This window comes from Syngnathus leptorhynchus, chromosome 15 (assembly GCF_054491065.1).
Source record: "Syngnathus leptorhynchus isolate UIUO chromosome 15, UIUO_Slep, whole genome shotgun sequence".
Lineage (NCBI taxonomy): Eukaryota > Metazoa > Chordata > Actinopteri > Syngnathiformes > Syngnathidae > Syngnathus > Syngnathus leptorhynchus.
The window spans coordinates 3,286,454-3,357,177 of NC_141209.1; the positions used below are offsets into that span (position 1 = coordinate 3,286,454).

Below are 70,724 nucleotides of genomic sequence, written 5' to 3' on the forward strand. Positions count from 1 at the left end.
TCATTCAGAACGTCTGTGCAAATGTTAATAATAATGATAATAAGAATCCTAGCTCACACGGAAGATCCCACAAATTTCCTTTTTTTTTCGATGAATACATAAAAGTTAGAGGCACCTCAATTTCACAATTTCTCAATCAAACCTTTTTCAAAACATTTGAGGATTCAAAATTTTCATCAACAGGAGAATTACCATTTAAATGTGACAAATACTCAAAGTAGGGTGATTTGTTAATTTATTAACACTATTAAAGTGTGATTCTGGAGCTATCTCTTGGTCCAACGTTTTAAGTCGTTTCTGATAGTTGATCTGTTCGTAAAAAAACAACAACAACAACATGGTTTTACAACATTCTCGTGGTTTTTATCAAAAGCTGATGAGCATCATTACAAACGGTCTTTGTCGACATCTAGCGGACAAGCGTGTACTGGCGTTCTAAAACACGGCTTTGCCACGATTTGTTGGGTTTTGTCGCCATCTCGTGGACAGAACATGATATCGTACGTTCGCGTGATTTCGACGTGCGCGCTCTCGCGTCAATGCGTCAGCTGTCAAGGTTAGAACGCGCACCACTGGGCTGGCTCCACTGACAATGGACTACAACGTCCACCTCTACTGCGTTTGAATTTTGCGGAAGAAACTCCACGAGGACGTTTGAAAGTAACAAACTGCTCGCCAGGCTGGATTAAAGCGTCTCACGGATACCGGTTAAAATAAAAGGTTTGAAGAGAGAGAGAGAACCGTAGACTCGCTACTAAGATAGCCTCGGGCTTCTACCGGCTTCGTTAGCCGCGGCTAGCCCGTTAGCTACCTAGCTCGAGTGATGCTAAGTGAACTCAAATAGTTATGAACAATAATGACTTAACGTCTTTGAAAGAGAAACTATGTCATCTGGAGGGAGTGGCGGCGGTTAATAACAACCATCAAACGTGGCACTCGGTTGGTAGTAATGCGTGCGAATGCTGTCAAGACATGAGCCCCATGAACGAAACCGAGATGTCATCCGTCCAGCCCGGACTAGGGACGCCGGACGACCGGGACGGGCTCCGAGAAGATCTCGACTGCACGCCTGCCACCTCATTCTACGTAGGCGACGTTAACGGCGAGGGCCCGCTATTTGAGAGACGGAAGCGGTCCCGATCCAACATTTCCAGGCACCACTTCAACGAAGTGGTGGCTGAGTTAGGTCCCGAGGAGGTGCGCTGGTTCTACAAGGAAGACAAGAAGACGTGGAAGCCATTCGTGGGACACGATTCGCTTAACATCGAGCTCATGTATCGGAAATACATCGAACTCCATCCCGCTGCTGAAAGTCTCCCAGTGGACGTCCAGGGAGTGGACGTAGAAATATCGTCGGAAACGCGGACCATGGACGTCCTCGGAGACCGGGGGTCCTTGGACACATCTACGCTGTCCATGAGCACAGATGAGAGGGACAATGATGTCCACGTGCAACCCGTCTGTGTGCGGGGCGGACTTTATGAAGTGGACGTCAAAGAGAGAGGATGCTATCCTGTTTACTGGAAGCGTAAGTATCCCTGAGACAGACTTTTTTTTTTTTTTAGAAGGGATTAATATCAGAGTAATGCTCTATGTTCCATAGATGGACTGATGAAGTCCTACACAAACACACAACGTTGCGTAATCTCACCTGTGCATTTTATCAAACAAACAAGCCCGCCCTGCACATATTTGTCATTGTTATGATATTTGTGCCTCTACATCCGTTTCATTCGTCGCCTCATAGAGACGCCGACAGCTCGTTTAAATATTATTTGAGCCACATTATTCTTGTCATTAATTGCAGCAGCAGACTGATTAATGTGCGAGACTCTGTAATCACATCTGACCCAACCCCATAAGCCACTGAGACTCGGCCCTGCTGGATTTGTCTGGGTTGAATTATAATCAACCCTTTTCCAGAAAAGTAGCGACGTAACCTAGTTTAACATTAGGAGAATGGCACGGTTGTCGATGCAAGTTGTCCAGGATCTGATCATTTCAGGTTTTTTGGGGGTTTTTTTGCAGAGCAAGACCACATTCCTGTATTGCGAGGCCAGTGGTTCATCGATGGCACGTGGCTGCCCCTAGAGGAAGACGAGGGCGATCTTATCGAATGCGAGCACCTCAGTCACTTTCGCGGGCAGCAGACGCAGGACACCTTCGACGCCAGTGACGCGGTCGTCAGGACCGTCGACAGTAAAGACGGTGAGTCGTGACCGGACACGTCTTTAGCTTATCCGTGATGGCAAATAGGAAAATTGCGGCATAGTGGTGATTCGGTCAAATAAATTTTGCCTCCATTTTGCGTACCTTCTAATACGCCACGGAGCATTTATTGGCTTTCAAAGCCAAATGGACCCCCCCACGCACACACCCCCACCCTCCGATGGCTCATTTCCTGTGCACTCAGCAGGTCTCTCGTTCTGTCTCCTCGACAGCCGAGGCCGAGGAAAACGCCGCTGACGTTTACACAAATGTGCTCGAAAACCTGCACTGGAATCAATGATGTAGTCGCGTCTAATATTCCAAAATTGCTGAATTGACTTAACAAAAATGCCTTAATTAGGCCTTTCAAAAATGTCCAACGCTAATATCTTGGCGATGTCAATGGCCGGCACGGCACTCACTTTCTCTTGGTTGTTAGTCCTCTCCCACCTGCCCCCTTTCTACCTGCCCTTTCTGTTCAAATGGAGCGGCTATCAGACGAGCCCTAGAACAACATGTCACAAGCGCAAACGCTGCCAAGGTACTGTAACATTTAAAAAAAATAAAAGACCAGTAGTTCTTTTAAGTCTCTTTACCCTAACCCACTAGGTTCTATCCTTTCTACTGACTAGACTCACCTTTATTTTCAATATTCTCATAGTTTAGTTGAAACCGGGACTAGTTGCTAGAACTTCCCCCCCCTCGTGTGCCGTGACCTCGAGTGACCTGTGGACCAGACACTTGGCTATAGTGGAAATTTGAATGTATGAAGCAATGACATGTTTGTTAAGCCACGAACATGTGAACCCTCTTCCGCATGCTCAGACAAGACAGCCTAGCTTCCGGCTCACGGTTTTGTTTCCAATCCCGTGGCCGCTTTTCCTTCCAGCCTTCCTTTTCACGATGCAAAAATCTCGCACTGTAAAACAGGAAGCGCACAAGCCTCCAGTAAACAATCTCTTGGGCGATTATGTCATCATTAGCATGTCAAATCAGCATCCGACTGAGGAAGCTGAATATAATCTCAATTCAAGGCCTTGTGAGTTCCTTTTGCAGTGATGCGGGGCTGCATTCATTACCCCTCAAGTCTTGCATCTCGTATCGCAGAAAGCCTCATTTTCTGTTTTCAGTCAAAGATTTGTCATCAAACAGACAAAGTTTGAGAAATAATCCAAACCAGGTGGCGCTCTTTGAATGTTCTGAACTGCTGATGGTGGTGCTCTGTATTGTAGTATTAATCGCGTCAGAAATAATTCATCGTCCAAATTGTCCATCATTATGCCCATCATTTGTTACGCAACAGATCCAAAGCATCTGGATTCCGGTTCTGTTTTGCTTTGTGTGAAATTGCCAGTGCCGCCAAAGTCCCTCAGCTCGTTCTTCAGGCTTTCATTCTCCAAATGGTTTTAACGCTGTACAAGGGAAGAAGCTCTGGACCGCCGCCAAAGTCTCCCATCAATCTCATCTCGATGATCCTTCCGCTGCAGTTCAGAACATCCAAAGGGACAGTGGGGCAGTTTTTTTTTCCTCTCCCTTTTGTGTGGTTCTCACTTCCTCTTGTGCAAGCACATAAATACTCGACTCGACTCCTTGTGCAAGCACGACAAAAAAAAAAGCACCAATGACTGACTTGCTTCTGATTTACTTCCAAGTGCAAAGCAAGATTTTGTAACATGCCTTCACGCAGCCATCCACAGCTTGAAGCTGAGTCGGACCCACGTGGACTGGCACAGCGTGGACGAGGTCTACCTCTACAGTGACGCCACCACGTCGAAAATCGCTCGCACTGTCACGCAGAAACTGGGCTTCTCAAAAGGTTCGAGACGGTGACGCAATCTATGTCGTGAAACGGCACGCCTAACCCGACCGTGTTCTCTCTCAGCCTCCAGCAGCGGAACCCGGCTACACCGCGGTTTCGTGGAGGAGGCCTCTCCGGAGGACAGACCCCCGCGGACCACGCACATTGTCTTTGTGGTCCACGGCATCGGGCAGAAGATGGACCAGGGACGCATCATCAAAAACACAGGAATGTGAGTTTCAGCCCGCTTTTGCATTTCCCGTAAAGCTGCCGTGACCTCCTGACCTATAGAAAACCCGGCTCTAGCCAAACCGAGCATGTGTACTTCTCTCCGCCCGTCTCTCGAGGCTTAGGCCGGCTCAGCGGGTAAAGTCGAGCCGCGCCGCACCTTAAGCCGTACTCCCGGCTACATTGGGATTACCGTCTACAAACGGCTTCGTCAGCAAAGAGGAAACGTCAAGAAGTGAAACTCTTTTCTATGACACCTTACATCCCGTCTGCTTGCTGTTCAGGTTGCGTGAAGGTGTGAGGAAGATGGAGGAGAAGCACTTTTCAGAGCACAATGATGAGCATGTGGAATTCCTTCCCGTGGAGTGGCGCTCCAAACTGGCCTTAGACGGAGGTTTGTCTTTCCGGCGTGCGATACCAAACGAGCGATACACGACCTTGCTTATGAATTGTGCGTCGTCTTTGGATAGATACGGTGGACTCCATTACGCCGGATAAGTTGAGAGGCCTGCGAGACCTTCTCAACAGCAGCGCCATGGACATCATGTACTACAACAGTCCTCTCTACCGTGACGAGGTGAGTCACGATGACCAATTCCAGAAAAGTGTAACGCCTTTCCACGTGACGATTGTTTGATTCTTTTCCGATCAGATCACCAAAGGACTGACTCAGGAGTTGAATCGACTCTACAGCCTGTTTTGCTCGCGCAACCCCGATTTTGAGGAGATGGGGGGCAAAGTGTCCATCGTGTCGCACTCGCTGGGTTGCGTGATCACGTACGACATCATGACGGGCTGGGACCCCGTGCGCTTCTGCATTCAGGAGCACCACGCCGTGGAGGAGGAGCTGCACAAGCACTGGACTTCGTACGAGGAGAGGCATCTGCTGGAGCAGCTACGCTATACCAGGAACAGGTTTGCTTTGCACAAATACAAAATAAATATTAAAAAATTCTGAACTGTTGGAACATAAGTGACCATATGAAAAAATATGCTCAAAAAGATTGAGATTTTCTATCCGATTACAGATTACGAGAGCTGGAGAATCAACTTTTAACACTGGAAGCCTCCAAACCGTCAGCACCTCCTGCGCTCAAATTTAAGGTTTGTACACGTCCATTCTGACGTAGCCAAAATGGAAACGGTTGATGAAGTTACATTTCTTTTTTTTTTTTTATTTCTTTTTTTTATGCATAATAGGTGGAAAACTTCTTCTGCATGGGTTCTCCTTTGGCCGTCTTTCTGGCACTGCGAGGCACTCGGCCTGCCACCAGTTGCCACCAGGACCACATCCTTCCGACGTCCATCTGCAGCCGCCTCTTCAACGTCTTCCACCCGACGGACCCTGTGGTCAGTCGCCCCAAATACTTCACCTTGAATAGTATCAAAAAAATACACTAAATGGTCTTCAGAACTTTTTTTTCTGGTGTGTTATTATCTCCAATGTTCTGCTCTTTTTATCAGGCCTACAGACTGGAACCGCTCATCCTTAAGCACTACAACAATATTGCACCAGTGCAAATACACTGGTAAGACGTCTGTGGCAAAAACGTGACAGAAACGCATGTCGGGTGGACATCAAAAGTCGACGCACCCCTTTTCCAATTTAGAAAAAAAATGAGACCAAGATGTATATTTTTCTGAATTCTTTTACAGGTGTAGCGCCACCAACACGGCACCTTACGACGAGTTGCGGCCCACTTTCCTCAACTTGACAAAGGAGCCCACCTCCGACACGGAGAGCATCCCCAGTCCCTGTACTTCTCCCGTCCTACCCCGGAGACACTACGGAGAGTCCATCACCAACTTAGGCAAGGCCAGCATCATGGGTAAGATGTTCTCTCCGCCTTAGCACCCACTGCTATACTGCATGTCAAGCACCATGGCTGACCTTTCCCGTCTTTCTCTCCTGTAGGAGCGGCGAGTATCGGGAAGGGCATCGGCGGCATCCTCTTTTCCCGCTTCTCTCGCTCCAACAGCCAACCCTCGGTCTCGGCAGCACTGGAGGGCGGCTCCAACCCTGAAGACGAGCAGCAGCATAAGCGCACAGAGAGTCAGTCGGCGTACGGGCTCTCCACCATGGCCCCGCTCACCTCGCCCACCGCAGACGTGTCATGTGAGTTTTTAATCTATTGGCAACACGCTCCGAAACGAAAGCTCAAAAAGACATTGCGCCCACTGTGTGTGTTTCTGCGCGTCCTCAGTGGAGCTTGAGCGCCGCATCGACTTTGAACTACGCGAGGGCCTGGTGGAAAGTCGCTACTGGTCAGCCGTCACGTCGCACACGGGCTACTGGTGCTCGCACGACATCGCCCTCTTCCTGCTCACTTTCATATACCAGCAGAGGAAGACACCCGCCGACCCGGGAGGAGACACCCCCGAACCTGACTGAATATCAATTCTGACTTTTATGCACACGGATATTTTTCTTATGAGCTAGTTCTGTGACCCAATAAGCTGACTTCAATTAGTTTCATTCCAGTACAGTCAAACCTCCAAAGTGGAGCAAAACTTTAGAAAACTTTAGAGGGGCCACCGTTAGTACATTTAGTGTAGACCTGGGAGCTACTGTAGCTAATTTGCATAGCATCACTGCTTCTGTACATGCAGCCGGTCTGAAGCCTTCGTGACACACCTGCCTGTTGGAATACATTGGTTGGCTTTTTGAAACCATGCAGCATTTCAAAAGATGAAATGCAAAATTGGGGCATTATATTATTTTTAATCACCGTTTGCAAGTGGATTACTGCCAGTAACGGCCGACTGGGTCATCGACGAGACATTCGAGTCAAAGTTATGACCATTTTGTGTTCTTGGGCAAGACGTCAAACCGTGCCAGCATGTTCCATGCACATATTTGTCCTTGAAAGTGAATTTTGAGAATTGAGCATGAAATGTTTGCTTCGGCCCAAAAATAATCGACTTCCTGTCTTTTCGGGCATATGGCTTCTTGTGACCTTTTTGAGTCTAACTCATAATACAAAATTTCATATCGCCAAAGTGACACTGGCTTCAGGACAGAATTTCCCAAAATCTCTTAGTCCATCTTAAAAGGAGCGAATCGGTTCTGTACTGCTTCTTCACAAACAAGGGCTGACGCACTGTTGTTTATTAGTGTCCTAGATCAATCACGTGTTTTCTGTTGACTGAAAGCCACGCTGCCTTCCTGGACGTTAAATCAAAGCACACCACTGGATTTTAACAATGATAGTATATTTTTTATGAACAAAGACACGTAAAAGAAATTACTCCCTATTATGTTTATTATTAAGCAATAGATGTCATTCGATGAGCTGGAAAGGCGGATGTGTGATTTGTAACCCCACCCTGTGCAATAACAGCAACAAATGCCTGGAAATGGAATCTAACCTCCATCCAAAGCACTGTTAACTATTTATTCTGTCATTAAAGGGCATTCCTTTATTTTTGGAATACAATTTATTTTGGTCCCGTCAATGATTCAAATCAAAGTTTATTCAGTTTGTCACCAGATTCATACTCATTATTAGCAAAGGAAATTGAACTTGGCTGTAGAAGTTAAACTTCAGCAAGTTACAAAATACTTGCCATTGTCTTTGGACTCCATGCAGATGCGTAGGAAGTCTGACTATTTGAGAACAAAGGATGCGTTTGTGGGCCACTGGGAAGTATGAGATTCTTTCCAAGCCCCAAACACTTTTATGAACAACAAAGCGCTGTTCTGGAAGGCCAATGGGTCTCCTTGTGACTTTGGACGCAGTCTGTGAAACATCTGCAACTACTCCGCGGGGAGCTCATAAAACATAAATGCGCACTAGGACTTGCTGTTCCACGCTGGGCCACGAGAGGTCAGTCAAGTATAGTTAACACGGAGGAACAATGGTTCCTATTGAGCCATCTGCTCACAGGCTGCTTTCCCTTCTGTTTCCATTTATGGCTCCCTTGTTCACGGTGGACCAAAAACAGTTAACGCATCAAAAGTGAGACAATTCGTTTCTCAAACTTCTTTCTTCCAAAGAATCCATATTTACCTTTTCCTGTTCCCCATCAATACTGCCTTCTACCTTTCCTCCCCCTTTCCTTCCACGTGTCCTTATTTTATTTCTTGCCTTCTTTCCGACCCTCCATCCTCAATTCAACTTTCCCTGCACTTCTTCCTTTGTCTCTTTTCTATCGACCTTCTTTCCTCCCATCCTTCATTCTTCCATTCTTCATTCTATTATGTGTTCTCAGTTTATTACTTCCATCCATCATTTTGTTTTCTTTCCATCCTCTCCGACCTTCTATCATTCCATATTTCATACCCCCCCAGCCTTCTTACTTTGTCCTTGCTTCCATCCATCCTTTCAATTCTTCCTTTTATTGTTCCCTCCATGTCATTCTTTCCTTCCATCCTTCTTGTTTCTACCTTCCTTATTTCTCTTTCCCTTGATCAACTTTGTCTTTGTTTCATTTCTCCCTCTCAGGCGCCTTCCTTTCTTAACCTTGACTACTTTTCTTCTGTCTTTCCTCCCTTCCTTTAATTTCCTTCCCTGACTCCCATCTTCTTTCCTTGTTCCTTCCTATTTACCTTCCTTCCTCTAACTATGTTGGTTTCCTTCCTTATTCCACGTTTCCTCTTTCCTACGTTTATTTCTACTTTCTTTTAGTGCATGATTCATTGCAAAAAGTGTCCCCCCCCCCCCCCTTTTTTTACACGAATATTAAAAGCATGGTGGCAGTGAAGGGAGAGGAAAAGTGGGATTGGAGCAGTGACGTGATCTTGTGCTGGAAAAAGGAGGAGGGGGAAGAGGAGGAGGAAAAAACGGACGGCTGGACTCCATTAAGAAGAAGCCTGCTGGAAAAGTGCTTGGGAATACGCCACTACTTCTTCTAGGGTGATTCGTCGGGATTTTTTTTCTTTAATTTTTGGACAGTCTTTCCCTCCCCAGAACTCACCCTGTATGTTATAAAGAAGGACAAAGCACTTTTGTATCGTGTCGTCGAGCGTTTGAGTGTCTTTTTTTGTGAAGGTGAGTGTTTTATGCATTTGACTTTAGTCGTGTAATGCCGCTTTTCTAAACCTTAGCTTTTAGCCGTTAGCATCCAACTTTCCGACAAGCTCATTTCAGCCATTTCGCTGCTGTTTTAAATCGTTATTATACACTTGTGAGGTCGTACCAGGCTTACACAATGAAGCAATAGGCTCCGTCCGTGGACATGTGCGGTGTGCAATGTGAGACCGTTACTTTCCAACAGGTGAATCCCTTCCGCAGGTAAGAGTTCGGGGTCCCATACCGGGACCCACCCCCTAAAACCCGGGCGAGAGGCTCCTTTTTCGGCCACGTTTAGCCCGGCGTAGCCCGGCCCACCCCCCTCTCCTGGGCTAGACCGGTTCGCTTCGAAAAGTGACAGATTGCCTCATATTTTTTCCCCCCCAACAATAGGGCGCGTCTGAGTCCACGATAAATTCAGAAAGTCGTGCTTTTAAAACTATAGTCGTTCATTTATTGTTGATGTTAAAGCGTTTTTCCCTTGTTTAGTTCCTCCTAGCATAAAGGCAAATGCAAATAAAAAAAACAAAATTACGAGTTTAAAATGATGTTCTGTTTGATTATTGTTTTACTATTTCCTATGGATTTCACCAAATGTTGGGTTATGTCGAAATGAAACTCCTCAACTCATTTCAATATACATTCTTGGGACCAATATGCCACAAGTAATGGGAGTTCCAAAAATCCATGGATTCCAACATGTGTGTTTTGGGGGGGACTATTTGCTTTTTCGCGTGCAGGTCTCATGCCTCTGTCAAGACACACTTTGACCTCTGAGTGACTTCTGTGTCTTGTGTTTGGTCATTCTTGTACTATTGCACATTTTCGCTATCAACCCATGGCCCTCCATTGAACACCTTAGTTGATATTTGCTTGTTGGAGTCACTTCACCTTTAATCCAAATGGGTTTTTTAATCATGTGTAGTCTCTTACTGTAGTCTCTTTTTTTGGGGGGGAGACAGGAATGGCGCTGGATGGGATCCGGATGCCTGATGGCTGCTACGCCGACGGAACGTGGGAGCTGAAGATGCACGTCACTGACCTCCATCGGGATGTGTCGCTGAGGGTCACCGGCGAGATCCACATTGGCGGTGTCATGCTCAAACTGGTGGAGAAATTAGGTGAGCTCCAGTTAAGAGTCCTAAAAACGCTCAAGCGCTGTAATGCAGATTAATTTGTGACATGTTTGTAAAAATAAGCTGTAAAGAAAGGATGCAGTTGTGCAAGAGTGATTCTGTTGCTGCATCTTGAACAGTGGCATGTTTCACAAGGGCCACAGAGAAAAAAAGCTGTGATATTTTTTTTGGGGGGGGGTGTCAGTGTGTCGTGTGTGGAAGGCTGCCTGTCTGTCGAATGCCCGACATTCCTGCAAGGCTGCAGAAGACTTGTAGTCCCAGCCCACACTCCCGCTTTTAGCTCTCCTGTCCCGGGCCGCCTCATGATTGAGGCCTTTGTTCACTGTGCTCGTCTTTAGCTGGTCCTTGTGGAGCTTGTTTTGGAGCCAGTGATTTTTCCCCCCCCCCCCCTCTTCCATTGTTGCTGTATTAGTATGCTTCACATTGCTGCATCATTCTTTTTCCTGTTTATAATTTCCTTCTGGATGAAAATAAGTTAGTCCATATTGAGAAGTAAATAGAGATGACCCACGATTTCATCCATTGTTGTAGCTTTATACCCCTCAATCTCTGTTTTCCTCCATCACTCCCTTTTATCAGTGCCCTTAATCTCCTTTTGGATAAAACAAGTCTCCTTATCCTGAGAACAACAGAAACCATTCTCATCCAATTATACTCTATAGTATGCGGCTCACCATTTTCTCACCGTTCAATCTTCTCTCGGATGAAAGTCGGCTCCCTCCCTCTGTGGAGAAGGCAAATGTCGTTCATCGCGTCCGTTTATTTTTAAACCTAAGCGCCTGTTGTTAACATTCACATCCACATGTCATACATGTTGGGCGCATCCAGGCGGCAATGCGTCGACAATCGCAGCTGTCCTTATAAAATGCGTTTCTCAATCGTGCACGTGCTAGCGCACGTGAGCGCGGCCCGCAACATCACCGGCTAGGATGGCCTTCGATAATGGATTAAATAGACAAATGCCAGAAAGGCACTCAGCTATTGATCACAACTCTCCTCCCCCCCTTATTTAAAGCCATCTTCTCGTAATGCTCGTCTTCTACAGCCTTCCATTTTTTTTGTAAACTTCTGCTACCGAAAGCGGCCTGCTTGTATCAGCTGTGTACAGTAGATTCACAGTCTTGCAGCTGACTGGAGAGTGCGTGACGAAGAGGTGGAAGGAGGGGGGGGGGGGGGGTGACGCATGAAGTAACAATGGGGAGGGGTCGAAGCGAGGACCTCGTCCGCCACGCTACTACTAGAATTCCATAAAAGTCTTGGATGCAGCAGGAAATGACTTCCAGGGTCTGGCATGTTGTTTCCTCTGTCGCTGCCGTCACTGCTGCATACTCAGCTCCCTCCCTCGAAATACCCCCCCGCCCCCCTTTACTACTTTTTCCAACCCTGACTACATATCGTCTTGTGTGGATGGACGATTAGTTGAGTTCCTTGAGTTTAGATTCCCAGCTTGCGTTTACGTTCTCGTGAAGGAGAGCCTCCAAAATCAAACCTAAAGCGATGTCATCAGTCTTGGCATCTGTTTCTTTTCAAACACAACTATGACAAGAATCCCACGTGCGCTCCAAAGTGTCAGCAAGCTAAAAAAAGCAAGCGGCTCCTGAATCAGAATCCCGACTGCCCAAAAAGGCAACGAGCGGCGTTCACCCCGCTTGGGTTCTTGTTTATTTTGCTCCTCCACACATCTCTTAATCTTCCCGTGGACCTGCTCGGACGGAGGGAGACGACTTCTTCTAAATTCGGTGTCCTGCTAGGAACGGTGTCAATTTTTCATATTCGGTTTCCAACAATCGGAGTGCAAGTTTTGCCAGGAAACAGATGCGATATACCACAGGATGTCAAACTTCCTCTGGGCTTTTTATACGCACCTTCATTTTGCCCTTTGCAGCTTGCCCAATTCCTGCTCTTCTGTCACTTTTTTTGATTTATTTCATTTTAGTGCTAGTCCTTCAGCTTTGATACACCTCTTGGCAAAATTAAACCTCGACGACTTCGCCCAACGGTGACATCATTTTCTCAAAGATCTGGCTTTTATGAATCGGAAAGCGGCTCTGGGATGGTCCTGCTCCCTAATCTCCTTGACAGGAAGTAGTTAGCCTAAATAGCGTTCCTGCCCAGGCCAGCACTTTCCTGTTTCATTCGCGAGATGCCGCGGGGCAGTGATTGTGCCGTTCTCTGCTCGTATGCTGACTGTAGACAACTGCCGGCGTACGATAAATCTGCCGCGGCTGCAGCCAAATATCGTACGCCACCGTTTTCCTTAGCATCGCAATATCAAATTTCATTCGTTGCATGGATATTTTATTTTTTTATCATTGGCCAAGTATGGTGATACTAACATTTTACTGCCCGGCTTTCTGTCACTGCCCTTTTCCTTCGCTGGTTTATACGAGACAAAAAAAAAATCCAGTGCGAGAACCTTTTAGAACCTCTGGCATTGTTCTCGTAACACCGCACACCTGCGTCTCAATTCAGTAAACCGATACGGCATTTTTTTGTTCAGGTAAAAGAATAAAAATGCCACACAGAAGCTCTTTTTTCCCCCTTTTACCCGACGGCGATTTAATATTTTTTTCTTGTCGCATCGTGGGCATTGAGTAAATAATCTGACTTCAAACCTGATATTCTTTTTTTGAGCGGCCATTTTCTTCCCACTTCGAAAAAAAAAACCGATGCCCGCCGTTAGAATAAAAAGATCTTTCATCTTGCATATCTGCTCCATTGATCCGAGTCCCCTCTTAGCTTTCTTGGTAATGTTATTATTCCCCGAGCTCTCTAATTGTATCAAGCTCCATCAGGGTGACGTGAAGCACGAGAGCGTATGATTGTTTTGCTCCCGTTTTGGATGATGACACAAATGGACACAAACTACCTGTCTCTAAGGTTTACGCTAATAGCCATCCAGCCCTCTAGCGCGCCTGTACTCGAGTATTTATTGCCTTGGGCTGCCAGCTTGCATTCTAAAATGTTCCATGCAGGGATGAAACTTTTGCCGAGTCGACTGGACCAGTTTTGCCGCTTTTTGCAATGAGCTGGTCTTGTGTCTCTCTTCAATCAGCCACACCGATCTTTTTTGCACGCGCTGTACAGATGTCATCGCCCGCCTCTATTGCGGCTTTTGCATTCGTGTCGACTATCTGCCGTTGATGTTATCTCGCGTGGAGGCATGAAATGGAGGGCGGCTGTTAAGGCCTTATGTTTTAAATGCCAATCACCGTTGCCCCCCCCCCCCCCTTTACAAACGAGATGCATGATTTAGGCAAACAAACCCGCAGATGTGTCTTATGTTGTGTATGGAAACAAAGTTGTGCTCTAGCGGCGCCAAACAGGAGTCCCCGTAGAAACGTTCGGGCGGTTTTATCAGCTGAAAACGCTGAACTTTGCCATCACGGCCAGACCAGCCAGCTGGACCATAACTGGCGCACCTTTGGAAATGCATCGGAGCCTGTAAAAGATTACACTGTGTTTGTTTGTGTGTGTTCTTGTGTGTGCGCGCAAACACGTGTCGACTTTTATCTCAATGTCACGAGTCTTGTGATTTACTTGACGACTCAGCTGACTCGTTTTGACTCTCCGTTGAACCGCACTAGCTATGTATTCTATCGACTAGCGTTACGCTGAAACGAGCTAATTACATCATAAAATAAAATAAATTTGAACTGGCCTGCTCAGCCACTCATTAGTATGACTCCTCTTATTGAGCCACTTTCATTTTTCACGTCCTTTTAATTTTCTCCTCCATCCATCTCCATCTGTTAGCATTGATGATAGCTAACGCTAACATTCCCCGCATTCTCCTTGCTAAGCAATGTCACAGACTGCCCTAGCAAGGCAAGCAATCCTGGTCGGAAAGTGTTGCATAAAAACAAATCACTTCACCATAATTTATGGATTAATTTAGCTCGTTAAAGCGCGGCCACGAACAAATACGCCGTCGTCTAATGCATTTAATGGAGGCATCAGAACGCAGCACACACATTCAATCTTTCCTATCCTGCAGAGGTCATCAAACAGCGCCTCCCGTTTTTTTTTTTTTTTGCTTGCCCTACCCTTGTCTTTCAAGACACAAACCCATCACTCCAATGAGGGGCTCGCCGGTCCACGTTTAATGCAACCAATTACTTAGCCCCCCCTCTGCCGCATTACGTCAGGTTTCGAAGGCTATATTTTTAGCTTGGATATGCCATCGGGCCTCACTGTTCACTGCGTGTGGATTAAGTTACCGCCTTGGTGCGGAAAGGACTCGTCCAATGACCCCCCCCCCCCACACACACACACACACACACTATGCGTCAGGAAGGTTTTTATCCTGTTGAGTAGCCTGACTACACGAGAGTTCAGATTTCCTGATTTCTATAGAATTTGGTCTGCGGTGAAAAGTGAGTGAATATAGCCTTGCCGTCAGACACTAGCAAATTACATGTTTGTGATACAAAAAAAAAATCTTATAAAAATACATTTGACTATTTTCAGTTTTCCCCTCCCAACTTGTATCTTGATTAGTTACCTTTTTTTGTTGCTATAGTGCTGAGACAGCGTTTGTGAAGCCATCATTTTTCTACGTGATTGGCGGTTACACAGAACGGCAACATAGAATTAGGATGCAAAGCTGCTCCTGCAATTTTCCACCTCTGGAGGCAGTGTCAGATGCCTAACGGGATTTAGCTGTGAATTTTAATACCGTAACGTAATGCCGCTTTCCAAAGTGTTGTTTTTTTTATGACGCTATTAATCTCATTCCTCATTTTCTGTGTGGTGGTGGAAAGCATTGAGCACAGCTGAGACAACAGGAAGTGGCGATGACAGTGAGACCCCGCTTTGGAATGTTTTCACTCTGCTACCAAGTGTTTGCAGCGTAAACGATGCGGAAGCAACTGTGCTTCACAAACAACTTCCTCTCCCACTCGGGGCCCCCCACATCAATGACATCTGTATTGAGACCCTGGTGGCCATTTTCTTCTTGAACTTTCTTCTCAGTCCTAATCACCTTTTCTAATCTCTTCCTCGTCCCCGGTTCGCCGTGCTCGGCATCACAGCGGTCTTGTTTGCTGATTGAAAGCGGCCAATCTGTTGCTCCCCTCCCTAATCCCTCTCATTCAGCCCCTTTAAGATGCGATCTGCAGGAGGGCGTTCATACGGAGGCTTTTGGTTTCCATGGCGTCCAGTCACTTTCAAGATCAGTCTAATATTTTCCCCTTTTTAGAAGGGACTGAAGCAATGAGTCAGTCGGAAAAAAAAAGAAATGGACACGAGCTATCAATGAGAGCTTTTCACTTTGTCCTTGTGCTGCAGTCATGTTAATGTGACATTTGGTGCCACTTTTGGGCGCATTTCTGTAGCCTTGAATGACAATGAGCAACTCTTGTCTGGTTGGCTTTTTGGCCAGAGCGCCCAGCGACTGCATAAATAGTTCCTCCGTCGTTCCACTTTTTCAGCCATTACTAATGAATGACACGTTTTTGAAAGACGTTGCCCCATTATTTATTGTAATTACAATAATTTCATCGCCTCACACGGTTGTTTTGATCTTTATTTATTCTGATGTATTGTTTTGCAGCTCCGTTCAGCTGAGAAGATGCACACGCAATCTCGACCTCGTATCTCGGCTAAAATAATAAAAGGATGATTTAATGAACGGACGTCTGCAGCCGAGCAGTGACTCAGCTAGTAAAAGGAAAGACCCGCAGGGAGACGGTCTATGGGGCTGGTCAGTCTCCATAGAGTACGTGGGCGGAGGAAATGAGACACCGTTCCTTGAATAACGATCCAGTATCGACGTCACGACTCCAGGCGGAATCTGAAATGATAATTATCGAGTTGTTATGATCAGTTCTCGGCGCATTAGCCGAGAGAACCTCGAGCGCCAAAACGACGACTTTGAACTCCTTCCAAATCCCCGAGGTCCTCACCTTCCTCACACAGTAAATAATGAGAGCAGGGCTATGATGTCCTCATCTTGCTGTCGCACAACAGCCCGAAAGCAAAGCTGCCTTTTGGGTGGCTTGCTACAAAGCGATAGGTATGAACCCGATACGCTCTCCTTCCCTTTCATTTAACAAATACTCTTTGGAAGACAGCCACATATGATCTTCTACCCAGAAGGGACATTTGGTTGACACGTTGGACCAATGCCAGTAGTGCCACGGTGTGATGTTGGCTTTAATGGCTCGTCAATTTGTTGTTTTCACGCAGATGTGAAGAAGGACTGGTCGGACCACGCGCTGTGGTGGGAGAAGAAGAAGACCTGGCTGCTGAAGACCCACTGGACGCTGGACAAGTACGGCATCCAGGCCGACGCCCGGCTTCTCTTCACGCCGCAGCACAAGCTCCTGCGCCTGCAGCTGCCTAACATGAAGCACATGAAGGTCAAAGTCAACTTCTCCGACCGTGTCTTCAAAGCCGTCTCGGACATCTGCAAGACCTTCAGTAAGTGCAGCGCTATGTTTTTTTTTTTTTTTTATGCAATTATCACCAGACTATTCATCGTTCTGTAACTCCGCCACTCGTGTTTACCCAACATGCCGAGTCAGCTCTGCCAACTGGTACTCTCGACTCGTGTTCTTGGAACCCGGGCTCCATCTTGTCTCGTGCTTTTATTTGGTAAACACACATTATCATTTTTGGCTTGGAACACAGTAAGTAGAAATGATGCAATATCAAACGCTTGCTCACTGGAACACGAGGCTGATAAGAGGGTGGAGGATATCGCGCTTGGGTGTCTGCAGAGCTTCTCATGGACCAACATGCTGCACACCTGTCGTGTCCTTCTAACTGGACAGCGTTAAGGAGGCAGGCAGGATCGTGTGGCGGCGTTAATGCTTTTACTGGCCTTCTCTTTGGAATTTGCCGGAATGGCGTGTTTTATTTCATCAGACAGCTCCATGGCACAAAAAAAAAAAGACATTTTTATGCAGTGTAGCTATACCGCCCTGGTCTGGAATGCGTCTGCAATATTTCTATTTTAGCCGCTTAAAAATTCAGGACAAATTGTCTTTGGCAGACTTGGTGCATGCCGAGTCGACGCAAGATTTGGCTGTCAAGATTCAGCGGCACTTGATACGTGGCTTGCGTAATGTGCAAGTCCAAAATATTCAAACATTCCGACACGCAGTCACCAGCTCGTCATCATACCTATTATTATTATTATTATTGATTCAAAAGAACTCAAAAACAGCTTAATTTAAAAAAATCTCCAATTCTCCATTGTAATGTTAGTTTCACTTCCAGTTATGTTATCACCAGACAATAATTCTTCACACAAAGACTTCCATTCATAAGCACCATGTCGGAAGTCCAAAGAACACTCCCATCGTAAAAAGAAAAAACGGTTTTTCCCATGTTTGCGGCTTTGACCAAAACACAGTTTGACTTTTTTCTATCTGGCACGTGGATGTCAAGTCACAAGATGGTAACGCTTAGGGACTTTTGCTGCCTTTTTGAGAAGTTCGAGATTAGACGCCAGTCCGCCACAGTATTTGTTTTCCACAAAAAGCGCCCATCTGCCACTAATTAGAAGCATCTCCTCGCCCATTTGCCCAGTCAGACTTGGGCTCGTCTTGTCTAGACATCCCCGATTAACTTCAGTCACCTTTCTTGCGTTATAAACAGAGCGCCATTGTTTACCTCCTCATGATGGAGTCTTCACAAGCGCATGACCGGAGCTGCCAGTCCAAAGGTGCAGCAAAAAAAAAAAAAAAGCAAAAAAAAAAGCTGAGTACCACCACTGAATGTAAACAAGAATCAGGTTGCTCCACTTAAGCGCCCCAGGAGCGACTTTAGCTAGCATCGGTGCCAAATCCAAATCACTAAAGTGTAGGAGACCTTGTGGGCACCCCCCTACTTTAGTGCATGTTTGGTGGTCCGGCACAATCACTGCTTGTTTTAGTCCATTTAGGGTCCTTGTTATTATTATTATTATTATCAGTTTTTTTATTCTGGGCTTGTGCTCTTGCTCTATAAATTTAGACCATGACGGTGTCGTGATTGGCCTTAGTCACTGCAGTGAATCATGTGTTCCAGAGAGCAAACATCTCCAGCATGGTTTTTTATTTATTTCTTTTTTCATCGCTGGATCTCAGTCAAGCCCTCAACTCTGGCTGCCGGCCTGCTCGCTGCCACAAGTCTGCAGGATGGAAGATTGACTCTCCTCCTGGAGGTGTCAATTCCGCTAATGGACTTTTTTTATTTTTTTTGTCAGCATCAACACTCGAGGCCGCAAGTATGTGGCGAGTGTCGGTAAACTTTTTCCCACCAGCTTGTGAAATATTATAAACCTATAATTCAAGATACGCTTACCCAGTCCGTCAGCAATAAATTAGGAACCTACTAGCGGGGGAGCAGTTAGGCCCGTGTATCTCTATTGTTCCTCTGCCAGGTAAATTCTGCTTTTGCTGATGTTTTCTTTGTCTGAATTTTCCCAGCAACAAAAACCCTCAGGGTCCCCCCCCACCACCACCACCACTGTGTCATTATGTATTTATCATCTGGTTTGCGGTAAATTCAAAAAGGTGATCACAATAACCCCCCCCCCGTCCTTCAGTAGTAAGGAAAAACGCCACGTGTCTCTCACAACGTACGCACAGTTGCGTTGTGTGTATTTGTGCATTTGTGTCGGAGCCCAGCTCGGTGGGCCTGGAGATCGGCAGCACGCCTGCAGCTCACATGGCTGTATAAGGGCAGAGGGATTGTGCTCGAACGCTACGTTGAAGTCGGAGGAGGAGAGAAGGAGAGCGAGCGAGTGAGAGTGGGTGAGCGAACTCCCATCTGGTAGTTTTTAATACCTTGGAATGCTTTTGCTTTAGTTACACAAAGCAAACAAGGAGATTTCTTGCTACCATTTTCTCCCTCTGCTCACGCCTCCCTAAACAGACTCTCCGTTATCTGACCTCCACAAACGTTTGGCAGCGGAACCACCAAAACTGCGTTCCCAAAATTTTTTGAGTTAGCTTCTTGTGCATCAAAAGTGATTGCAAAATGATGATGAGAAGATAAATAAAAATTGGACAGGGCATGTTTTGCCCCCGCTCCCAAGCCTACCCTCTTGTGATATGTCTCCCTATGCGCACTGATGCTTCTGGCCTCCAAGACCCGGGCTGGTGGGGGGGGGTCAAGAGTGGAAAGAAACTACTCTGGTTTAGTCATTATATCAATTTGTGAACTCTTCCAAATGCACACACACAAGATATGTTTAAAGTTGCGGCGTTCAGTAGCAACCCAATTGCACTTTTATACGTGTGCATGAGTTTGAGAAATGGTTGTCAAAACTGTGTATGTGGAGAGGGGGCGGTTGAGGTTGTCTGGCCTGTCTCACTCGGGGATTACACTCCAAGCAAAGATTTGTGGGGGCCTTGAGAAAAGGGATTTGCCATTTTTCCAGCAGCTGTCTCTGGATTCCTTACCATCTCTCTCGTCCCTTTGCCGAGCTCTTTTTTTTTTTTTTTTTTTTTAATTAATTGTGCTTTTAAATCATTACCTCTTAAAACCTGACTCAACCGTCTGTACGTATCTCTCTACAGATATCCGTCACCCAGAGGAGTTATCTCTACTGCGCAAGCCGCGTGATCCTAAAAAAAAGAAGAAAAAGTTGGAGGAAGCCGAAGAAGATGATCTGGAGTTAGAGGGTCCGCTCCTAACCCCTGGATCAGGTCGGTTTCGTGCAAAATCTCAGATGGCTCCCGTGATGCACCCATTTAGAATTTTGCTCCACCAAAGATGCGCCGATCCAAATATACGAGCCCTGCCTGGCCTCCGCGGCCCCGGTTTCCCTGGCGGGGAGGATGACGGATGCTTGAGATTCCACACATAGTTGGTCACGCTGCCATTTTAAACCCCCCGACTGTGCTGCGCAACACCAGCACCCCACTTTAGCCGGCACTGTGTTACGACCCCGAGTAGGCGCCGGGGAAAGGGTCAACCCCACTTTCACTGTCAAGCAGACTGAAAAAGATCACGTGACACGATTTAATATTTTTTTTAAATGGAAGCCGGCGGCGACACCCATTACATGTCTTTTTCCCTCGATGAGCAGATATATTCTTCCGTCTGACGGTGCCAAGGGTTCACTTAGCTGCAAGAATTTTCCCGCCCATCGGATCACATGCTATAGAGCGCGCCAAATTGCCCTGCGTTATTCCTTCCCGTGTGTGAGGGCTTGGCCGCTTAGCCCGACTCGCCTGATCGGAATCACAATGAGGGAGGAAGCGATGCAATCACCTCCGAAGCCGACTAGGTTGTTACAGTAACGACCCCTCCCGCACACTTTGTGTAGCATTGCGCAATACTGGAATGAATATTTTTCCTTCTTGTCTTTCATTTTTCATCGGGAAAAGACAGCAAATTGTTACAGGCTGCTTAACTTTTATTTGAAAGAGAATTCTGCTTTCATACGCTTGCTACCCTCAATTGAGACTAATATTTAAACACCTAAATAATATCCTAGCAGCCACCGTAGTGCAGGAGCCACAAATAACAGCGGTGAGGTTACATGACCAATTATTTCCACTCAGAGACCAAAGACCTCACCCTTCTATCTTCTAAATGTAGCGTTTCGAAAATGTCTAGTGCCAAGAACATCAAACAATGTAGGAGTCAACTTTAAGCAAGTGTGTCCAAAGTTGACACTTGGAACTGTCACAAGGCCTCGCCTGACCTTCCATGCCTCAACAAAAAAAAATAACCATCTCATATTTTTTTTCCTTTCACCTCTGTTTCCTCCCCTCCTTAAAAAGAAATAGTCTCCTGAATATTCACCATAAACTTTTCCTCCACTGTCCTCTCTCTCCCTTCTGCCTTTCTCTCTTCATCCTAGCCTCTGAGATAATATACATCGGCCCCGTCAAAGGTAAGTTCTCCCCCTCTGTCCTCTCCCGTTCCTCCAGCAGTGCTTCCTCACCAACGCCTTCCCTTTCCTTCATCACAGCTGTTGTGTGGAGATCACATGACATCCATAACCTTCGTCTGGCTCGCAGTCGTCTGGCTCGTCTGTCAGCTGACAGCTTGGCCTCACTTTTCAATGTGCTAGTAGCGTTTTTCCTGCCGTTTTAAGGAGTGAGAACAGCCTTTGGCGTTCTTGGGGAGTTGATGCATTTGAAATGACTCGCGTATCAGAGTTTGTAAACAGGATGGCCGAGTTGTGTCGGTTTTTTTTTTCTTTCCCCCTTGTACACGCTTTCTACTCTTAAATTCCCTGTGGGAGTGACTGGTCGGGCTCTCCCTGACTCGCTGAACTCGGGCATTAGCGCAAATCCACCACGAAGTTCATGAATAAGACCCTTCACTGGCGAGGATGGGTGGATCTCCCCCTCGAGCTTGCACCCTGTTCTCATGACCTCCGTTTGAAACCCACTTCCTGGTTTTACAAGAGAGACAGTACAGTGTAGCATGTTGACACTTCCAGAAGGGGATCAAAAATGGCAGGGTAGCAATGTTTGATTCGATTCACACACCTAATTGTCAAATATTAAGGTAGTTTTCGGCTCATATCCCCGGAAAGCTTTCCGCCTCCCCTCTGTGCCGAGTTGTGCGGTGCCATTTTCTGCACGGAGTGCACTTCACTTTACTCACAAAAGAGGGTACATACATAAAGTTAATCTGGCAACTTCCCAGCATGATTTTCCTCTTACCAACAAAAGCCGGCAATGGCTTTGAATCAGCCTTTTCCAATAACAAGATGGCCGCCAAGCTTCTTGTTGTTGTGTTGGGGAAGTTTATTATGTGCACCCCTCTAAGTGAGTAAACCTCGAACATCTTGTGCATCGTGTGCATGCTGACCCACGTCAGTCCTGCCAGGACGCCATTATTGAAGCCACTCAACTGCAACGTGGCCAGGCTGCTAATCAGTGTGAGAGTTGTCACCTTCACTATTTGACAATCGTGATACAAGCATGAAATTTGGTATGAATATAAAAAAAAAGTGCTGGTCATCAAAAATTCTTCAATGACTTTTTTTTTTTCATGCTTGTATCACTAAATGAACAGTGTGCTGTTCGCCGGTTCGTTTCAAGTTTCTAATGTGAGCCTCTGATTGGACCACTTTCAGGAAGCATCTACTCCAGCCCGGGTTTATACAGCAAGACTATGACGCCCACGTACGACTCTCGAGACGGCAGCCCGCTGTCCCCCACGTCCGCCTGGTTCGGCGACAGCCCGCTGTCTGAGGGCAACCCCGGCATCCTCGCCGTCAGCCAACCCATCGCCTCCCCGGACATCCTGGTGAAACTCTACAAGCCGCAGTCTCTTCTGGACAAGGCCAAGATCAACCAGGGGTGAGGAGAACGCCACGTACCCGCTTGGTGAAGGATGTTTTGAGGCGTTTGACTACAAATGCAACCGTGCGTGTCCAGGTGGTTGGACTCGTCGAGGTCTCTGATGGAACAGGATGTCAAGGAGAACGAAGTGTTGCTGCTAAGGTTTAAATACCACAGTTTCTTTGACCTCAACCCAAAGGTAATTGCCCATAAAACACTGTCAAGACATTTTATTTTTAGGATACCGCACTCTATTCATTGTCGATCCATGTTGGTTGAACTTTGTCACCTCTCGCTCCCCAGTATGACGCCATAAGGGTGAACCAGCTCTACGAGCAGTCCAAGTGGGCCATCCTGCTGGAGGAAATCGAGTGCACGGAGGAGGAAATGATGATGTTTGCCGCGCTGCAGGTAAAAACTGCCTTGTCAAGTTGTCAGCAAATTGAAATGCACACTTCCAAATTTGAGCCTCTTCCCTCCTTTGTCGCTGTTGAGGGGGGCGTTAACATTTATTTTGGACTCGAAAAAAAAAAAAAAGCTTCATTCTTAGGGCACCACCCTGTCCTCACTCTTGGGGTTAATTATAGAGCATCTTCAGGCCACAGGATGCTGCGTTTTTGCCCCCCCCCCCCCCTAGACCAGCCATTGCCCAGCGGGACACTGTTCTCGCTCATGTTATAATTAACCGGTTTCCCATTACTCCCTCACTGGGCTCTTCGGACGCTCCCCACTGTTTGATACTATTTTTCTTCAAGGCTCGCATGAGCTCACCGAATTGGCTGAGGTTTCACGAGAGGGGAAGGTGGATACTAGAGGCTAAATAAAGAGCCCGCACTTCCCGCATTCAGTACGTCGCCGGCTACCGTTAGCGGCACGTCCAGATGAGATAATCAGGTGTTAGAAAATAGACGCCAGACCTGTTTTGAACTTTGCAGCTAACAGGATGTCACCTCGACAGGCCTTGCAAATGTTTAATAGGTAGCCAGAGAGGAGTGATGAGTCACATTGACGCCCTTTGTTCCACATTGGCTGACCTTAACGATGAGTTTGTGCGCGTGCGTGTTTTTCACGGGTCAACAGCTGCTCATTCGAATAACTGAAGCGGTTTGGTGTTAGAATTAGCGTTTGTCATCAACTTGTGGTTAGTGTTGTCGTAGCCAACGTTGTCGCTTATCCTTTTACTTCTCACCTCCTAGCCTTCCGGTTGTCATTTTTTTTTTACGTTTCTCTCCCATCAGTACCACATCAACAAGCTGTCCATCATGTCGTCGGACAACCACATGAACAACAGCGAGAAGGAGGTGGACGAGGTGGACGCCGCCCTCTCCGACCTGGAGATCACGCTGGAAGGAGGCAAGACTTCCAACGCCCTGGTAGGAAACCACCCGACAATTTAGATCTTATACTTAGCATGACATCATAGTTTCACCTAGTTAATTGTTAGGACTCTCTTAGCTTTGGCTGGCATTGATGTTTGGATTCCTCCTTCCCCGTTTCTCCTCTTAGGGTGACATCACGTCTATTCCCGAGCTAGCGGACTACGTCAAAGTCTTCAAGTGAGTCCACCGACTGCCAACCGATACCACAAGACAGCGTGTTCATTCAGAAAACATTATCAAGCAAAAGGGGGGGGGGTTGTTGGACGGTGCATTTTATCCCAAAAGCAGGAAGCAGGAAATGGGCTTAAATAACAGTAAGGTCTGTTTAAGATCCACATTGGGTTGTTTGCCAAAGGCCTTTCCGTTTAGCTTTGAACTTTAAGACTAAGCACATTTTAAAGCATAATTACTCAGTCTTTGGCTTTGTGCCTTTGCTGACGGTCTTGGGATGGAAGGCGGTGGGAGTCTCATAAAATGTCTCGAGAAATCAACCGCTATCTATGTATGATGTGTTTTGCAGACCCAAGAAACTGACGCTGAAGGGCTACAAGCAGTACTGGTGCACGTTCAAAGACATCACAATTTCCTGTTACAAGACTAAAGAGGAGTCGCACGGGACGCCTGCTCACCAAATGAACCTCAGAGGTGCAACAAGAAAACACTTTTCACTCACATGGGTCTGTGCTATTTACTCCAGCTAACATTTGAACGGGCGCTGTCACCGTAGGTTGCGAGGTGACCCCAGATGTGAACATATCAGGTCAGAAATTCAACATCAAGCTGTTAATCCCCGTGGCGGACGGCATGAACGAGATCTGGCTGCGATGCGACACGGTGAGAAGTGGCACAATTTTGAGCCGGCTTGCTTTTGGGCTCCTTGGCGGAACGAAGATATCCATATCCTCAGGAGAAGCAGTACGCCCACTGGATGGCCGCCTGCCGCTTGGCGTCCAAGGGCAAGACCATGGCGGACAGCTCCTACAACCTGGAGGTGCAGAACATCCTGTCCTTCCTCAAGATGCAGCACATGAACCCCGACCCGCAGTTCATCGAGCCCATCACCAGCGACATCAACCCCGAGTGCCTGGTGTCACCGCGCTACCTGAAGAAGTACAAGAACAAGCAGGTGAGGAAGGAAGGGGGGGGGGGGTTACTGTGACACACAAAAAGCAGTAACAGCCCATTCCGGTCACCAGTGAGTCTCTTCAAGTCAGCACTGTGGTCAGAGAGAGACACCAAACGGTTTGCGTTGTGGCTGCGTGAGTGTTTAGCGGGAGCTTGTTGACTTGTTGATGACTCCGCCGGGGGAGTGGGTCGCGACAAAGTGGCGTCTGATGCTTCCCAGATGGACGCCTCCTGGCATCGGCCTTGGCTTACCCCGGAACGCTCTCCCCTCCTCTCCCACTCAGACAAGGGTCCCTAGTACTGAGCTTTTTTTTTTTTCAAGTGAGCACTCGAAAGTACTGTAATAGTTTCAAACGTAGGGAGTCAAAGTAGAAAAAAAAAATCTTCAGAAATTAATTACAGTAATAAAGTATTTGTACATAGTTACTCGCATGCAGCTGTAATGAATTGCGGATTTGCTTGCAAGCCTCAGCTGTGTGTACGTGTGCATTGGGAAACAGCTGAGTACACGTCCGCCATCAACGTGTTAGGAGTCGGCTGAGGCGGCCTCCTTCGCTCAACTCGCCCCATATGCTTTCGTTTCTGTAAGAACACGGACTACAGTAAAGTCCCATTACTCACAGCGACTCCTGGTATTACTGTGGGGCTCATAGAAGCAACCGGAAACGGGAGTAGTGAGCGGGAAAACTGCCTGGGAAAAGCCATGTCAGCTCCGATTTGCCCCACCCCCTTTCAAGCCCCCCAGCTTGCCTTCAAAGAGGACTTCCTGTTAGCAGAAAGTCCCAGCTGGGGTGCAGGAATTCCCCATCCAAAGGCCACACATGAGAAGAGAAAACAACAACACCAGAACAATCAACATCCTGGGTGTGTGTGTGTGTGTGTGTGTGTGTGTGTGTGTGTGTGTGTGTGTGTGTGTGTGTGTGTGTGTGTGTGTGTGTGTGTGTGTGTGTGTGTGTGTGTGTGTGTGTGTGTGTGTGTGTGTGTGTGTGTGTGTGTGTGTGTGTGTGTGTGTGTGTGTGTGTGTGTGTGTGTGTGTGTGTGTGTGTGTGTGTGTGTGTGTGGTTCGAAAACCAAATGGACACTAAATGGACACAGGTGACACTTGTCCTACATGTCCCTCTTGTGGGTCAAAGAGGAATTGCATCATTGAAATGTTCACTATTTTGTGGATGCGTTTTAACAATAACTCAACATCCTTCAATCGGTTTGACTGGTCCTCCTTCGTTTCTCATCCCTTCTGTCCTCCTTTTCCAGCAAGGCTTAATCAGGGATTTGGTAAGTTCATCCTGAGTGTGCATGTTTGATAACCTGACCTGGTAGTTAGTAGTCGCCTCCTCATGTAACCACATGTGAGTGTCAAATAGCAGCGAGCGTGCTAGTTTTGGCGTCTAACACCCATCACTGTGTTGAAGGACCTCAGGCCACATTTTTAATGCACGACATCATCATCATCATCATCATCTCCATTGATTAATTCCACACACGCTGGCGTCATCCGTCCACATCTATTCGCCTTTTAGCTGACCGATAAATGCCGGAGGGGTGTAAAGCTCATCGGCATCTGGAGCGCAACTTTACACCCCGGACCAGCTCCAAGTAGCACGTTCAAAGGGCGGAGAAAGTGCCTTCTCTATTATTAATTAGGACAAGGTTTCAAGCCTGGGTAGGGATTTTAAACCAGGGTTTGGAGTTTCAAGTCAAGGTGTGTCAATTGTGGTGTACAAACACGGGTGTGCAGTCCATGCATGCAGAGTTGCACGGGTTGGATTTTCCTTCAGCTCCTCTGTCCAGCCTGGTTTCACTCTGTGTGGATCTCCGTGACAGGTCATCAAACAAGTATTTACTCGTACGACCGTTTGTTTTTCCAGATCTCGGCCCGCATTCTTGAAGCCCACCAGAACGTGGCCCAGATGAGTTTGATCGAGGCCAAGATGCGCTTCATCCAGGCTTGGCAGTCACTGCCAGAGTTCGGAATGACTCACTTCTTGGCCAAGTATGATTAGCCCGAGAACTAGTAGATGTAAAAACAGCTTTACATTTTCCCGTAGTGGCTAGAGATGTTTTTGCTGACAACGTGGCTGCCATCAGGTTCCAGGGCGGGAAGCGCGACGAGTTGATCGGCATCACCTACAATCGTCTGATCCGCATGGACGCCGGCACCGGGGACGCCATCAAGACCTGGCGCTTCAGCAACATGAAGCAGTGGAACGTCAACTGGGAGATCAAGATGGTAAGAAACACGCGTCAAGCCTGGCTGGCGTTCGACACAGATGCTACCATAAGTAGCACGTAGCATCAACGTGCCCTCCATTTTTTTTTTTTGTCCTCTCCATTTTATTTGTTTTTTAACGCCCCCTACAGGTGACTGTCGAATTTGCAGATGAGCCCAAGTTGTCGTTCATCTGCGCCGAGGTGGACTGTAAAGTGGTCCACGAGTTCATCGGGGGTTACATTTTCTTGTCCACACGGGCCAAGGACCAGAACGAGACCCTGGACGACGACATGTTCTACAAGCTGACCAGCGGGTGGGTCTGACCACGTGTCGCACCATCGAGACCACCCGCTTGCACACTACAGCACGCTCCATGGACTGTCACGCTCTTGGTTCCCACTAGTAAAACGCGTGCGTGCTACATGCTAATGAATTTCAACTTTCATGGCTCTAGTAGTGTGTACTTTGGTAGCATCTCGTCCCACTAAAAAGGACAAAGAGCGTACTAGTACATGGACCGTAGGATGGATATCAAATGAAGAGTATACAGTATCATATTTATTCAATGTCCTTCATATCCAGATAGAGTAAGCCAGTTGAGTTGAAACTGTCTTACCAGTAATCTTTTGGCACCACCGTATGACATTTTAGTGAAACAACAACTTGTTACTAAATGGGCAAAACGACCAGTGAGCCGCTTACAAAGAAGTTTGAGCATCTATTCCATCCCCTCCTTGCACACTGAAGGGTAAGTACTAATCCACTCTTTATCCTCACTAAAAAAATGACGAGTACCCAATAGGAAAAAAAAAAGGCAGTTGACGGGGTGCACTAGTAGCTCAACTACTGGTTTGTGTTTGCCGCCACTAAAAGGGTTTAGGAGGATACAAGTTTGTCTTTGACCTCATTAGTAAGACCATTCAGCGTACTAGTAGAACAAGAAGGACACACTAGCGGTACTCACTTGTCATCTAGTGCACCGTTTTGCCTCCCTAGTAACACTAAGTTGTTCTACTAGTGCACAAGAATGTCATACAGTCGTAAAAAAAAAAAAAAGTAAACACGAATTCTACTAGTGCTCTCTTGTCGTTTCGCTAGTGTGCTCAATTGTCTTATTGGCAAGGACAAAGAGCATAATACTAGTGCATGGACAAATCGGTGTACTAGTAGGTTATGCAATTGCCTCACTCCCCCCCCCCAGCCCCCCCCCCCCCCCAATTTTGCTAAGCACTTGGACATCATTGCATTGAATTTTGGGCCGACGTTACGCTAAAGATAGCGTCCACTTTGCATGAAGCATGATGTCAGGGGGCTGGGTGGCTTTTAATATCAAGCAAAATGATTATGAAATATTAATATTTGCATTGTTTTAACACAAACGCTGTCACAAAACGGAGGTCAAAGTAATCCTCATATTACCTCTTATGTGTCTCTCACGGCCACAGTATTATTCTTGTTTTTGATGATGAATTCTATGAGAACACACCAGCAATGGCCCCACAATCAATTATGCAAGCAAAATGAAGTATTATTTGTTTTGTAACTAATGTAAAAACACAGCTTTTATAGAATTGTACAGTTTTTTTTTTTTTCCTCTCTGCTTTGAGGGGTAAGTATGTCTAGTGTGTGTATGTGAGCGCGTGTGTTCTTCACGTGATGAATGTCATCACGTGAAGATGAAACTATCCTAAACTCACGGAAATACATATGTGTCTTTTACTCAAACACTACTTTTGCAGCTTTTTTTGTTGTCGTCCAAAAAAGTGTTTCATGAAATATGAAGGAGTTGGCTTCGTGTTTTTTGTTGTTGTTTTTGTTTGCCATTCTCGTGTCAGGAACAACGGTGCATGTCTTTTTTTGTTTTATTTTGTTGGGTTGTTTTTGACTGTAAAAGAAAAAAAAAACTAAAACATGCATTTATTTTAAAATAAATAAAAGTAATTTTTATTTAACGCCTCACGTTTTGGGGAGTTCTTCTGCTTAGGGTTTAGGACTTGACACATTTTATAAAAACAATTCTTAAACACTGTTGTCCTAAGATTAGAAAACAATTTTCTAGATTTAATATATTCTAAAATATTTACCGAATTGGCATTCAAGAAGACTTTTCTCTTTTTTACATCTCACAATTGTAGTAACTGTATTCTTCCACCAGGGGGGAGTACAGTAACATGTATTTGATAAATTGTCGAGTGGTAGCCTTGTAATTTACACTTTTGGATGAACGGGCCTGTTTTCATTGTAGTGGAGCAATGAGTCAGTAAGACTCTTTGGGTCACGCACTAGAACGTTTAACATTAATCATTTGAAATCTAAGTTACCCCGTGTCACATTTTCCGTTGTTCAATTTTTCAGGATCGCTGTCAACTTTTGAAATGACCCCTGTTGATATTTAGTTTTAGCCAACAACACACCACTCTGAGCATTAACACAAAATATATCTCCTTTTGTCCGAGCCAAGCACTCAACATCATTACTCAGAGTCAGGTTAGTCACTGGAGAGCCACATCAAAACAAAAAGTCACTCGTTTCCATGGAAATCGATTCAACACCACGTCGGGCCAAGACGTTAACACCAAAATCATGTCGTGTGTCACATTGTTTTCATCTGATGTCTTGTGGTATAACAAAAAGCCTTTTGGTCAATAATTTGTCCGGCCTGATGTCATATGTAAACAAAAGCATTACAAATGGACTTTTTTTTTTTTTTTATACGCCAACGTGTCAGGAGCTTGCTCAACCTGGTTTACCCGCACAGTTGAGAACCGTTCTAGTAAATTGACTTCCAGTAATGCAGAATTCCAAAGCGACTGTGATGGCTCGGCACATGTGAAGCATTACTAACGGCTGGCTCGGCACTTATAGATGATGGATGGCTGCTATCAGCTTTAAATCCCCGTTCAAATCGCTGTCTCGACCGTTCTTAAGCCACAATTCAAATCCGTCGTCAGGAGGAACAAAACGTCATTTTTGTTTTTCACAAGAGCCTTAAAAGGTCACATGAGTAATTTTAATGATATGTTAACTCATTCACTGTCAATCCGGTTCAAATGGATCTTTGTAGCCGTCGATGGCAGTGAATGTGTTAAATAAATTCTTTTCTGTGGTGAATTGAATCATGAACGTTTTGGAAGAGTCTAATCTTCTATTTGGTCGTTTCTGTTATTTAATAGTCATAAAACTTTTAGGTGAGACAGTAGGAACCTACATCCCCCATTTTAAGTGCTATTAGTTCTCCAAGTGCATTAGGCAGGTCCATCCCTCAGTCATCAGGAGTTCCATGTCTACCCTGTTCACCATGGGGACCGAGCCCCCCCCCATGCAGGCCGCACACAGCCCAGGCCCATCTCCATGTGGCTGAGAGGATGTTTATGTTTTCCAGGATTTAGAGAGGAGGAGGGAAAGGGAAAAAGGCAGAGATTCAAGCCAAGGGAAACGGCGTGCCAGGTAGGCCTCCGATAGCAGCGGCTCCTCCCGCCTCCTTTGGGAACGCTTTTCATGACCAAGTGCCAACTGATGAGAATCCAGGAGGAGGAGAGGAATTAACCTCTAAACCTCTCCAGTTCTTTGGTGGCTTCCTTCATCACTCGCTCCTTTTAGGCGGACAAACGTCTTTGAATCTGTTTTCGATGGAACCACAAAAAGTTTGATACATTTTGCATCTTTCATCTTGTCAGACTAACGGAATGACCTGGAATAGGTTTTAATTGGAAGAAAAATTACAGGTCATCATCAAGTTGTAGTCGACTGGACTCTGTGGAGCACGAAGTTGCCGAAATTCCTAAAGTCACACACACACACACACACACACACACACACACACACACACACACACACACACACACACACACACACACACACACACACACACACACACATTTGCGGTATACCCCACTAGGAAACAGTGACTCATTACTCTCAGCAGGTTTACTCATGTCGGTGCAATTTCACTTCTGCTTTTTTCCAGAGTTTCCACAACCGTTTTCTTGTCCTTCTCTACGGGCCTCCCTCGCAGAAACACCTCCCCGAAATCTCTCGTCCGCATTTACCAAACTTGTTGAAATCAAAGGCGATGGTCACAAAGTAAGCATACAAACCTCAGCGAGAGAGAGAGAGAGGCAAACATTTTTTGGTCCCCCCGGACTCTCCGAACGAACCGTTTCCACATGCTGCCGCAGATGGCCGACCAGCTTGCTGTAGTCGTGTGTTCAAAGAGCCGGACAAACCGTAACTTGAGACGCTTCATTTAAACGTGATTATTAGGGATTGCCAGCTGCCAAGTACACGGTTTCCATTGACGCTTTGTGATGAGTGACTAATTTGTACCAATTTGCCACCGGTGAGAGACAAACTCTGAGTTGTTCACGCTTGTAATGAACTCTGGTGGGGGATTATTTTGTTTTAGCTTCGACAGGTGAGACAGGAAACTGATTCCGCAAGATGGTCTGGATGACTCACACTTGGCCAAGCAAAGCTCGAGACAGACACAAATATTTGCAGACGCTCTCACAGCCGCGAGGCCTTGCCTTGTTAGGCTAACACTCAGCGCAGCGTTGTGCTAACGTGGACGTAGAAACAAAAAGCAGCTGGCAGCTAAGAACTGTCATAAACACAGAAACCTGGTTAGCGTTCACCCGACTATTAGGAGGGCGAGGGCAAGCTTCCGTGTCAGAGTTATTGGAGGTTTGAGCCAGCGACTGGATAATTAAATCGTAAAATATTATGTTTGATGCATTATAGGCTCCATCACCGTGGAATGGGATTGTTTTACGGCCGCGTGTTCAATTCATTCAATGTGTGCAGCCGAACCCCAGCTCGACAAATAACACCAAAACACGCCCTACGACATCCCGCGGCAAGACCGCAAAGTAGCAGAAAGACTACAACCAGGTGGGCTGGTGTTAGCCTTCATAGAGCTGCTTGCTAGCAGCTGAAATGATCTAAGGCTGGGGGGGGGTCTACGGGATGTGTCCAATTATTTTCTGGCCCACTTTTATGAGCCTCTGGAGAGCTGTACTTTCCCATAAATGCGACTGTTATGTGTTGGGAAACCTTTTCAGGTAGGACGGTGGTGGCAAAAACACCCTCAAGCTTTCATTTTTATGGCTAGCTTGAGGAATGTTCTTTGTGGTTTACACTTGCACGTGAAACAGTTCCAATCAATCATGTTGGTCGTGTTCTTTGAAAAAGCATAAAAAAAACTGTTTTTGTTCTCTGAGCCATTCTTTGGCGTATTAATTACTTTGATTAGACTACTTTTATTTTTTTTTAAACAAGTATCAGTTCTTCTTATAAAGCGCATTTTCATTTTTTTTTTTTAAAGTATCAGTTCTTATGTACAGGTTGTAATTATGTTTTTAACAAACCTGGAAAAGTTCACAAAGCAGGGCTGGACAATCTAAAAAAAAAATCTAACTTTTTTTCTCAACATTCCGAATTTGAAATGGTAAGTTCACATGAGTACTTTTTTTGAATATTTGTAAAACAAAATATGAAAGAAATAAGCCCTAGAATGTCAAATTCATTAAATGTATATATTTTGAAAGGCTAGTTATATAATAACATAAAGGAAAGAAATTAATGAATAGAAATGTATTGATTCCAAAAAATACACACTCGTGTAAATTACAGACAAAAATCCACTTAAGTAACGAAAGTATTATACTTCGTTACTTCCCATCACTGCTGAACAGACGACGGTCACGCCCCCCCAAAACGAGAGCGCGCGTGTGCAAATAATGTGTGCGTGAACCTGCTCCTGGCTCCGGGCTCCTCATCCAAGCAGGCTTCACGCTCACTCACTCAGCCACAGTCAGGCTGACAAGAAGCTTCCCTTCTCTTGTGCTTCTCCAGTAGAAGAAGGAAAAAAAAGAAGACTCGCCATTCAATCTCCCGACTGCGGAGGGTGGAAGAAAAGCGCGGATATGTTTGACACGTCAAGCTAGCTTCTTTTTCTTTTTTTTTGGGAGACGAGAAGGACGGCATTTGGCGGGGTGGAACGTTTTTAAAGCACACAAGCCGGTGAGTAAACAATGAATGTCAACGTGTTGTTTGTGTGTGACAGAAGATGGAAAAAAAAAAGTTTGGACAAGCGTCTTTGAGGCAAGTTGTAAGCTATTTCAAGTCAATTTGCTTCTACAAGTGTGTACGCAGGTAGCTAATTAACCGCGGAATTTACTACGAAATGAACACATGATTATTTTGTTAACGCTATCCATCTAAAATGATGAGTTAGTTTTAATGATCAATTTACGTCGACTCTCACTTCATCACTTCAGGGGATACAAAGTGAAGTTGTATTTTAATGCCTTAAAAAAACATGGCTTCAATCCCAATTCAATTTCACTCCACGTCACTTATTAATTCCAATCATGTAATGAAATAAAGTGATAAAAACCCTTTAGTGACTAAACATTAAATGGCTTTTATCCATTTACAGTGATGCCAATTTTGATTCTCAAAAAAACACGGAATTTCAACAAGTTTAGAGTACATTATATCAGTATATAATTTGGTCTCTGTGAAAGTTTAAAGCTGGTTGGCCTTTTTTTTTTTTAATATAAATATTATGTGCTGCGAGGCTTCTTATCTGACCTGTGTTTCCAGCTGTGAAGTCCAACTAACCCACTTAGTATAAATTATTGCCTCTTCCCTGCAAAGAGTTTAGGGGCAGGGCTTAATTTGCTCTGCTCCACCACAAAAGATAAGCTTATATCTTGAGCATTATCTTTTTTGTCCAATTACTTCTAACATCATGTCTGCTGTTTGCTTGGCTTCTTCTTGTAGTGTCAATAGACTGTTTCAGTGAATAAAAGACTTATTGTGTTACATATCTCTTGGCCGGTGGTCATTGAGGACTTGCCATTTGTATTGGTATGGGGCAATGAGGTTTATTGTTTCATGGTTAGCTAATGCCTTGCTGGTATTTCATGAATTGCGGGTGGTTCTCAGAATGTGTGGTTCCACTTGCTGGTCAAAGGCTGATTCCCAAATGGAATAAACTAATTTCTGATTCTTAGATTTTGGTATTTAATAATAGTTCTGCACAAACCAGGTCAGGCAATGCTGCAATTGAGAAGTTGCAACACAAGCACATTTGTTTGCCTGTGTAATTTTTATAGTTGCCAGGGAAGTCAGTGAGTGCGCTTTTGGCACAAGGTCGCTCATCAAAAGCCTTTCTATTCGCTTTTCAACAAGATATGAAGTAACCTGTCATAAAAGTGATTCCATAAAGCCTCGAATGTCTTTTGAACAAAAAACGAACATTTAAGATGGCTGCAAAACAAATCAGATATTATTTTGGGACCGATTGAATTCTTGCCTGCTCTGGATAAGCAATCCTACCTTTGTGCTTGTTTTTCCCCCCTCACTTTACGGCAGTAAAATCTAAATGTTGCTTTCTGTGCCAGGAAAAAAAAAAATGTTTTTCCAACACCGCCTAAAAAGAGATTTGTGCAGGAGTCCCTCAAGTGTAGCTGGAATGATGCGTTGTAAGACTGCTAAAAAGTCTTGTCAGGCATTCAAACCGCCCGGTGAGTAAGAAAGGGAAAGTGATTCCTCAAAATGAAGTGCACATGAGAAGAAGTCATGCACTTACTTTATTCCCTTTAGGAGAGTTATTATTTTTTTAACGGTGATAGCTCAAAAACAAATTCACATATCAACGTGTTTGTTTACTGTCCGTCCGGCGTGGCGATTGACAGCCCTGTCAGGTCAACAATCAATCAAGCGGGGACATCTTGGTCCCATCCGCCGAACATTACGTAAGTTGGAGCGGAGGCATAAGCGAGGCGTCGTGGTTGGTTTCATGTCACCGCCTGGAGGCTCCCGTCTGCCTCTTCATCTCTCGTTTTGATTTGCTTATACTTCAGTGGGCCACCTGAGGGGGTGGTTTGCGCCGGCTCGCTCGCCTCTGCCTGGTAACAGCTCGCGGGTAGATGCGGAGGAACCTTCCTGCTCAGCTGGAGGATGCTGGATGGAGAAGGAGGCGGAGATTAGACTGTTTCATTTGGAGTTTTTCCTCCCAGAAATGCGCTTTAGTCCAGCGCCAGAGCTTTTAATGTTCCACTCTCTAGCCTGGGGGTTGACGTCATCCCGACACAACAATGACCTCCGGCCAACAAAAGCCGCCCCCCCCCCCCTGGCGAGTCGAGTTTGTTTGCGTATTATTTACTGCAGACTGCTTCTCTGCTCCCCTCGGCCCACCGCGTTATTACTTTAGAAAACTTACGGAGATGGAATCTGTTGTTTATTAGTGCAGTAAAAGCAATCTGTAGCTTTTTTTTCCTCACCGCACAGTAGTTCATCCACTGGTTGCAAATGACAAATTGATTCTTCGGCTCAAACGGTGGCTTGTGTGGTTTGGAGTGTTTGGGTGTGTGTCTCAATCGTGTAGCTGATCACATTCACAAAAAAACAACATTTGGACCAAATTAAGCCTCCTCCGGTCTGGAACGGATTAATTAAATCTCAATTCATTTCAATAGAGAACATTGATTTGAGTTACTACAGTAGCTTGGTCATAGAGTAAATTCATCTTGTACCAAATAAAAAGAAAATACATTTTCATGATAGAATCCTGTGAAAGTGAAGCAAAAATTAATTTATTTCACGAGACAGAAGTATTGACTATATCAGTGCTGTACGGCGAGCGATAACAATACGATACATTGCGACATCATTTTGTTCCACCCGTAATCAATCATAAGTTGATTTTTTTTCAATTAAGATTACCTTTCCAGACAACACTGTAATTCATTTTTATGTGTCGAGGCCGGTCTCATGTCTCACCTCCCCCTTTTGCCGACACAGCTGGAGAGTTCAACTCGCCCTTTGCCAGCTAAGCCGCCAGCTTCCAAGATGTCCGCCAAAACCACCATCAACAAAGAAGTCTTCGTTCCCCACGACGAGAAGATGTTGGCAGCCGTGCAGGTGAAACGGAAGACCAAGAAGAAGATTCCGTTCCTGGCTACTGGCGGTCAGGGAGACTACTTGACATTCATCTGCCTCTCAGGTCAGACCCTTTTAACGTCTACTTTAATTCCCACGCCGCAATTGTGAGCTTGTCTCCCTCTGCCAATAAAACAACGCACTAAATCAATTAAACGCTTAGCTGTCGGTCAATGCGGATTGCATTATCGCTGAAATTGAATCAGTGTTTTGCTCTAAATTGCAACTTCCTTTTTTTTTTTTTGGTTTCACTGCCTGTTAATTGAATCACTCGTGTATAGCGCTCATGGATGGAACAGCGAGGGCTTGCTAATTTGTGTTGCAGAGGATCATACAAGCCTTTATGGGATGTTTGGTTATATGAAAAGGGGGAGGGGCCTCTGTCCAACATCCAGTAGTGTAAAGTTGAGGCCCTGGGGTCATCCAGTGGCCGAGTTATGCAACGTCTGCTACTTCACAGCCCATAAACTTAGTGAGGAGCTCTACTGTAGCGTTAGCAAGTAGCACCGTTAGCACTGTAGCATATGTGAAACTGAATCGTGAATATATCGCATTGCTTTTCCAGGAGCAATAAAAAAAAAAAAAAAAAATGTTGCTCTCAAATTATAGATGTACTTTGTACCACAAATGACTGTTCACAGACCGATTTAGAATCAGGAATTCTGTGAATTCTTTCCACTGAGACCGCAGACATTTCAATTCAACGGTTTGCAGAATGACGTATTAACATTTGTTTGAAAGGTTGTTGGTTTATTCAAACTAAGGAGTAGCATTCAGTTCAATCTTTTAGTTCAAAACAAAGTAACAGCAGGAGCTTCAGTTTGAAGCTGAAGTACAGGTTTTTGTTCAGAACGGACACTTTAGGTAGTCAAAGGAGGTTTCTCGGTAAGTGTGTTGTTTTTCAATTCTTTGGAGCGCTTCACTGCTGGAAGCGGCAGAACAATAAAAAGCTCTGGCTTGCTCCCACTTGGAGAGGGAAAGCTTCTTGTCCTGCGTGGCGCTTTGAAAGTAAGTCTGGCTCTCGTCGCTAAGATTATTGTCATTCGGCCTCAAAGTGACCTTGTATTTCAGAGTCGGACCAATTTGATTCATTACGTTTTTCCCCTTTGAGCTTTCCTTGTTACCAAATGAGGTCGCAAAAGGAAACAGGAGAGTCTCGCGAGCTGGGGGTTTGGCCACGTAGGCTCGCATGGAATTGTTTGAACGCCCTCACAACAACATGACAGGCGTGTTGGCTGGAGCCCAGCCAGCAACTCGACATGCTCCAAATCGGTTAGCGAGCGTCGTCTTTGATCAGCGGGCTCCACGCGGCGCCTGACGGCCGGACCTCGGGGGCCCAACGGCTGCGCCGCCCACAGAATGTTTGCAGAGAGAGATAAAGGCGTGGAAGATAAGACCCAGTAAACGTTGCACCAACGTGGACTAGATGTCGTTTCTCAGAGCGAGTGTATTAATCGTGTGCGACGGAAAATCAAAGCTAGCGATTGAAGTGGTCACACCGTTGCAGTTTCAATTCACGTCTGTAGGTGGCACTGTTTCTCAGTTTTCAACTTTCAAGCAAATCACGAAGAGTAAGGAAGTTGCAGTTTTATATCAGGTCTGTAGGTGGCACTGCTTCAAACTGTTTTTCAACTTTCAAGCAAATCAGAAAGAGTTTGTATTTTTTTTTTCTCCACTGTGGGACATGCATAGTTACATTCAAACTGTATATCACGTCATCTTCTGTAATCCGTTCCAACACAAGCGTGATGTGTTTATGCTCTTGTGAGAATTTCACCGTAGGATGCGTGTAGGCGTATTGAGCGAGTATTTCAGCTCGCGTGGCGATGCGAGCATATTGTTGTTTGTTTGCATGTGTCATTTCAAGGGTAGGCCGACTTATACGTGCCTCGGAACCTCACAATGATTGAAACCGGCCCCCTTAGTCCACAAGTTAAGCATTTCCGGTCTCAATCAGCAATGTTTTGCCTTCAGCCCACCTGGTAAATAAAATCTGCAGTTACTCCTCCGGCTTCTACATCTCAATCCCTCTCTTGCTGTTTTCATCCTCAGCTTACTGCCCTGAAGCAATTGATTACCTTGTGAGATGGATGGCCTTGGGAGCCTTGTGTAACTCGCTGGTAAATTAAGCTTCGTAGGCCAGTTAGGTTCTATGACTTTGTAGTCTGCAAGGAGCCTTCCCACCTGCTCGCTCGTCGAGGTCAGCACTTGGCGAGGCCCTCGCTTCCCGGCGTTGACGGTGACCAGGTTGCATTTCTGGCCGACTTGCCGGGTTGAACTCTTGAACCGTGTTAAGTTGATGGCACCCGGCGGCAGGAAATTATTTGCGATGACCGCACCGCCACATGGTTTTGATCATGTGCGCTCTGGCTCGGACATCGCGAGCAAATTCCCCACCTACCTGGAAAAAGTCATCTTTTTGTTTTGTTGACGTGAGGCTTGCCTTCCATATTCATCCTCTCATCCGCACGGCTTGTAAAGACTCATGTATTTAGCTCGCACAAAAAAAATCACTTCTATGACTTACAAAACATTCTGTTGACCTTAAAAATCATTAAACATTGCCTTAAAAAAATCCCCCAGCAAATGGAAAACTTTCCACAACCAAAAGGCCCGTTGATCATATTCCTTGTGCATAAAGCACATTAACTTTATGGATGGACATGACAGATATGACTTTGGCAGCATCCCCCATCGCGTTAATCTACAGGTGCAGCCCATAAATCGGCTCGCTCAGACTCCCCGGATGCTTCTATTTGTCATGAAAGATTTATCTGACTTATTAGAGCACAATACCTGCTCCGCCACTGGGACTGGGCCGAGGGCGAGGTAGGGAGGAGAGGATAGTATCGCAGGAAGCAGACATCTCATGAGTCCTAACCTCTTAAAGTCCTCACTGGAAAGAATAATAATAGTCCTTTGAGCCTCCGATGGAAGAAACAAGTTGTGCATTTTTATTTTATTTCTTTAAACAGAGGTTGGAATTTATTGGGATGTTTATCAGGTCAACAAAATGGCGCTCGCTTTTGTGACTTACAGTCTAACGGCAGCAAAGGCGCATAAATAATATGCGTACTTGTGACAAAAGAAGGTTATCATTTTATGCCTGTCAGGTGTCACCTTGTCTGCTTGTAGTTCCGCAAATAATAATAATAAAAATTTAAATAAAATAAAATTAAATAAAAATTAAATAAAAATAAGATAAAACAAAAATATATATAGTTTAATAAATAATCTCAAATAATAATTTTTATTCATAACAACTTTACATTTGACACCAAATGTCAGTGCTACAGTGCAAACTCTTTAAAAGAGAAAAAAAACAACAGACTATTAAAAATATAAAAGCAATAAAACAATAGCATGTATTTTGCTATAGGCCAGAGTCAGTCACATGACCAAATCCAGAAAACAATTGAGCTGTGATTGGTCAAAGCCAAAATCGAAAAATCACGGTTGAATTTCGATTAATTGACTAGCCAGAGTTCTCGCATGGTGGGAAAATGTTCGTGTGCCCATTGGTAACCTCCCGACCATTAGATGCAGAGCTTCTATAATGCAAATAGACAGCCCGGAACCCAGTGCACTTGAGTAATTGGACCTTGCGGGCAGCCACACATACAAACGTAGCCTCACGCCTCATCACTCTTCCTTTTGCATTTATCGGATAAAACCAGCCTGTTGTGAGATTAGAGTAAATGGGCTCTCTGGACTACGCTTGCCTTTCCTGGCCAGCAACAAATCCAGCAAGAGCGGTGAGGCAAAGCCAGACTCCCACCGGGTTATCGAAAAGTGATATCGCCTCGGATAAGAAGCTCAGACTGGGCAGGGAAAACAGCAGAAGGCTGAAAGGTTTGAACTGGCAAATGTCAACGGGGTAAAATATTTCACAGATGCATGTTGAGAGGGTTTACATGACCTTTGGCATTTGTCTTTCAAGTGTTTGCTGCATTTGCCACAAAAGAGGAGAATACTGTCCGGAATAATGTCTGCCGTCATACGAGTCGATTAATAAGAAGAGTGGCGTGTCTGTTGAGAAGAAATCAGGAGCTTGCAAACAAACCAATTTGTTGAGGCTGCTGCTGTTGTGTCCTGGGACCTGATCAGGCATGTAGATGAATGGCGGTGTTTGGAGAAGCAGAGTAAAGTGGCGGCTAATGGCCTCTTTGTTAACCTGGCTCGGTTTCAGCGGTTTGATTGATTTGCGTGGCTATAACAAATACAATTCAGGCCATTAGCTGTTGAGCAATACCTTGATGTTTTTTTTTTTTTTTTTTTTTCCGTCTTATTGATTTTTTTTATGAACTAGCACTGTGATTTAATAAAACAAAATAAATGCATTTTCATGTATTTATTTTTTTCACACTAGCCATTGAAGGTAGCCATACATAATTTCCATTCTTCCCTTGTTTTTCCATCCTAGTCGCAGATTAAATGTGTGAGTGGCATGCATATTAATTGTGGTAATGAAGGTCACCCGGAGGAACAGCTGGAGTTCTCCTCTGTGTTGCAAACACTGGCGCTGGCTAAGTAGCCGCCTGCCGCGGACCAAACCGAAGCCATCACAAACACCATATGCTTCATCGCCATTACCCGACACCTTGTGCATGATTGCCACAGTGAGCTTTAGCCAAATTGCTTTGAAAAATCCTTCAGGTAAATATGAGCAATTGCCGGACCGCAAATGAAAACACATCAGTGTTTAAATACATTAAATTAAATAATACAAATAAAATAGTATTTAACTTTTTAGTTATCAAACAATTTATATAACTCAAATTTAAAATAAATCTTTTTATTTAACAGCTTTTTGTGGAATTAAGCCGTTTCGCATTTTGCCTTTATCGTTCATAGGTAGAGGTAAAGAATAAAAAAGACAAAGTTTTCCTTATTTGACATTCATCACTTTAGGTTCATCTTAGGTTCATGGGAATGAACAACGGTACACATGCAGCACAGTTCATCAGATTATTCTGACTCACTTCAGGTAAAATATGAGTGCAGATGTGTTGGGTTGGCAAAAAAGCAGTGGGAAACATGCTATTTCTATTTTTTTTTTTTTAGCAGTAACTCAAACTGTGTAAAGTAACTAACAATTGACTAAATGGTATAAACAAACAATCTAGATAACTGAAACATTGCTAAAAGATGATTACCACACAGAGCAGTCCTTGCAGGAGGCTCATCTCTCGAAGAAAAATGTCCTGTTACATGTCAAATGTTGAGTTCCTGCTAATGAATCAAAAGAAGCTAAAATATTCATTGTTTGAATTTAAAATGTGAGCGCAAAGCAGAAAAGTGCATCCCTGTCACCCTTCCCTGGACACATTCATCAAAACGATGTCATTAGAGGGCACAAATTGCCTCCTCTGCCGAGATGGAGAACACGCACACACATAGACACACACACAGGAAGTTTCATTTGTTCGTCGTGTTAGTGCTTTTCCCCATCTGGTTTCTTCGTGCAGCAGGAAAGCAGCTGGGAGTTGTAAGAGTGATATTAATCTATGATATCATTCTTCCTTTGCTTTTGTGCGACGGGAAGAACATGTCGAAAAAAAACAAAAACAATAAAAAAAACTAAAATGAGATAACATCAGTTACCTTCAACATAACCCCTGAGATTACAAAAAAGGACAGGCCTGATTGTGATTTTTTTTTTCTTTCTTCCCCCTCCAGCATAAATTACACAATAGCAAACTCTTTCTAGAAGTTAGTGTGTGTTGTGGGCTAAGCCTCACTGGGGGGGGGGGCTCATCCATGCCCTTAGTGTTAAATACCAAAGCGGAGCCCACCCATGGTCTGACACAGGAAGTCATGGCAGCATAGCTGCAGGTGCCCGGCAGTTTGCATTCTCCAGGCTGTTTGGTGACATCGCCTCCTGAGTAGCTAGATGTCACGGTGCCGCTTCACATCATATCTAACCTTTTTAAACCTTGATTGGTACCAAGGTGAAGTCGCGTGGTCATTGGGATGTTTTGGATGTAATAGTCATAAAAATGACCGCCTTTTAGTTGACAAGACGACCGATGAATGTCATTTGCCAGATCAGTGAGGTTGCGCATCAATCACGTGGCGTCCAAAAATGTGCAGTCCAAAACGTTGTCACGCTGTTCTTTGAAGTTTGATGAAAAAAAGGAAGGGTTGGGAATGCAGATGCTGTGAAAGAATGGTTGATTTAAGATCACAGCTGTGTGTCATGAAATATTACCTTGCGTCAATATACAAATGCTTCCTCAGAGGTCAACGGCGCTTAAAATGTTGATTTTCCCCCTTTTACTTTTTGAGACAAATTATTCCCATGCCAGTTCACTTAATGGGACTGGGCCAGATTCAGTTATGGACTCTCTTTTTATGAACAATCCAGTCTTCTTATGCCAGCTGTCAGCTTTGTGAACAAATACACGCTCTGTGCCTGAGATTGCATTTGAGTCCGTCTGTTTGTACCGTTTGACAAAAAAGGAACGCCGTCTTCTCATGCTAGCTGCCAAATTGGCAATCAACAAATTTGATTTGAGGCTTCTGTTATTACTTGCTCGTGTTTAAGTCCATCCGTTGGTGCTGAGGGAAGATGGAGATTGTTCCAATTGCTTTTCACGCTAGCTGCTTACTCGATCGCTGCAGTGAGATCATTCTCGTCCTGTTTTTCTTAACGTTGTCCTCAACCTTAACCTTTATGGATCTTCTTTGTAGCCCGGTTTTGCAATCCTAATCCCAATAAAGCCCTTTGTATTAGCTACACAGACAACCACCTCTGGACCTTGTTTAAAGAAGACCAGCTGGGCCAAGGAAATGAGGTCTGGAGAAAGGCCCGAACTGTAATGTTTTGATACATCATGTGTTTTCACTTCCAAGAGGTTCAAGGTAGCGTTCATATCACAGTGAGATACAACTGGGACATAAAGTAGTACAATCATTTTTCATATCAATAATCGTTAGCGAGGAACTTGTGCGATTTTAATATGAATTTTCAAAGCCATTCGGCAATAAACTATCTTGTTGTTATGAGAGGCAGGTCAAAAGATTTTTCTTTCCAAGAATTCAGTTTCGATCATTCCTGAAAGCTTAAGTGTCCAAGAATGTACTGTACCTTGTTTTGAAATACTCGTGTGTATTCTATGTTTACTGTGCGATGACAACCGCATAGTTTATTATGACATCGTCTCGCATGAAACACTCTCCAGAGTTTTGGCACGTAGTAAGTACAGAATAGGCATATTTTCCAAATAAGGCTACCAAAACAAAACAAGGATAAATTAATCCATTATTTTACTGAATAATAATCTATTATCGGAGTTACTGAATGCTACTCGAGAAGCGCCTTCATCTCAGAGCAAACATCACAGAGGGACAGAAAACTCAAGTCGGAGGCCCGATGTAATTAAATATTTGCCCCGTATCCTGGAGCTTGATCTCCAGAGGAATGCATTGTGTGTGGGGGACTTGGCACAGTCTGAATAGCAGCATTATTAAGTGGCCCAAGGGGGCGGAAGGTGATGGACAAACTTGTGGGGGCAATTTAGATGACTTGCAAATGGCTTTAATATGATGTTTCCAGGTGCAAGAGGACAACCTTGAACACAATGACCTTGAATTTATGACTTTGTATCTGCATTTATCGCGTACGATTCGGCGGTGTGAATTTTGCTCGTCATGCTCCTGCAGGAATCCGGGAGGTAATGTTCTCTCATCGCTGTTTTGTTTTTCCTTCGTCTGGTTTTCAAGACAATCAAATTGCAGCAGTTGAAAATAAAATTAAAATAAAAGTAAGGAACCTTTTAATGAATTTTCTCTCGATGGCCCTGCCTCCGCTAAGAGTGTACCTGTTATGTTTCGCTTTCAAAATCCTTTTGAATGCGTCGTCCTTGGCTGAGTGTAGAGTGAATAACTGGCACAGCTCTTTGCCAAAAAAACAACTCTCTCAAAGTTTACATATCCTCGTTGACTTTAACGCAACCACACATTTTCAGTCCAGCTGATACTGAATTCAGCAGCTTTTGCTACTAAATATTTATTATCATGTCAACACGGACTATTAAAGTTGTCCCCTTGCGTCAATCTCTTGAAGGGCTAATTGTTGACCGAGGTACACGCCGTCCTATTGACTCCTCGCGTCTTGTCACTGCATGGCCGCCGTTCTGGCTCGGGGGCAGACCTCGTACACAGGAGTCACAGTGTTCAGACCTCGTGAAAGCACTCAAGAGGCCTTTTGTTCTACGGCGCTGAGGCCGGTCTCGCCACTGCTGACGATAAATCCGCTCGGCAGCCTCTCGGAATAAAAACGGTTATAGCAGAGTGGAGGATTTACACTTTTAATTGTTTTTTTTCTGTTTTATTTTGCAGAAACTTGAAGCTATGTACTTCTGTTAATGGCCCAACAGATGAATTTAAAAAAAAAAAAAAAAACGGTGTGAAAAACAAAATGGCTGTCTGATAATATTTCCGCATCAGGAAGCCTAACGTTTGTCGTCGGAAGAATTTTTGCCTTTGGGCTGTGTCAGTCTTAGCCAAACACAACAAAGAACTAATCCGCCGGTGGAAGTGGCTGCGTGTCACTCTGAGAGCATGGGAAAGAAACCTCGGGATGGCCTTACAATAGCGCTAGCTAGCGAGTCTCTTAGCGATCGTCGCAGGATTGATACATTTGAAGCTTTAACAATACAAGCTTCCGTTTGAGGGCAAGGCATTTTCTTTTTGTTACAGTCACTGAGCTCGCAATAAACCAGAAACTCAGTTTGTCACTTGGATGAATAACATTTATTGTCTGGCTAGAGGCTCTGCGAATTGATTGATGTTCTACTCAAGTCTGCACTAATCTAAAATTATTGTCAAAGTGAAAGTCAACTAAATATGATCCAGAAAGTTGTCTGTCCCTTTAAGAGCTTCGCTGGGATTGTTCCATGACCTTCAGATAGACGTTTTCCAACAGCAAGTCTCAGGTATCACGAGACTTCCACTTTAACTGAATAAAACAAACAGTGCAACAAGGCTGCGCTAGTATATTTTCACGATTGCGTAACTGCTTGTCTAATCCTCGGGCCCCCGTGTTTGTTTACAATTGGTGAATATGTAACTACTGCTGCTGAATATTTTTGGTCAAGCTTGTTTCTTTTCACATATTTGGAAAGTTTTTGGACCCCATGGAAAATCCAAATAAATACATATTTATTGAATTTAATTATTTTATTTTTGCGAAGAATTTTAAAGGGGAAGTCAAGTCAAAAAAAATATTTACAATTTATCAAGAAAACAACAAGAGACTGTACCACAGATGTAAGAAATGATTCGCTTGTGAATTTGAGCACCTTCACTGTCATCATTCCACCTCTATACTGTTCCATTGAATCCAGCTGACATCCTTTTCTAGGGCCCCTCGAAATTTTCTACCGTGATGATATCGTTCACCTCGTGTGTTCGGTCATGCTTGTTGCTTTCCGTCAGCCTTTGTTCTTTCCCGTGACCACAAGCTAACACCTCACGTATTAGCTACAGCTGTCCAAATGGATACCCCCCCCCCACACACACACAAAACATGCGACCCTGCCTATATTTATATAAATCATATCTTGAGCCGAGTCGGGTGCTTACGTGATCCAACGCGGCATGAGCCAGTGATAGTGGCGACTTTCGGAGAGCGGCGGAATGGCGCAACAATGGCGAAAGTGACCTGAACACTTCCTCTTATCTGAGGCGACACAATAGATCACGCCGGATGGCGGAAGCCGAGGTCTACTCGCCGGGTTATAAAAGCAATAAAAGGAACGGGTCGGTTCCAAGAAGCACGCTACGGGCTTAGAAGATCTGCAAACAAAGCCAGTTGAGGGGGGGAAAAAATGTTTAGAACATCTTTTCCACCTGTTATGTCATTTCAAAAAAAAAATCTTTTACAGTGACTAATAAGAAGCCAGCCCACGTCACCATCACCAAAGTGAAACAGTTTCAAGGAACGTCGGCCTTTGTCAAACGCTCCCAGTGGACTATTGATCAACTACGGCAGGTCAACGGCATTGACTCCAACAAAGTAAGCCGCGTTAAATTCCACGGAAACATTTTGGAAACATTCTCAAGAAGTTCTCTTTGAAATATAAATTCTCATCTTTTTTTCCGTCGCCAAGGACTCTCCTGAGTTTGACCTAACGTTCGACAACGCTTTTGACCAGTGGGTCGCCGGTTCTGCAGGAGAAAAATCCACCTTTGTCCAGATTCTTCACCACACCTGCCAGCGTTACATTCCCATGCGAAAACCGGAATTTGTCAACTGTCAGTCCAAACTTCTGGGAGGTGAGACCAGTTATTAAAAAAATAAATAAAAAAAAAAAATTGTTTTTCACAATTTTTTTTTTGTGTGGCCGCTCCGAAACATTAACATTCAAAGCCAGTCATTTGATTGTTTGTCAAAAAAACATGTAATTTCCGCCCCTTGAAATAACCTTAATTTCATACGCATCAATATGTGTGTCGTGAGCCCCACCCGCCAATTCTGTCATTTCCTGGCTGCGAGGATGTAAATAGTTTGCTCATAAAGCAAGCAGAGAATCTAGCATCCTGCTGCCGGATAAATCCGATATTGATCTGTTTACCCTCAACTCTCATCTTTGAGCACTGTTCCGCTTTTGTATTATTCATGGAGTTGTTAATACAAACGCTCCGGCTTGGCTCTCGCATCAACCGCGAAGCACCTTGGCTCCGTTTGAGCAAATCCCGCAAAGAGACAAAACACAGCCAGTCACTTAATCTTCTTTCCTTGGCAGAGGTAACATCATAGTGCAGACTGAGATTTTTTTTTTGTTGCCCAAAGACTACTCGAGGTGTTTTTGGGACTAAGATTTGGTCATTTTGGGGCTTCAGCGGATGTCAACATGGCTGTCCACTCCAGTTTAAGTCTCACACCAGTGCAAAACAAAAATCATGACGCTGCTCAGGTGTGGGACCATAACTGTGGGAGACGGAAACTTCTGTGATTTGAAGAATGAACTTGGGGATCTTGATATTTTAGTGTTCCTTCTGTGATTTTAACACCTACACTGATGTTTTCTGTAACGGAAAATATTTTTCAATTGAAAGTAACCGCATGTCATTCCCGAACCTTTGTAGCCTTTGTACTAAAATATAACGTAGTAACCCAAAACACCATTCCACTAATTTAAACCAAAAATGGTTTAAGAATAAATAATTCCTCTGGATATTTTGTTCACTACAGAAGCCCAAGCGGTAGATTCAGTCTTTGTCCGTTGCAAAGTGTTTATGAACAGAGTGAGGAAAGATCTGGTCGCTCGCCATAGGCATCTCCCACGACGAGGTAAGCCATCCGGACTACCGTCTATCCAATTGAGACTATTTGAATTCAGTCGCTAACCAAAACAGCAGCCCCTACCAAAGGGTAGTCTCTCAGATGAATTAGTGCAGTTAAAATATCTATTTCCAATTTTAGACATTTATTAGATCTTGCTGTGGTGGCTCTGCAAGTGTCATTGTTTTAGGCAGACACTTGTGTGGGTATGACAGGACATTCTCAGTGAGTGCGAGGTCCCCCCCCCTGTCACTGTTATCGAGGAGTACAAGCTGGAAGAGATTTCCACTTCATCCCCAAAGGTTATTTGTGAGCTATGTTCACTGTCCGGGCCCTTTACTGTCAGCCGGGCGTGTCGCTGACAAATGCCACAGAAGGAGAATTACATTCCGAAGGAGAGCGTAAGATGGAGTGTTCTCTGCTAATAGTTTTTTGCGGTTACCTGTGACAAATTCACTTAAGTGTCGACTGGTGTTTAAAACGATGCGTTTTTAAATGCACATATGTAGAGCTGCAAAATGAGTGTTTTTTTTGTTTTGTTTTTTAAATAAGAGCATTCAGATCTTTCTTTACAGCTTCTCCACCCTGCTTGTCTGTAATTATGTCACACTCTCCCCTGGGTGGGGAACCCCAGACCGGCTCTGGGGGGGGGCTCTTGAGAAACAGACACACCTCTGGGGGGGTCAGGCGGGAGGGATGATTACCATGATGGGAGTATTACTTCCCGGACTCCCTTGAAGGGAGTCCCAAGGATCTGTCAGTTGTGGACTCCAAGAGGATTTGTCCTTCCTCCCACTCCAGACATGGAAGTGGGCAAGAATAATCACCTAATCATTCCTTTTGTCTTCTCCCGGGTGGGCAACAGGCAACAGTATCCTCCACTCGGCCGCGGACAGCGTGACGAGCGCCGTGCAGAAGGCCAGTCAGGCTCTGAACGAGCGAGGCGAGCGATTGGGCAGGGCCGAGGAGAGGACGGCCGACATGATGAACAGCGCTGAGCAGTTTGCCGTCACTGCGCACAAGGTGAGGCTGCAAAAGTAGCGTCGAATAGCTAAACCTAGCTAAGCCTATATGATGTTCTAATTACAGTTTGATTTGCAAGGGTGTATATTTTCCTAACAGCATGAATGCTAACTAACCGGATGCTCCCACGCGACGTCTCCCGCTTCCCCCTCATTTACACCTGGGAAGCGTCCTCGCCCCGCGTTCATTTCATATCTCTCCCAAGTACGCCGCGTGCTGTTCAATTTGGCTATTAACATGCAAAATGACGGAAAAAGCCAATTTACAGTGTGGCTGATTATGATGGTTACCCCGCGGGTGTCTGTCTAATAGCGCAATGCGCCATCCAGGCAGACCCTGTTTGCATTTTGTGAGGCTTCATTGAGAACGCCTGCATTAAGCGCTGGTGCTTGAATTTTGTTAAGATGTGCTGCGAAAGCCCTCCGAATGACCTTTTTTTGCACAGTGAGTTTGTGTGTGGAGCGTCATTAGGGACGGGTGGGCGATCACATCAACAAGAAAAATCAGGGCTGGGCGGTAATGGTCCTGATTTTTTTTTTTTCTGTCCTTCCTACTTATAAAAAAAAAGCAACAGTATTAACGGCAACAAGTTTTGCTTTGTTTTATTTCCTTTCTGGGATTAAAAAACTGTGAAACTTGCATCAACAACTACTGAAATGGGGTAGCGTGAGACGTGTTCAAGTCATGAGTCACCTTTTGACTCTTCTCACTCGTACAGTTCCAAATTTGACGAAGATGTCCTCAGCCGAAGCGCTCATTCCCGTGTGGTCCTCTGCTGCCTCCTTCTGCCCATTATTGCACCCTACATACACCGATAAATCTCAAACGTTAAAATATTTCGTTACTCCGTCCATGCATGAAAACTCATCAAAACGGCAATCTTGAAAGTTGTGAGGAAATAATAAATGTTCATATTTATTTTTTCCCTACAGCTTGCTATGAAGCACAAGTGTTAAAACAACCACTGCCAAAACCATCTCGTCTTTAAGGAGCGTATCGGAGGGGCTTATTATCGCCAATCACTGCTCGCCGTCCAGGTCCCTGGAGTTTTGTTGCTTTTGAAGAAGACATAACATTTTAGTCTCAAAGAAGACGGAGAAGAGCTAAACGTGTTGACTCGAATGCAAACGACGTGCTTCAGTTAACGGCCTCATCTTTTTTCACACTGACAAGCAATGACTCAAGGATGTGGACCATATTCAATGATGGTTTTATTTGTTATTTATGAGTGTTCTAGTGGGTGGTCGACACGCGCACACACAAACTGACATTTCCTTTTTAAAGCCAATCCTGTCTCAACATTAATAATGAGACGACGCCCCGGGGGGAAAAGTTTAAATGAATAATCACATCCTTGATATAAACAGAGAACATCTGCTCGCCTCAGCTTTGTGATCGATAAATTAACAAGTGTCTACCGGAGACTTATTTTGGCCAGCTTCTGAGTTGAATGTTGTTGTTAATCCATACAAAATAAAAAGGCACATTCAGTGGAATCTCAGTCTAACACAGTCTGATTCAAAATTAAATTTACTATTAAAAGTGTACAACTAATGTAACTGTTTTTTCACTTTTTAATTTTTTTTAATTTTTTTTTATTAACATGAGCTGCCCAAATCCTACAAATGACGAGTTTGACATTCCACTGTAGTACATCACACGCACACAATAAATAGTCCACAAACGATAAGCCAGACTGAAAATATTTATTCCCATTTGTTTTGTTTTCTGCCAGACGGTCCTGCATTTGAAGAACAATATACTCTTATGTGTATTTGAGAGTTTTTATGTTTGCGGGAGGCCCCATGTGCCGCTTAAGCTCTACGTGGTGAAAAGCCAAATGTTGTCCTCTTTGGTCAGTGTTGTACAGCTGGTGACGCCATTCAACGCTTTTTATTTTTTACTCGAAAGTGCTCTAACATGTCAGCTGCTTCTGCAAAAGTGGTCCAAAAATGATTTCAAATATATTTTTTATTTGACATTTTAACACATTTTTCAGCAAAGATTGTCAGTGTGCTTTCCTCTGTCTAATGGATGTTTATTGTTTTAATAATAAAAAGAACGATGTTTAATTCATTTGTCAGTGTCTATTTTCTCCCTGGAGTCAATGGTAATGCATTTGTGCTGTTTATGTTTGTATTGATTTGTATCTTGCCAGCCATTAAGTCATTTTTTTTTTCCATTTCCATTTAAATGTCACTGCAGTTATTATTGAACTATGCATGGAGACTGTTGTTTCTCTTGGCATATGAAACCCAACAGGACCATGCTAAGTTCAAGAAACTTGTAATTTTTGATGCAATGTAAACATTTTCATCATAGAAAATATTGCAGTTATGCTTGGTTCAGTGTATACAATGCAATATCGCCCCCATGTGCTTGACTTGGAGATTTGTCATCCAAAATGTATTTCTGCAACAGTAGCTGTAAAATGCATTTACATCTGTATACTTTTTTCCCTTATGACCGTAAACCTTTCCTAACGTATTGTCACGAGTGACTTTCTCCGTCCTCTCATTGGTCCAGCTACTTCCGCATTTTTCTTCACACCTGTCTTGATTGACACCAGTTTTGATGCACATTGATTGACAAGGCACGACGCCAAACATTGATTAAAAATGTACTTTCCAAAACTCAATTTTCAAGAAAAAAAATAATTTTATGAGGCAAGGTGCTTTGCTGAGTGGCTAACTTCAATCCGGAATTTATTTGGTGACTTACTTTCAGAGTACGAATGGGACAAACTAACGAGCTCTGCGTTAGCCTTTGTGGTGAGTACGATATGACTTGTATTACGTACGCGTATATCGACAAAAGTACGAACTATATTTAATTCTTATTAACTATATTGTACTGTAGAGGATTTTTGTTGTCAGTGTAATGTATTGTAAGGTAAAGTTAACTGTTTTGCTCTAGCTATGTGAGCTAAGGGGGGGGGGGGGGCGAGGCGTTAACCTGTCGTTAAGCAAAAGTGATGGGAGGGGCTGGGGTTACAATTACAATAATAATAGTAATAATATATCGCTTTTGCTGTCTATATACATAAATTAGACCATTCCAAAAAGTGCTGTATACACAGAACTGTGGATGAGAGGCTTCTGCTTACACAAATAGAGCAGAAGTCCAGATGAGAATGAATGACAATATCCTCGAGTATTACAAGTAGATGAAACGGCCCCATCCCATAATTCCTCTTGTGGTCATTCCAGTTTATCACCTTGTCGTCCTCCATCGATTCAGAGCAGGTGATTATGTATATGTGTGTCATGTCACTCGGTTTACACATTGAGCACAGGCATTGTGCCAAACGAAGAAAACTGATTGGAAAGTGTTCAATATCGCTAATTGCTTGTCAAGACTTGACTTACTGTGTGATGGCCTGTTTGCTACACATTTGTTAGGGGTTCCCTTTTTTTTTTTTTTATTGCCGCTCATTGGGGGACCCACCTGCACTCTTCATCACAGTCTTCAATGTCTACACAATGACCAGAAGAGCATCGTGACCTTGTGTGCTGCATGGCTCTATTAGCAGCTTCAGGGCGACATGTTCTTAATCTTCCATCCTGTGGAGTAAATCAACTGAGGTCGCGTCAACTGGGTCGCCTTTTTCCCATTCTCATTACCGCTAAACAAAATGCCTGCGGTGATTCCTGAGACTCAAGAAGGTGCTTTTGTAAATGACAGCAGAATCTCAGCAGGGGGGGAGTGTAAAAGACAACAGGTGATGTCATAGAGTCGGGCTGGGAGGTTCTGGAACAAAATATCTTGTCAGAACTCAGAACCGTCCTTTCTCTAAAGATGTCTTTGTCTGTCCCTTTAATTTTTTCTGCCGTGCACATCCCAGTCTGCCCTGTGATGGAGCCGGCTATCGGTATTCAGGCGACGCCCTGCGGTTGTGCCAAGCAGACTGTGAGAAGCCTAAAAAAATGACAGGATGCGGTTTGGGGCGGAGGGGGGGACGCCATGGACAAGGCGTTCTGTCTCTTCCGCTTTGTCGGTGATCCATCAGCACAGCCTCATTGATGTTCTCCATATCAGTCCACTCGACTGGGTCACGCCACGAGAGTTTTTGTGCAGTCGCAAGCTGCAGTATGACTTTGAAGATGTCTTAACTCGGTGGCATTCAAGAATGTCACCAAATACTGACCTAATAATATGCATGCTTGAATAAAAATTCCGCCTTCAGTTACCCAAATATGGATATTTTATTTAAAGATATGCCAATGTGCTGGTTTTCAGGTGTTTTGTGACTTTGTCTGCTGTTTACAACCTCGCCGCTAGATGTCACTAAACACAATCATCTTATGACCCCGGCGATTTAAAACGGACTCGTGACTTCATTAATAAGCTTCCAAGCGTGACCGTTTCCTCTTCTGACACCTCTTGTTGCAGCCATGCTCCAATCTGGACCACATGTTCCAGTTCTCTCCACTGGATGGCGCTGCTGCACCAGCCAGCCGCCTCCCCTTGGACGAACCCGTCTGAACCTGCTCCCACCCGCTGAAGGACCAGTTGCAACGCAAGGAAAAGTTATCTGGTAGGCCTAAATATGCTGAGACTGAGACTTTTTTTTTTCTCTCCTTTCGCTATGTTGCACTCGTCCCTTGTTCTCTCCCTTGTTCCCTCTCTCGCGCTCTCTGGTTCGATCGTCCTCTTTCTTTCTTAGAGACGTGAGGTCCAATCCAGCTGCAGTCAATCTAATCCCCCTAATTCAGTTAATCTAATTTTCTGGGTATGCACACTGCGGCTCTTTGCGTTCTGTTGAATTTCTATGCGTGTGAACGTAGTTCCGAATATCCCAACACTCCATCTCCAGCCCATCCCGACCTTCTTGCATTTGCACACTAAATGCTAATTTGTTCCGAATTGCAGTCACACGATTAAAACAAAGTTATGTGGGCAACACCTGCTGGGCTGTTTGAATGGAAAACTGAAAACAGGGCCGCGTAGAGTGGCGTGGGCGGTGGCCCCGAGCAGCCACCCGAGCAGGAGGATAGGGGAAATTGTTAATGAAATAATGTTTTAAAAAATTCTATTTTGAAAAAATATTCTATTTTGACATAGTTATCTAGATGACCATTTAATATAATTAACTTTACATTGAAATAATAGTAATAAAGACACGTCGGAAATACGTACAGTGCGGTGTAATTTCTAGCGGCCTCATCGGTATTCATCAGCAGTTCCCCGTGTAGATGGTACATGTGTGTTTGAGGGATTAGCCAGCTCTATTAGCAGATAAGAGGGACTTTCTCGGTGGAAATGGCGGCAGATACGCTATGTGGGTTAAACGACACTCGCTTGTTAACGACATTGATGGATAAGCGCCCTCGCCACTTGTTTGAAGCATTCAGCGCTTTCGCTCCCGCTGCTCGGGGGAAAACGAGAACCTTCAACTTGTCATTTAAAAGTGATGCAAAATCCACTCGGCGATGCTAAGCGGTCTCGGCGAGAGGGCTAGCGACAGGGCGCACTTTGGTGTCGCCGTTGCAGACAAAAAGCAAAATCGTGTTCATTAAGTTGCAGAGTCATGTTGGCTTCAGGGGATAAATCAAAAAGCACGTCTGTCTTTGAAGGACACCTGGACACTGTCAAAAAGACTAATTTATCATTGATTTTTTTTTAACCACATTTATCTTTTATTTACAATTCTGTCGTGTTGGTATTGAGCTACATTTCCTATATAACGTTGTGAATGGCAGGCATTGTTTGGCACGTTTGTCCCCGTCGCTTTGGCTGTTAATCTCGAGTAAAGGCACCCACTCAGCCTTGACCCTGACCCCCTGGGCCACTGTGTCAGAGCTGACAGCTCGCACATGTGGCTCCGTCGCCCGCTACCTTTTGTTAAATCCGTGGAACGTATATGAAATGCTTGTAGTGTTCATAGTGACGTTATACAATCTCGCCATTTTGTCGCAACCTGATGCGAGATTCTAAAGTGCCCCCCTCTCCTCATTGCCGCTTCCTGTCAGCGTCTCTCGTGTCTCTATTAACATCAGCACTCCGTCACTCATCTTCACCCCCCCCCCCCCCCCCCCCGCACGACTACTCGGAGTACCGGCGTACTGCTGATGCATCATCGCCTCCATATAATTTGTTTTAAATGACAGATTAGATTCGTGACTCCATTTGCGTACACGATGTAGTGTCTCTTACCAATCCGATAAAGGTCCATCCCCCCCAGCGTTTGCTGTTAAAAAGAAAAAAGCCGCAGGGGCCGTAACGCCATCCTGAGGCCTCCGCCCCGTAATTGAATCGTGTAGGCTGGGGAGGGGGCAAAAAAAAAGAAAGCGTGGAGCTTTTGGGCATTGATCGGCGCTAAGGGCGCTTCGGAAATATGCCTGGCGAGTCGCAGCCAATCAATCAAACAATTAAGCCGTCTCTCCAGAGCCGCCCGTTCTCCGTTTAAGTCTAACCTCGCTCCCCGGCTCGCCGCACACTCTAAATTAATTGCTTCTCGCCGCACACAAAATAAGCTTCCTCTCTGCTCCCCGTGGACGTCCCCCGACCGCACCCCCCACCTCGCCCCCTCTTGGGGGAGCTAGCTTTTTGCTTGGGATCCTCTGGAAAATGAGATTCCCATCTGGGCCCGACGGTGTTACCCCGTTCTACGATTCGTCGTCAGCGGCCTAGCTGTGTGGCAGATTTTTAAGAGCTCGTTTCTTTTTTATGGCTTCTTAGCGTGTGCTGTAATGTCCTCACATGTGGGAAGGGGTTGGAATAATTTTGCATTTTTTTATCATAATTATTTTGTTGTTGATTCGACGATTAATTTGAGAGCAAAATTGTGTGTTGCTATTTTTTCTGAAATAATTTGTTTCAATTTAGTGGCTCGTGTACCGCAACGTCTCTGCTCTAGTTGTAAATTATGAACATAACAAACCGTCGTGTCAGCTAACTATCGAGGAATCGGGAATGCTTCCAGGGGAAGCAGCCAAAAAGAATAGGAGAGAAAACAAGAGTGCCTTCCTCTTCCTTCCACCCCTGCCGCCCTTCCCCCATTTTCCCGTAAAGCCAAGCCTCAACAGGGCTGTAAAATGTTGTCCTCACACACATTTATTGTGTATTGCCCCCCCCCCCCCCATCTGTCGCAGGGCACCTGCTGTCTCTTTCTTACACTTGCTGTCCTCCACCATACCTTTGTCATCATATGGCTAGTAGGAGATATTTTTGCACTCTTTCCCTCAGATTGCTGTTTGGAACTTACAATATGGTGCTCGATATCATGTTAAGATGAGAAAAGTTGAAATTGGAAACCAGTGGCAGCGCTTGTATTAGTTGTTTTCTCCAGAGGATAAACAATATATAACCGTCATTACTGTTATATTGTCTGTCTACGCGTGTTGCTGTACCATTTGTGCTCCGTCTGAGTTTAATTGCTCGCTTCCATTTCCAACAGATTCTATTCCAATGTGCATTTTGTTCATAAACAAGCCTGGTGACAAAAAGGATTTTGTGACAGTGACTCGGCACTTTTGCAATGATTGATGGTTGCATTTGCGTGTTTGCATTGTGCGAGCGCAGAGAAGAAGCCAGTCCCATCTTGAGATTGCTGACTGCGTGCAGCTCGGCAGAGGCGTCCCTCAGGGATGCTGTCCGGCTGCTGAGGCTGCAGTGGGCACGTGCGCACGCGCACACCTCTGACTTTTTCACTGCACCGTAAGCGGCCGAGATGTGCGTTTAGATTTTGAGAAGAACAAAAGCAAAATGAACAGTTTGTAACACGGGCCCAGGCAATCGCTTCCAGTGAACAACTTTAGGACGTATCGATCGTGTTTGTGAGTGGTCAATAAAATGAGCCTAGTGATAATCAATGACAGATCAATACGTGACCTCGTTGGCCCAAAAACACGTCGATATGCTCATGCTTTTCTGCGCTTCTCAAGTCGGATGCCTTCCATGTTTATATCAAAGCAGGTAGCCAAATCATGTGTGGCATGACGTTACTTGCGTGTGATTCATATGAACAAGGTCATGTCATGTGATTCAGGCATATGATGTCATTGAACTCCCCGAGCTGACAGGACGACATGAAGATTGTGAATGTGGATGTGTGTGCTTGCGGGTGTGTGTGTGTTCCTTTTGGTGAATAATGTGCCCGGTAGCTAAGAAGAAGAAGAAGATGATGATGGAAGAGGGGTCATGGCTGTCTAGACTTTCCCATTCTCGCTCTCTTTCTCTCTCTATCTACTAATGATACAGCATCCACACTTTCATCTATGCTGCTGCTGTTTTGGTTAGCAACTGGCTCAGAGAAATCCGTTTTGTTTCTTGTGTGGTGCAAAAGGCGGCCGTAGATTGGTCTTGAGCTGCAAGCATCTATCAAAGTGAAATCGTGGGAGTAGTCGTTTAAAGAGGCGTCTGCCAGTCTGTCTCAACCTCGTCTGTGGCTTCAGATGTTCTTCCACCTGCTGTGATAACATTTTTAAAAGTTCGACAGGGGAAAAAAAAAAAAAAAAAAAACGCAGTCAGCACTCACATTCAGCTTCTTCTCCTCATTGAGTTAACAACCTCTTGTACCAAAGCGCTTTGTCCATCTTACCACTGCACAAATGTGTTTGTGTGCAATTAGGCGCTATTGTTTCACCCTTCCAATTTGTAACAAAACTGCTTGTTGTGCGTTCATGTAAAAAAAGCTATTGATTTTTTTTTCCACCCCCTCCCCTCGCCCCCTCCCTAAGCTCGATCAATAGCTGTCCGGGACAATACATGTGAACATGCAACTGCAAATGGGGCTACAAGATTTCTTCATGTCTTTTGAATGAGATTTTGTAAGAAAACACCACCGAGTATTGGCACCAAGCTAAACTTCTACCTAATTGCAGATTGCAGGTCATTTATCGTTCCAGCTCTCAGATGCTGATTGGTGTATTTAAATTCAAATTCACCTATTCTGGATGTATTTGCTTGCGTCTAATCTTTCACATGTACAACATTATTTTAATGGCGCCATTAAATGACGTCATCCCCGAGAATAGAGACTGCGGAGATGTCGTCCTTGACTTCTTGACTTGTGCACTTTTTATACAATGCAAGAAGGGGTGAGGCTAAGGCAAAGCTACGTTTCTCCATCCTCAGCTCCTCAAGTCAAGTCTGACAGTGTGAGCATCAAAATAATTTTTGCCGTCTTTCCATTGTCCCAAAATTTCAGATTTGGCATTTGATTTAATTTTCATTTAATTTTTCAACATTATGCACAAACATATTATCATCATCATGTTGTCCATGTCTGTCAGTCTCAACTTGCATGCTGATATCTGCGGACGACAGACGCTAATCCTCAGCGACACAAACACAAAAATGGAGCAAGCGGAATAGAGAATGTTTTTTTTTTTTATCCACGTTCCAAATCATTGCTTCGTGTAAATATGTCAAGAAAATTGTTTCCGTCATCATAAAATTTTGAAACACGGGCCCGTAAAAGACACTACAATTGAATTCGAGCCACGCACGCACACAAAAAAAAACCACTCGCGCGAAAAGTCAAACAAGCAAACACACACGAACATATTAATAAAAACACCCACAAAACCGCACACCGGCAAAGCACGCACACATGCACAAATATGTTTAAACCCAGAAACACACCCGCTGACACACAAAAGCGCACTTATACAAACACACAACAAAGCAAAAGCACACTCAGATACACACACAAATGTGGCCAGCTCAGCTCGCACTTCATCACTTATTCACCAACACAGCACACTGCGACCAGGCGCATCCTTTGGCCAGAACATTTCTTCTCAGCATTCCTCAATTTCCGCCGCTAAGCGCTTTTCTTTAACGATGCAACGCAGCATCCATGTATAAAGATAATAGCGGGGGCTAGCATGTTGTTCTGGTGTCAGATAGTGCTGAGAGGAGGAGACCTTGGCGTAACTCGAGACAGGCATGCATAGACATGGACTCCATGAAGGTGAAATACAGCGGCTTAGCGATTAACTCCGCCTATGTGCTTGACTTTTTCTTTCGCTTTGTTGCGTGATGCATTTCTGCAAATTGTGGGTCTGTGTTGCTAACCAAACCAGCGGTACATACAGCATATGAACGGTCAGTGCGAAGACTTCAAGTTGCCTCAAAATGTTGCTTACTGTATCTTTTAACGGCAATTAGTGTTGTGTGCATTGGCAATAATAGTTGGCAGAATGCTGTCGTTAACCAAATCAGCAGCACCGACCGACTAGGCGTGATGAAACAGCTTTGGTCTTGTGTTACGTGGGGATGGCTGCTTTCATGATTAGGATTCCAGTAAGACTCTGTTGTGTTGTTGTGTCCATTTATAATCGTCCTTTCAAAGCTGTTGCTAACCAAGACAGCAGCACCTAATGAATCACAGAAACATTCACAAAGATTAGTTCATGAATAATGCAAGAATATACTTTTCTTCCAATTCTGAGATTTTTGTTGTTACAAAGCATATCGACCCCCCTCTCACCTTCCCTGCTTTAGCCGTTGCCGCTTAGCATGCGCTTGACCTTGAGGGATCGATGGCGAGGCGCTACATCCGAGCCGGGGCTCATAAATAACCATAAAGGATGCGGCGGTGAACGGCGGTGGGTCGTCACACGACACCCACGCAGGCAGCCCTCGCTCGCACAAGTGAAGATTAAACCGACCCGTTCTTCCTTCCACTTCCTCCATCTGCACACTATATGGTTATCATCACATCACTCCTTATCTTGAACATTTCATATGAGATCCAAAAGCTTATAAAAACGGGCCATTACACCAGCCCGAAGACATCTATAAATATCCAAACACAATTGATGCACGTCTAGCATAGTGTGTACGCTATTTGCAGTTAGCCCACTTCCAAACTACCTAATTGTGAAACTCATTTTATCTTGTGTGCGTGCATTATTTACCACTTCCCCACTGTGGGGGGGGTGGGGGCTTGGGGGCGATCTTTTGCCCCGAGGAGCGAAAACAATGCCAAAAACCAACAGCGTCAGGCTGAAATGTGACAAAAAAGTAAGCGAAAAGCCATTTCAAGGAGAAAAACGCCAACATCAGCTTGGATATGTGAATTCATGATAACGGGGGGTTTCGATCTGATCCATTAAAGGAGCCCCTCGGAAAATCAGGAACTGTCATTTTCCAGCTTGTAATAATTGGAAAAATGTAAACGTTGTGCTGATATGCTGACTTTATTATCGCATGATTCTTTCCAAACTTTTTCTTATCCGTGGCTTTGAGAAACGGCTGCACCAACGTTTGTTGCTATCAAAAACTTTAGTGCTACACAATGTTGTGTGTAACCAATGTTCATGTTCTCCCTAAAATTCCTTTCTTATTCCCTTTTAAATTCCAGTTTCTTTTATTTCATCTATTGGCCTGTCGCCTGGTATCTCTTCCACGCTCCGAATATGGCGCTGCAAAGTTAATGATTTTCCCGGAGTAGCTTTTTGTTGCCTCACCCTTCAGGCTCAGTATGAGATGCTATTGTTCTTGTTGTACATGCAGAGATGATCGCAATCTGTGTGGAAAGCCCGAAAAAGGCTCGCTTATAAGTGGAGGGGAAAAAAAAATCACTCTGAAACTTTCCCTCTTCCCTCACTGGTAATTTTTGCTGCAGCCCTTTTGAAATAAAGTCAGCCTCCAACTTAAATGTACGATATCTCTATATATTTTTAAAAATATATCGTATATTTATATTTATTTTAAAATATATTCTATATATTTTTTTGTTAAAGCCACATTTCCCCATTTTCTGTCAAAATCCTCTTTTGAACAGCACGCTGCGGCGTCAAGCAACTTTTTTTTTTTTTGTGTGTAACTCTACTGCAGTGCAGTAAGAGGGTTATATTGATCTATGTGGAGGCGCTCCCGAAATAGCCACTGTGAGAGTCGCTGAAGGAAACAGCCGGGATGTTGCTTCGGGTCCCCCCCTGATCCGATTCCTGAAGAAGTACCTTAATTCCCCCGCCCCCTCCCCTCTCGGAGCACACCGGGGGATTGTGGCGTGCAGAGATCATAAATCACGTTTGTGTCGTTGTCATTAACGATGCGAGGAGGCTGCAGCCTGGTGATGATGATGATGTCAACAACAACAGTGCTGCTCAGCCTCTGACGAACTCTTACGCAGTAGCTGTACGAGAATTTGTCTTTTTTTAATGCCGACATTGTCCGGCCATCCCCAGAACATATATTTGCCGATCTGTTCTGCGTAATGCAAGTTGGCACCCACGGATGTCAGCAGAATTTTTTATGGAATCCGACTTCCACCTCCCCCTCACACCCACCAGGGTGTCACGGCACATGTTTCGGTCCCGTCGAGCGCTATGCATGTCCGCAAAAGCAGCTTCTTCGTTATACTCAGCAGTTTTGACTCTTTTTGCCAAAACGTCTCATGCGACATTTTCGTCTCAGCAAAATCCAAATTTGCTCCCCCGCCCTCCCCTCTCTCTCTTCTCATTCCTTGCCAATTTTGACCCTCGCAAGTATGGATTAAACAACCTTTGATGAGGCAAGCGTGCCTTGTTTACTTCTTCGTCTGCTTCTTCTTTTTCTTCTTCTTCCACCCACACATGTGGGCTTCAATCCAGACAAACAGATTATGGACATTTAGAATATAGAAGGGAAGCAAAAATATGACATGAGAGGCTTCACCGTGGAGATGGAAGATTTCATACGCCCGCAGAAATTCATGCTTAGTTACCTTTGCTATATGGACACAACAAAACATATTTTTTTCTGCCAATACGCCGCCTCCTTTTTATAGAATGAATGCGTGTTATCTACCTGCTGTCATCAAATGGTGACAAAAACTAAAATGCCGCTAGTGTCTTCAAAGGACACTTGGAAATGGATCATCTCAAAATGGACCCTTCAAACCAAAATGTCTCTACCATCTTGAGAACTTTTTTGTGAGTCGTAGGCACGTTGGGCAAATTTCACGCTGTTCAATGAAACTGGCTTGAGGATCTGAATTTTCATAATCTCTGTGAGTAGTTTATTTTTGAAGGAATCCTAGAAATGCTTGCTGCTAATCAAAACGGCAGACTTTCTGTCCTTGGCATTGCATTTTGAGACTTTTTTGGGGGGGGATTCTGCTCATTATAGACACTAAATTCCAATTTACTAAGTGAAACTGACTTCAGGGTTGAATTTTTATCTGACTACTTCTATCGAAGGCAATTCACGCGGGCTTCTTGCAGCGCTTATTAGTCTCAAATATAGAACTTGGCAGTGGCCGCTATTGGTGCCATTGAAATGACTTTCTTCACTTTAACCTTAAATGTCTCTAATAAGTCATCCTGACATCACCCTAATGAGAACATCTGCTGCATGCCCCACATACACACTGTACTCATCGCTTTGACAAGAAGGAGCTCTGAGTGATGATGTACGGTTGACTAATCTGCTATGTTGTCACTTGTGGTCAATAGGTGGAACTCCGTTAGCTTCATGCTAGCCACCTACTGGCTAGCTGCCAAATGCTTGTCAACGTGATCACAACGTAGTGCTTTTAGTGTGAAGTTTCAAATGCTAAAATGACTTTTTGTGCTAGCATTAGCCACCAACTGGCCTGTCTTGTCTGCCAAGTGTTTTTTGATGGGTGTTATGTCTTAATTGCTACATTAGCTTCTTGAGCTAATTGCCGACTTGCCGCCAACTGGCTTGCTGCCGTTTGGTCATCATGTGATTAAAAAAAAGTGGCATATCTCGCGCATTATATTTTAACTGCTTGAAGTTCTAGCTAGCGAGCTTGCTTGCCTCAGATTAACTCGCTATTATGTATTACTTTCGCTTTTTGCCCTCGCTTCTAGCTAACTTAGCATCGAGCAAGTCTTTATCTGGCTCCTAGTTTGTCCGCTGAAGCATCTGCCTCAAATTGAAGGGCCAGCAAGTGGAGCAGGTGAATTAATAGTGTAACTGTGTTATGAATGTGTGAAATTGTTGATTTGGTGACCATTACTCCGCTACTCCAGTTCCACGCGATTTGTGGCCGCAATCCATCTTCCAACTAGCAGCAAACACATTTATCTGATATGCTGCACACCCCCATCCCCCATTCCACTGCACATGTACATGACATGTTTATCTCCTCCGTGGATTGGTAGCTCACATATATTGCGGTAGAGGTGGCAATGCGTAAAGGGAACTCTGCATGTAGATTATTTTGAGTTTCATTTCTTTCAATTGCGTACAGAGGTGACTGTTATAAATGACTTAAAGATTGATTGTGCTTTGGACATATTTTTGACTTTGTGGATTATTTCTGGTCGTACTGTTCATATCATTTCGATTGTGTAAAGTGGCTGCTATGAATGAATAGATGGGCAATCACATTAATCATAGCATGTGTCAAAAAGCGGATTATGTATGATAACAGTTTTGATCATAGCTGACTAAACGGGTTGGATACAAATTGGAAACTGTCAAAAAAAAAAAATAAATGGCTTGGTGGGCTTAATCTTGGTGACAAGGAGACAAACAGCACCATGGTGGAGGTAATGATTGCGCGTTAAAAGAGCCTTCCATGTCCCAGTTTTCCCGGGAGTGCCTTGGCCGGCGTCCAACGTCAAGACGGATGTCCGTCGACCGATCGGCACGCCCTCGCCTCCCTGTGAGTTAAGATCCCGGCTGCCCCTTTTGGCTCCTATTTGCTTATCGATCACATCGTTTGCATCATCGGTGCGCGCTGAATGATGCCGCAGAGGCGGGGGTTGGTCAGTCTTAATGCTGGGGGGGGTTCTTAATTTAGCACAAAAGAAGACGAGGCGGAATCTGCCACTTTTGTGCCTGGTGTATTCTCATAGTGGGGGTCATTTGGAGGACATTTCCATCCCTTGATGAAATTTGAAACAATCAAAGCACAACATAAAAACAAATGAGCAGTATGGAAAATAACCTCTAAATTTAATGTTCAACTCGTAACTTTTCAAGAACTGGCCAAGATGATATCAACCTTATTTATATATATTTTTTCTTAACCTCTATTTTTTTTCTGTCCTCTCTGAGCTTCCTTGTTTTCTCCTCTCCTCACATCCATTTACTGGCTGTTTAATCTTCTTTCTGTTCTCCTCTCCCAGCTACCATCTTTTCTCCTTAATCTCCATCACCTCTCCTCACCTCCTTCTCATCTCCTTTTTAATCTGCTTTTTCTGTTCTCACCTCTCCGCTCCTTTGCTCCTACTAGTGCTTGCATAACTCTTCCATGACGTTCACATGACAAACACTAGTGCACTTAGTAATTGTAGTGTGTGTGTGTGTGTGTGTGTGTGTGTGTGTGTGTGTGTGTGTGTGTGTGTGTGTGTGTGTGTGTGTGTGTGTGTGTGTGTGTGTGTGTGTGTGTGTGTGTGTGTGTGTGTGTGTGTGTGTGTGTGTGTGTGTGTGTGTGTGTGTGTGTGTGTGTGTGTGTGTGTGTGTGTGTGTGTGTGTGTGTCTGCTTTCACCGTGTGTCTGTGTTTTTTTTTTTTGGGGAAGTTGCATAACATTATCATCAAGGTACAGTCGCTGTAGACAGATCCCAGATCAGTTACAATTAAGCTAATCCACTTTTGGGTCTCTTCTTTATATGATAAACACAGACAATCTGGTTACCCAAAGCCTTCTTAGCTTTCAAGGTGAGCCCGCCGCCTGCCAAGCTGATTGGCTGTAAGCCGGCGCGTGTGTGGACGCAACGGCAGACTTAAATGTTTGTCTGTGACTTAAAAAAAACAAAACAAAACAAAGAAACAAATGACAAAAAATCTATACTTCTAAATTCAGCTAGCTAAGAAGCTACACTGAATACTTTCACTCATTATGACACATTATAAACATGGTGTCACGCCAGAAGTCTGTCACTAAGATCTCATTATATTTTCATCAGCTTAGCAAATTGTCCATTGTCACACTTTGAGGTCATCTGGTTTGTTTTCCGGCCGTCATGGTAGCTTCTTCCGCCCTTTATTTTATTTATTTTATATTCTCCTGTGGGATTCTTCCTTTCCACATACGGAACAGGAAGTCCGCTATAATTATGTTGTTTATTGTGAGGTGACTGGCCCTTTAAAACAACTGCTGCTGTTGTGTGTATGGGGGGGGGGGTGATGCGGAAAGATGGGTCAGCTTCATCTCCTAAGTCAAGGTGATGTAAAAGAAACCCCGCTGACTGCCGACCTTTGTGTCTTTGGCCATCTATCATGCTGAGTGCGTGCGCGTGCGTCACGCTCATATTCAGCCGAGTATGCGCAAAAACGCCGGCCGTCATGGCGCCAAAAATCTGCGTGACCGACATAGTTTTGGCTTGTGCAGACAATCTGATTTTTAATTTGTTTATTTCGATACAAAAACACTCCAATATATCAGCTTTGGAAAAAAAAATCTCACTACAGATCACATTGCTCTTGGCAGAATACAAACGCGGACATACTTCTTAGCCACGTTCTTTTATCATCAAGCATATTTTGCCGTATAGGGACACGTACCGTATATTTCCAAGAACATTACAGGCATCAACATTCCGACACCCTGGGAATGCCGTGGTGGCACCTCAGAGGGGATTAGCGCTGGTGCCGCGTCCCAGCGGGGGTAACACTGCTGTTGCTGCGTGGGTTTGATGTGTTTATCACACCAGGCGTTCCCCAAGGCTCCTTATTAGAGCCACTACTGCTGCTTTTCTTCCTTTCTATGACTCCTTTGAAGAATAGCCATTTAATTTCAACCCCCCCCCCGTCCCCTGCCCTCCCTCTCGTCTTCTTTCCTTGTCTGCCTGGCTTCATGTTTGTGTCTGCGCCTATCACGGCGTATCACTCTAGGCTGATTTAGTGCCAAAGGTGCAGGAAATGGAGGTCAGAACTCATCATTAGTGGCCAATGAATGCTTAATTAGGGAAACAAATGGTGCAGTGCCTCCAGTCAGTGGAGCTGGAGCAGAAATACCAGTCAGTGGCGCCACCCTTTCTTGTTACGACATTCGCTGGTACCACTGCCGCATTCCATGATTTTATCTTCTTTTTTGTGGCTTCCCATGTGGCTGTAGTATTTCAAGAGATAAGAAGGAATGATTCGTGTTTTTTAATAAAATAAAGAATCTATATAAAATAAATACAATTTTGTGTCACCTTAGCCTCATGATCCCAAACTTCAGAATGGGTTTTTAAAGCTAATATTCAATCAACCACCTCGGGTTATGACAGGAAATACGGATCGGGGCATGTTATTTTCTACTAGATCTTCCCTTCTGATCCCGCAATCTTCCCTCCTTCCTCCTTCCGTCCATCAAACGTCCTTATCCTTGTTGTGTGCTGACAAGCTCTCAGGCTATTCGCAGAGGGATGGGGTGGAGGGGTGGCGCTGAAGCCTCTCCTCACGTAGCCCCCCCCCCCCCCCCCCTCCCCCATAATGTCCGAGCAAATTCACTCTGCCGAGCGGTCATCACGGTTGACCCATCTCAGGAAAACAAACCTTGGCTGTTTTAGTTTGTGCATCTGTAATCAACGGGAAACATCTATGGTGTGCAAACAGAAGGTCTTGTTGACGTTACGGCAGCTCTCAGAGGACACCGACATAACCTTGGCCAATATTTTTCAAAAGTAGTTTGTTTCTAGACTCCATATTTGGATATCTGGATATATACAATATGGATCTAGCGTTATGACTAACGAACAATAGTGATCCGAATAAGAATTCCATACTCGTATCAGGGGCAAAGGCCGGGGTCATTTGAATTGACACACACACACGCGCACTCGTAAAATGTCATCCTTCCCTTATTTTGCCCCCTGTATGAACATCTGCCATGACTTCTTTTGCGATCTATTATTGAGTTTTGTGGCACGCACACACACACGCACGCACACACGCACGCAGTCATCACAAGTTATGAATAAGTAAAGGCGACACCATGAGAGTTGGAGATGAGCCCAGAGCGAATGACAATCTCTCTTTCTTTCTCCCCCTCCTCTCAAAAACGAAAATGATTTGTTACTCTTTGCCATTGGTTTCCCTTTGGGCAGGGCAAATGATCCGAGCTAATCAATCTCACTCTGCATTCCTGAGAGGCTTCTTCTTCTACTTCTTTTACTGTGGGGTCAAATTATGTGTTGGCACACGTGTGTGTATTCATGCTGTTTAAACCCCAAGACATCAGAATTGAATTCCATATTTGGATGGAGATCATTATCAAAAAGTAATGAGTTCATTTCTGGATAATATCAAGCGTAAACACACTGAATGGCATCCAAAAATGTTTGCGTGCACACCACATAGTCCTAAAATAAAAGGAAATGAATTTGTCCTTGGGTTACAACAACACTGAATTGAATCCAAATCAGAATTTGTGCAAATTCTGCTTTTGCGTTGGTGTAAGTACTGACTCATTTCTAAAACACACACTTCCTGCACAACACACACATTGACAGTGTCATCCTCCCCGTCGCCCAGAGGGTGTCACGGCGGAACGTGACAACTGCCCTAATGAGCTCGCTGGAGTGGGTGACCCTGTTGCCTGGTGGGAAAAGTGCTGTCGCCATAGCGACAAAGAGGATCTAAGTCACGGTGTCATGCAGGTGTTTGAGGATGGGGCGCTATAAAAGACAATTACACAAAAAAAAAATGTCTTCATTTGCTTTTGGGGATTCACGCACACGAGCGAGTCGCGACATTAGCATGCAAGGCTTCAGTTTGCTTTAGCTGGCTGAACAGGCGGCCATTATCTTGCCTCCTGGGCTCAACTCTGAGTCATTGTTTTGCTTTCGTTTCAATTATGTCCTTTATATGTAATACAGAGTAGTACTTCTGAAGTCGATTGCCAAATTGTCGTTCAAAGAGACGAGTGGGTGTGACGGGCTTTATCCCGGTGTTTGTGTCGGTGGCCAATGTACATGTATTAGCCACAAAATGATGCTATGCTAGCACAAGTTACTTATCAGTAAGCAACAGTGTCTCACAAAAGTGAACACACCCCTCACCCTTCATCTCTGTGAATTATTACCCGTAGGCAAGTGGGTTAGTGTTTTCCACACTTAGACAATAAAAATAAAAAACATAGCCGCTTAGTACGTAACAAAGTGCTGGTGTGAAAAAGGGAGAGAAACAGGGAGCCTGAAAGTGACGGGTGAGGGTGTGTAAGGGGTTTAGAGCTGGGGGGAAAAAAAAAGCTTGGGGGGGGGCTCCTCTCACCGTGGCGGGTGATGATATGCGGGGTAATGAACTTCTCCACTTTGCACATCACAGGCGTGACACTCTCCTCTCCCTTGCTTCGACTGTCAGCCATTTGAGCCCCCCTCCTCCTATCGTGAACGAGGCCTCCTCTAATCTCCTTCCATCCACTCCGTGGCAGCCCGAGTGGAGCCTCCGCTGACTTAAAGCCTGCGTTTCACTTGTCAGCCTAATGGGGAAATTTGTAAGGCGTTTAAAATACGGACCCCCGAGCCATTCCACCCACCGCTCCGGAGGTGTCAGGAGGAACCAGAAGAAGCGTTTCTTGAAAGTTAAGATGCAATGCTTGGACCGGAATAATGTTTTTAGCATGTTGCTGGCTGAGGAACACGGCAAAAACGTTGTTTGACACTTTCAATACACTTGCAAAATCAACCAGTGCTTTTTAAATGTAGTTTTAAATATACCGCCAAAGGCATATTGCTAGCTATCACATCCGCTAGCTAAAGAGAAGCTAGTGCTGTCTACCCAAATACTTAATGTTCAATGTGGCAACTTGTTACGCCTCAGAACTGTGCTGAAAATATAAATCTTAATACTCCGCCAATTTACAATCATTACTCTTGAGTATATAAGAACATTATGGCTAATTATCTAATAGCATGTGCATAGCAGTTTTTTTTTAACTTAAAGACTTGAATGCTAATGGTGTAAATTTACTTCTGTGCCTGAGTATGCATACAGTGCCATGAGCAAGTACAGGATGCCTGGTGGGATGTGCCACGGTGGTCCAGCGCCACCACGCATGTGCGTTGACATCACTTGGCATTGTTGTCCTGCGGCAACGAGAGGCAGGAGTCTCTCACCGCGCATGAATAATTAAAACCTTTGCTTTCCTGCAGGGTCAGCGACCAATAAGCAGGCAAGGTCGGAGCGGAGGGGGCGGGGGGGTGAACCGTGTTTTGAAGCTTGTGTGTTTGTGTGTCGTAGAGATGAAAGTGTGGTGTTGAGATTGCGTGAGGGTGGCGGCGGCGAGGGCTGGTACAACGAGGTGATGGCGAGGCATAGGATGAAATGAAATGGCTAGAGGAGTGTTGGCAGTGATTGCAAAACAGGATTGAACTCTCGTCGCAGGGGCTTGTACAGTATTGATTGATGATGACGCCGTGAAAGCAACAACCATGCGGTCGACCTTAGAAACCGGGGAATACTGATTTAAGATTTGATGGCGTTCTCAAAGATGCTATGTTGAAGTGAGTTGAGGAGTTTTGTTAGCAGTTGTGCTTTGCTGCCATCGTGTGGCACCTACAGGCAATTACAGAACTATGCAAGGAAGCAGCATTTTGCTTTGAATAAATAAATAAATAATAAATAAATAAATAAATAATGGTTTAAAATTCCACTATGAGCTGCATCAGCGTTGAACTTTTATGCCAGACTAGTATGACCTCGGCTCTGTCTCTCTCTCTTTCCTCTCTCATCATCAATTGGCAGCATCAGGGACGTGTGGATTAGACGCAGGAACAGGAACGTGAAAAGGTTTGGCTCCACAAAGCAACGAGCTAGCTGGCATCACGTGCGCCTGTGACTATAGGGAGGGAACGAGGTGGCGTGTGTGTGTGAAGCCAGTCCAACATTGCTGCCGGGCCTCGCTAAAGGCACAATAAGACCATATCCAGATTGTGGGGGGGGGGGGGGCTGTGTGCCCACTGTTCATGTGTGGCTTATGTGATCGCGTGTGAAGTGTACGATAGCTTGTGCCTCCTCGGCGACGTTGTTTTGCAAAAGGCTATCACGGCGCATCATGCTCACCCCTTGAAATCAAACACGCACACACACACACACACACACACACACACACACACACACACACACACACACACACACACACACACACACACACACACACATGCTTATCCCCTCCCTTATTGCACGTCTAAAAATAGATCTTCCCCCCTTTTTTTTTTTCCCCTCAATGATCTGTCTGCTTCGTAAAGGCTGCAAGATAGGCAGGGTCAACTGCAGCACGCCCTCTGAAGTAGGCACACATGCTTTACTTCTTATTGTTTGTATGCCAACCTATCTTCTTAAGGGGGCGGAGTTTAAATTCTCTCTCTCCTTTTAAAATGGGGATTTAAATCCCTTTACGGCAACTTCATCAACTTTACAGTGGGCTTTACGTCTATATTTTCATTTTTAGGTTATATTTATTTTTTATTTAATTTAATTATTTTTTCCTAAAATGCATTTTTAGAGGCTTTTAAATTGGACTATTTTTAGGCTTTCAACATAAATTTTTGCAAACACGTGGCTCCTCGGCGACCTTGTTTTTCAAAAGGCTATCTCGGCGCATCATGCTCACCCCTTGCAATCACACACACACACACACACACACACACACACACACACACACACACACACACACACACACACACACACACACACACACACACGTTTATCCAGTCCCCCATTGCACGTCTAAAAATAGAACACCCCCCCCATGATCTGTCTGCTTCTCAAAGGTTGTGAGACAGGCTGGGTTAACTGCAGCCCATCCTCTGAAGTACACACACGCACACATACACACTTCTCCATTCAGGGTGCAGATGGCAGCCAGTGTGTGTGAGACAAGAGACCCCAGCTTCTCTGCTCATTGACATGCAGGCAACGCTTCCAGTCTAGAGGAGTGAGCTTGGCACACCAATGCTGTCAAAACCATGTTGCACCTCGCTCCCTCCCCCTGTAATCTCCTCCCCTTCCCTCACCTACATTACAGAGCGTAGCACGCCGAGACTCTGACCCGACCCGCCACGCATCAAATACTCACACTTGTCAAGAGTTATCTGAGGTAAGGTGGAGTGCGGACAACGCGGACGACCTTAATCCAATTTTAGTCAGGTGAAGCAGCATGCGGCGTCTATAGCAAGATACACTCATTGGTTGCGTTGTTGCTAGGCAGGATTTGCTCTGCGCAATTATTTGTTAGCCCTTTAGTCCAATTAAAAACAATTAACCCCCAAATCCTATCATT

The 70,724-nt window shown here is 44.7% G+C and overlaps 3 protein-coding genes across 8 annotated transcripts; all 3 read left to right on the forward strand.

Moving 5' to 3' along the window:
• Positions 1-511: 511 nt before the first annotated feature.
• ddhd1a (DDHD domain containing 1a) lies at positions 512-7,675 on the forward strand. 2 transcript variants are annotated; one of them, XM_085932450.1, is made up of 14 exons: positions 512-1,528; positions 2,029-2,208; positions 2,648-2,749; positions 3,896-4,024; positions 4,091-4,238; positions 4,519-4,628; positions 4,705-4,811; positions 4,887-5,149; positions 5,263-5,338; positions 5,435-5,584; positions 5,699-5,763; positions 5,891-6,063; positions 6,150-6,350; positions 6,439-7,675. In XM_085932450.1, the coding sequence occupies exons 1-14, from the start codon at positions 847-849 to the stop codon at positions 6,624-6,626; spliced, it is 2,574 nt and encodes an 857-aa protein (XP_085788576.1). In that variant the 5' UTR covers positions 512-846; the 3' UTR covers positions 6,627-7,675. The 2 variants fall into 2 exon arrangements, with proteins under 2 accessions (XP_085788576.1, XP_085788577.1); XM_085932451.1 differs by lacking the exon at positions 2,648-2,749 and having other exon boundaries at positions 514-1,528.
• A 1,261-nt stretch (positions 7,676-8,936) lies between these two features.
• Positions 8,937-29,292, forward strand: fermt2 (FERM domain containing kindlin 2). Of its 4 annotated transcripts, XM_085931746.1 has the most exons (17): positions 8,937-9,225; positions 10,209-10,367; positions 16,572-16,805; positions 19,895-20,023; positions 21,187-21,219; positions 22,417-22,642; positions 22,721-22,823; positions 22,928-23,035; positions 23,863-23,997; positions 24,131-24,180; positions 24,524-24,648; positions 24,731-24,837; positions 24,911-25,129; positions 26,383-26,403; positions 26,997-27,121; positions 27,217-27,358; positions 27,490-29,292. In XM_085931746.1, the coding sequence occupies exons 2-17, from the start codon at positions 10,211-10,213 to the stop codon at positions 27,661-27,663; spliced, it is 2,088 nt and encodes a 695-aa protein (XP_085787872.1). In that variant the 5' UTR covers positions 8,937-9,225; positions 10,209-10,210; the 3' UTR covers positions 27,664-29,292. The 4 variants fall into 4 exon arrangements, with proteins under 4 accessions (XP_085787872.1, XP_085787870.1, XP_085787869.1 ...); XM_085931744.1 differs by lacking the exon at positions 21,187-21,219 and having other exon boundaries at positions 8,938-9,225; positions 10,205-10,367; XM_085931743.1 differs by lacking the exon at positions 21,187-21,219 and having other exon boundaries at positions 8,940-9,225.
• A 3,751-nt stretch (positions 29,293-33,043) lies between these two features.
• stxbp6 (syntaxin binding protein 6 (amisyn)) lies at positions 33,044-50,664 on the forward strand. Of its 2 annotated transcripts, XM_085932745.1 has the most exons (7): positions 33,044-33,361; positions 36,152-36,353; positions 46,180-46,310; positions 46,405-46,570; positions 47,490-47,588; positions 48,445-48,602; positions 49,535-50,664. In XM_085932745.1, the coding sequence occupies exons 2-7, from the start codon at positions 36,200-36,202 to the stop codon at positions 49,556-49,558; spliced, it is 732 nt and encodes a 243-aa protein (XP_085788871.1). In that variant the 5' UTR covers positions 33,044-33,361; positions 36,152-36,199; the 3' UTR covers positions 49,559-50,664. The 2 variants fall into 2 exon arrangements, with proteins under 2 accessions (XP_085788871.1, XP_085788870.1); XM_085932744.1 differs by lacking the exon at positions 47,490-47,588 and having other exon boundaries at positions 33,052-33,361.
• The last annotated feature ends 20,060 nt before the right edge of the window (positions 50,665-70,724 follow it).

Coding starts and splice junctions, on each gene's coding strand:
- ddhd1a (XM_085932450.1), top strand. CDS start 847: ATGAACAATAATGACTTAACGTCTTTGAAAGAGAAACTATGTCATCTG. Junction 2,209..2,647: donor GACCGTCGACAGTAAAGACG/GTGAGTCGTGAC, acceptor CTTGGTTGTTAG/TCCTCTCCCACCTGCCCCCT. Junction 5,150..5,262: donor CTACGCTATACCAGGAACAG/GTTTGCTTTGCA, acceptor ATCCGATTACAG/ATTACGAGAGCTGGAGAATC.
- fermt2 (XM_085931746.1), top strand. CDS start 10,211: ATGGCGCTGGATGGGATCCGGATGCCTGATGGCTGCTACGCCGACGGA. Junction 21,220..22,416: donor ATACATCGGCCCCGTCAAAG/GTAAGTTCTCCC, acceptor GACCACTTTCAG/GAAGCATCTACTCCAGCCCG. Junction 27,359..27,489: donor TCAACTGGGAGATCAAGATG/GTAAGAAACACG, acceptor CGCCCCCTACAG/GTGACTGTCGAATTTGCAGA.
- stxbp6 (XM_085932745.1), top strand. CDS start 36,200: ATGTCCGCCAAAACCACCATCAACAAAGAAGTCTTCGTTCCCCACGAC. Junction 47,589..48,444: donor TAGGCATCTCCCACGACGAG/GTAAGCCATCCG, acceptor GGTGGGCAACAG/GCAACAGTATCCTCCACTCG. Junction 48,603..49,534: donor TTGCCGTCACTGCGCACAAG/GTGAGGCTGCAA, acceptor TTTTCCCTACAG/CTTGCTATGAAGCACAAGTG.